This window comes from Polypterus senegalus, chromosome 3 (assembly GCF_016835505.1).
Source record: "Polypterus senegalus isolate Bchr_013 chromosome 3, ASM1683550v1, whole genome shotgun sequence".
In the NCBI taxonomy this organism is placed as follows: Eukaryota; Metazoa; Chordata; class Cladistia; order Polypteriformes; family Polypteridae; genus Polypterus; species Polypterus senegalus.
The window spans coordinates 67,889,447-67,961,535 of NC_053156.1; the positions used below are offsets into that span (position 1 = coordinate 67,889,447).

Below are 72,089 nucleotides of genomic sequence, written 5' to 3' on the forward strand. Positions count from 1 at the left end.
TCCAGGATGACAAAGGCATTGATGCCATTGACTGACCCCCCCAATTGAGAACCTCTGGGATGTTATGTATAAGTGCATCTGACACTGCCAAGTAGTGCCACAGACTGTCCAGGATCCCACTGATGCCCAGGTCCAGGTCTGGGAGAAAATCCTCCAGGACAATATTCACCGTCTCATCAGGAGCATGTTCAGATGTTGTTGGAATGCATACCAACATGTGGGGCCCATACACATTGCGGAGTTGCATTATGAGTGCCATGATGAAATTCATGCATGTTGTATCAGCCTGTGATTTCAATTTTTGACTTTGATTTTCGGTGTGATGTTGTTGATGTTGGTTCCCATTGACCATTATTGCACCATTTGATCTCAACGAATTACACAGTATTATTCAGTAAAGATTTTCCACTTGAATATTTTGTTCATCAAGATCCAATGTATGATTTAAGAGATATATATATATATATGTATATACAGTATATGAATGTACATGAATATTATGAATTTCATCTTTCAGGCCCCATACTGTATGTAAAATTCTTTCTCCTGGAAGTTTTCTTCAATGTTTTCTCATGTACTACACCTCAGCCAAATACTTTGTACAATCATCTCTGAAAAAATATTTTTTGCTAGTTCTCAAAATGACTGGTCTAAATTTTCCAGTGCTGCCTAGATGTGTATAACTAATATAGTCCCAACACTTAACATCTTCTCCTTTGAACATTATATTGATAAGAAAAATACTTTAGACATTGCAAATTACTGTCAAATGTGATAGAGAAATACAACATACTATAAATATCCAGAAAGGAGCATTAAAGCAAAGAAGGCAAAACGTTTTCATCCTTGCATATGGTAACACTAGTGGTCATAGATTATGAAATCAAAAGTTTGTAATAAAATAACTTCATTTAAATTAATATTTGAAAGCAAATAAATTCAGCAAATATGTTTAATATTAATTTGATAAATTTTATTTAATGGTAAATGTCAATACTTTTAGATTTTAGTTTACTGACACCCCATCCAGAGTTTGTTCCTTCCTGGTGCTGCAGCACATGGCTTCAGTGCAGCCATCTTCCTGAATTATGATAGATTAAGTGGTTCAGCAAATAGAGGGATGAACAGTATTACTACTGTTTTGCTATTCTTTTATTCACATAGGGGATGGAAAGGGAAGCTAATCTTTTTAACATATGGATTAATTATACGTAATTATGAACATTATCAAAATGTGTGATGCCTCAATCAGCATTTCTGTCTTCGCATATACTTTAACAGCACAAATCCCCCAACATGCCTGCTGAAATACATTTTGCATGAAAATATATAGTTTATTAACTCACCTTGCTTTTACCTGTAGCTGCAGAAGTTCTTCTAATGTGTTGTCATATTACCTGCAAGGTCCAAACCTGCTGGATTGTACTTTGGAGATCTGCCTATTATTAATTACAATGACCAACAGTAAAAGACAGAACCTCATGCCACCTTCTTTGCGCATGAATAAAAACAGCTAATGAAAATATGATAGACTAGGACTGAAAAACAATAGTCTTTACATTTTTGGATGTTGATTTTTACAAAGCTTAATAATGAAAATGTAATGCGTGTAATGTAATGCAATGAAAAGTTTAATAGCACTGCAAATTGGAATGGTTTCAGTGTGTATTTACATCTCTTTGAAACCTCATTTTTAGAAGAAAATACGAATAACATAAAATCCAAGAAACAGAACCAGTATAAAAGATTGAGAGTTATAAGCACAAGCTTTGTTATGTGTAATGAGGAGTTTGTAAATTAAAAAGGCTGAATATCTACTTTAATTACATATAGCAGGCAAGTATCCCATTTCAGTTACAGTCAGAAATTTACAGATGGTCTCACTTTCTATCAGGGGCCTCCAGTGTCTTCTCATATCGTTAAGAAATGTGGTAAGGTTAACTGGCATGAAGAGCCAGTAGTGTGGTATGCTGGCGAAAACATCAGACTCTAAACCACAAGGCTGCTTTTTTAGTTCTCACCTGTGACTCACTGTGTGACCCTGAACAAGTCATTTATCTTGATTTTGCTCCAACTGTGAATGATATCTGTTAACAGTTGTGACATATCCTCAACTTGCAATTTGCTTTAGATAACAAGTTCAGCCATATCTATGACTATTGGTAGTGGCCCGCATTGCCCACTTATATTTGTATAATGGGTTAAGGTAAGAAAGCACAATATTTATGTGTTTTTTAAATTCTGACCCTTTTGTCATTTCAGTCTGAAGTGTTTGTGTTTCACCCGTCATCTATCTACACTACCTCTCTGATTACAGTCAATTCCTCAGCTCTCACGCATTGAGAATTTGTTTTTTCTGTGTGTGATTGGATTCCACAATTGCTGTAACTCCTTACTGGGTTGGAACCATAAATGCTTCTTCTTTGCATTTCCCAGTTTAGTGTGGTTTCATAAAGAGATGTTAAATCTCACATTAACAAACTGGTTCAATCCATGGATCACAGATAGTGTCTACAGTTGGTGGGGTCGGGGGTGATTGTTGTCCACAAACCTCACTTTAGGGCTTCATATTATTCCAGGAGACAACACCAGTAATTGTATTTTATAACATTATAAAGATAATTCAGAGATCATTCATGGCTCAAGTTTGCATTTTCTGCTTGTTTTACGGTCCCCAGCCCCCACACACACAGCAAAGGTGTGCTCGTGATTTTCACTGGCATCCCTTTATGAGTGGATGTGGGTGTAATTACTGCCTGCAAAAGACTGGGATCACATCCAGGGATGGTTGCTATCTTGGTCTCAGTGCTGCTGAACTGAATTTAATAGGTTTAACAGTAGATGGATAAGTGCTTTTTACATTTTTGTAATTTTGTAATTACTATTTTTAATTGAATGTGACATATTGAATATGAGGTCTCTAAATATTTAATTGTGACTAAACTTACAGGGTGCCATTGTTACATTGTGTTTTATTACATGTTTTATTGATCATCTGCATTTGGAAAGCAGCTAGTTTAGGTTGGACAGAATGTGTGAGTTTTACTGTAAAGAGTTGTAGAATTTAAGAGACTGTTAAAATGCCTTGGAGGAGTGAATCTTATATATAGTATACAGTATGTGTAATATGTTGCATTGCTTTGTACTTGTATATTTCATTTTGAAAGAAACAAGTGGTTGCATGACTTATACAGCTTTACAGGAAAGGTCCCTTCTTCTAAATGCCTAGCTATACAAACTATGTTATAGTGCCCTCTTCTGGAGTAACTATTGCTACTTCAGTCAAAGCAGTTTATAATTTCCAAAGCATGCAGCCACAGCCTGATTTACAAATTACAAGCACTGCATATTTCATCTTATTAAAAACGTTGTTATTTTGTAGTGAGCAATTAAGTGTTATGCAAGAACTGGAAAGACGAGTCAAAAATCCATGCTGCATTCAGCTTGCTGTGTTTGCTGTTGTGCGCAAAGAGCCTAATTATGTGAGACCTCGCCAGCTGCAGTGTCTTTATTGTCATGTTAAAATTACAACTGAAAATTAAAACAGCCTTATTGGAAAAGTACTTAATTGCTGAATTTTATAATGAAACCAGTGAAATTGTTTTATCTGACCTTATTCACCTTTGAAACTATATAGTTTAAATTTGGCTCTTATACTGTTGATACATTTTAATATTTAATCTTTATAATAACAATAGATTTTTTTAGTGATTAATGTCTTCTACAGTTCTGAAAATATGTTTTAGCCCAAGAGGTAAAAAAAATACTGTTACCTTTCAAAGATTAACTAATAAAAAGCATTTATTAAGTGATTGCTGATCTGTTTTCCATCCACATTCCAAAACTCTGTGTGTTAAATTAATTGGAGATGCTAAACTGGACCTGTGTGAACCTGGGTATATCAGGGCTAGGGGGGGCTCTTATGGCAATGAATTGGACAAATCAAGTCCAAATCATGGGTGAATCAGTGAACAGATGGATGATCTTTGCTTTGAGCAGTTATCTTCATGCATTGATAACTGCTGCAGCCTTATAGCTCTGGATCGCTGGATTTGAACCATAGTCCAGTCACTCCGTTTATGAAGTCTGCAGTTTTCTTCTTGACTGTGTAGGTTTTCCTATTACATCTCAAGGCCAAGATTATTTGTTTAATTGGCAGGTCAAAACTCAATATTTCTTGCAGATGAACTGGCAACCCATCTAAGATGAGTACCTGCCTTACTCCAAATACTGCCAGGATAGGCATCTGGAGACTTTGACCCTGGACTGGATACTACGGGTCCAATAAAGGATGCATGGACGATAGTCCTGTTGACACAAGTAAAGCCTTCTCACTACTTTTGTCTGAGTGCTTGCACTGTTACAGTTTAAAGCATGTGAAACATGTAAAATGAAAATGCTTTCTTTGTAATGCAGGGTTTCAACATGTGTTTTAAATTTATAACTATCAGGTCTGGTTTAATTGAATTTTCTGACAACTTTACTTTAAAATTATGGTGCTAAATTTTGCTTACATTCGATCTGGTATTAATTTTAAGACATCTTTATATATTAATCCCTTTTCAGATGAAACCTTCACAAAATACGTTATGCACAGTGGTAAAAAAATAACACAGAATAAAGCACAAGATAATAGGTAATAGATAGTGGTAGATTACAGGAAAATTGACATACAGAATTACCCCAATATAACTTTATAACTTCTTATATTAGTACGACTTGTAAAATGCACATGGAGTCACTACGTTCCCTCCTATGTAGTAGTATTTTTTTGACTCTTCTGTTTTGTATTTCCTTCAGTATTCTTCATTTAGCTCTAATCTGTACCATTGTTTGTGTGAAACTAAACATTTAAGGTTCTGTCCAATTCTTTGTTTCCAAACCTCAAATTCACGAAGACAGCTTCCCCTGTTGCCTGCTCCTGTTCATTCCATTGTGCCCTCTTGTGGACAAAAGATGTTCCCACGTCTGATACTTTTTTTAACATTTTTTTTATTCTAGATATTACAAAATGTGTTCTACAATACAGGTATATACAGTAATACTTATATATAACAGCCTGTGGTACTATACATGCTTAATACAAACATTTAATATAAAAATCCTTTCTACAGAAGCACATGTCAACTGTGGACTTCAATGCGTTAACAATATGAAGCGTTCTTACAGATGTGGTCTTCTTATAGCCATTTATAGATGTATCTGATAGTTCCACTCTAGTCTCACTTTTTGTCTAGGAGGGTGTTGGGTATCCCTGCAAAATGGTCACTTGTCCCATAATATCCAAGAGATGTTTTTTAAGCATACTTCCCCTGGGTGAAATGCTTTAATTCAAAACTAGTACTGAACCCGGATTTGATATACTATAAGCAAATGACCTAACATTAACTGCAATGAGTGAGCAACAACGGAAACTAATAACATGTAAGTCAAAGTTATAAGTTATGATAATAAATATGGAGATAAGTAAAGTAATGATAATAACAAGGGAATAACGAGATAAGAAACAGAAAATGTGGATATAAATAGATGTAAAACAACTACAAAGTCTGGTGGAGAGTCCTCATACGCCCATGTGTGGCACAGGTGAAACAAAAAGAGATAAGATAGGAAATAGGAAATAAGAGAATCTGTGAAAAACTGGAAATACCACCACTCAGTGGGAAACATAGAACTGAAACAATTACTGTGGCATGGAATTATTACAAGGAGGATTGAAACAAGGTATCCTAAAAAGGTGTGAAGGATAAAGAGTTAGAAGAGTATGGGAAGAAAAGAAGAGGAAGTAAGTTAAGTCTCCAACTCACCAGATCACTCGCAACCACTTATATAGTAGTTTAAAATATCCCTATATAAACAATAAATAACCAAAAATGGGCAGAAAAGATAAGCAAGCTTTATTGGAAACTTTATTGTCGCTTATGGCATAGATATCTTAAAATATAATATGTATTTTTAAGTAATTAATAAAAATATGAAAGAGTCCAAACTAGCATCATTTAATTTAGTCCACATGTATTACATTTTCAGCTTCCTAGGTACACTTTCAACATTTTGCAGTGGTAGTGCTGCTGCCTCACAGTAAGAAGACCAAGGTTCACGTGTTGGGTCCCTATGTAGAGTTTGCATGTTTTCCCCATCTCTGTGTGGGTTTGCTCCGGTTTCATCCCACTGCCAAACAACATGCAGGATGGTTGAATTGGCAATGCTAAATTGGCCCAAGTGTGTGTATGTGTTTGCCCTGCGATGGACTGGTGCCCTGTCCAGGGTTTATTTCTTCTGTAGCACCCCATGATCCTGGTTCGGATTAAGGAGGTTAGGTAATGACATATGGCCTCGCTAGCAAGTTAGCAATATAATGTTTAATTACAGTTTGGCTCCAGAATTGAATCTGCTGTTATTTTACACATATCACGCTGCGTGTTTCTCTACACAACACCCTTTTGTTCAGCAAACACCTTTCTTAATTGCCTAGCCTAGGATTGTGCGCCTGTTGTTTTTGGTCAGTAGTTGCTCTTTACAAGCATAGCACATAATGTTGAGCATCTTTGAGACTCAACACTTAGTTCTCAAAGACCCTTTACCTTTGTATGCTTTCCATGTTATCAAACCTTGCACTATTTTAATGATGATGACATGTCTTTGCATATATTAAATAGATAATGCTTTTCTGTGTACTGACATCTGACTAGCAAAATCATGCTTTTGCTTTTTGTGGAGTCATTTGCATGCAACATCAAATCCATACTAAACAATGATGTGTTTAGTGCTCATCATCTATTTAGGCAAGAACAGAGAAACAAATACAACATCACTGTCAAAAAAACAGAAGGAGAAACTCAGAGGAGGAGATGGGAGAAATGAAACGATGTGCTTAGTCCAGACTGGAGCCTTTGCTTTTCTTTCTTTCATTGTCACCTAGTTATGCAGTAGCTGATGTTAGTCTTATTAATTGTTGGTTCATTTTTTCTTATATATCTAAACTAGCAGGTGTACCTTGTGCTGCCCAGGTGGAATAAAGTGCACTAAATTAATTGCACAGTGGAAACATTTTGTCCTCAGACAAAAATTTCACTGATTAAAGTCACCATGGAGAGCAGTTTTGCTTGTCTGTGCCCAGTCCCAAAAATGCTTCAGAATAGCACTTCTCTAATAAAGCACAGGTATGGTTATTTTTGGAATGAAACCTAGCATATGGTCTTCTCCTGTACAAATGGGGGACCTGTGCAGAACTTGGTGAAGAGAGGCTCAACAGTTTGGATTTGCATGCCAGACAAACACATATTCAGGTTTATATATTAGATTTACTTTTATTTTTAGAAGAGAAAATTCAGGATCATGTTGCTTGTAATTGTGAAATGGGTCACATTGCTACTTCACTGGCTTTCAGTTTCCAGTTTGACTCTGTGCTCAGGTGATCTATGAGAGGAATTTAAAATAATTCCACACTCCCTAAAACACCTGTTGAGATATTGTGCAATCTGTTTTCAATTGTGCCAGCTTTTTTTAAGTGTGTTATTTATTGCTTTTTTACAATGCTCAATATTGAAAGGGTTATCTTTTATATAAAAACATATATGGGTATGATTATCACTAAATAATTCCTTTCTATTTGAGTGTTTTACTGTCTATTCATTTGCCTATTATTTAATCACTATGTCTATTAGTATATTATAGTACACAGTAGTTTAGTATAGTATTCTTGTATGTAAATTGTCTTATGCAGGTCTTGTGTTAAGTAATATATGTACTGTATGACAGATGACCAGGGACCTTACCTCACCGGGATGCCTAGAGATAGAAAGGACCGGGAGAGAGGCAATACCTTCCTCGGGACACAAGAGTCAGCCCCCCTGGTTTGCATCGGGGACACGGGACTGGAGCTTGGAGGCACAATCCTTTTGGGGACTGTGGCCACCACCAGGGGGAGCTTGGACAATACCGGAGCCTTGGACTGCAGCACTTACACCATATTAGGAAGTGCTGCCAGAAGAGAATCCGGGCACACCTGGAGCACATTCGGATGTAATATAAAAAGGTGCCGCCTCTCTTCATTCGGTGAGCCGGAGTCAAGAGGCAGAGGACAGAGCTTGCGAGAGAGGAGTGGAGGCAGCAGAAGAAAAGATGGAAATTCAAAGGAAAGTAAAATGACTTAGTTGTTGTATCTGATTGGTGCACTATGTGAGGTGCTGTAAAGGAAAGAACTGAAAATAAAACGTATGAGTTTTGTCATTGTGCCTCTTGTGTCTGTCTGTGTCGGGTTGAGTGGCTAGGTACACCCGCTATTATTGTCACAACTGTTTGTGTATATGTTGCACTGTGGCCCTGGGGATCATTATTTCATGCCACAGTATACTGCAACATTGTGTATGAGAGGTATGAAATTAAAGCCACTTGAATTGACTAGATTTATGTTTACCCATTTCATAAACAGGCCAAAGTTATATATGATGTAATGAAAAACTGGTTCAAAATCTCAAATTATGTTTAAAAATATATATAAAATAAAAAATGAGGTCCAGATTATTTTTTCTTTAGGCTATAAAGTAAAACCTAGCCAGACTGTGAACTTTTCACCGACCCTTCTCCATTCACCTAGACCATTCTCCTTTCCGCTCCTCTCTCAAGTTCTGATTGTGTTGTCTGTTTTTGTCTTTCAGAACTGCAATGCTCATTTCTCTTGAAAAACTAATTAAAAACTAGAAAGCTGTTGTACCTAACTGAAAGCTATACATTGAAAAAAAACAGATAATATGCACATTCTTGATATCCATAGACCTCTATTTATGTAATTAACCCAACTATAATATTATTGTAGCAAAGAGCACTTTCTGTAGTATCAAAGCATCATTTATCATTGTACTTTTTACCATGTTCCACATGTAGCATGTGTGGATGTCCAAACCTAACCATTTTCATGCATGTTTTGTGAAAGACCATATAGCATATAATGTATTACATTATAATGTGTTTTTCTTTTCTAAACTGGAAAAAGATCACATACAGTATATCCTTAGAGAACCTTAAAACGAATATTTCAACAAAATTATATTGTGTGGCTTGTATTGATGGTTAGGAAAAAAAATTAATTGTCATGTTTTCTTGGAGAATGTGATAAACTTTCTGATAATATAGACATCTATGGATACCAACAATGAACCCAGCCATGGGGGATACAGAAACCAGTATGCTTCTTCATTCCAGTTCCAAGGCAACAATACAGATTTCCATACAGGATCCGTTGAGGCCCAGGTTAACAGTGGTCACCACCAGTACTGTTATCCAATAGGGTGCTGGGGAAAATTGGGCTACTATTGGTGGAAGGAAAAGAAGAAAGGGAAGACATGTCAGGAGGCAGGAGCATATGAGGAAGGTTAGCAGAGTGGAGGTGAGGGTAGGAGTTTTAAATGTTGACATTATGACTGATAAAGGGAGAGAGTTATAAGATGGAGAGAAGGAAGGTTGATATATTGTGCGTGAAAGAGACCAAATGGAAGGGGAGTAAGGCCAGGTGTATAGGAGGCAGGTTCAAACTGTCCTACCATGGTGTAGATGGGAGGAGAAGTGGGGTAGGGGTTATCCTGAAGGAACAGTATGTCAGGAGAGTCTATGGACAGAGTGATGATTATGAAGCCATAAACTGAAGGTGTGATGATGAATGTTGTTAGTGGATATACTTGTTAATTTGGGTGTGCAATGGATGAGAAAGAAGGTTTCTGGAGTGAGTGGGATGAAGTGGTGGAGTGTGTACACAAGGGAGAAATAGTGGTGATTGGACCTGGTTCCAATGGACATGTTGGTGAAGGGAACAAAGGAGATGAGGAGGTGATGGGTGGGTCTGGTGTCAACGAGAGAAATGAAAAAGTTGAGATGGCAGTGGATTTTGCAACAAGGATGTACATGGGGTGAATTCATATTTTAAAAGGGGGAACACCATGTGACGTACAAGAGAGGAGGAAGTTGCATTCAGGTTATATCCAATGCAGGAGGATCAGTCTGAATTAGATTGGAGAATGCAAAGTGGTGGTAGCGGAAAGTGTAGTTAGGCAGCATAGGATGGTGGTCTGTAGGATGATGCTGGAGATCAAGAAGGATCAAGGATCAAATGGTGGAAGTTGAGAAAATGAAGACTGTAAGGTGGAGTGCAGAGAGGAGATAAGACCGACACTCGATGGCAGTGAAGAGTTACCAGATAGCTGGGCAACTACAGCAGAAGTGGTAAGGGAAACAGCTGGAAGGATGCTTGGTGTGACATCCAGACAGATGAAGGAATACAAACAAATCTGATGATGGAATGTGGAAGTACAGGAGAGTATATAGAGGAAGAGGTTGGCAAAGAAGTGAGGTAGTCAGAGAGATGAAGAAAGTAGACAGGAGTACAGAGAGATAAGGCATAAGGTGAAGAGAGAGGTGGTGATGGCTGAAGAAAAGGTGTCTGATGAGTTGTATGAGAGGTTGCACATTAAGTTGGGAGAAAAGGAACTGTACCAATTGGCTTGACAGAGGGACTGAGCTGGGAAAGATGAGCAGCAGGTTAGGGTTGATAAAGGATAACAATGGAAATGTATTCACAATTGAGGAAAGTGTGTTGAGCAGCTGGAAAGAATGCTTTTAGTGTAGTTGATGAATGAAAAGAATGAGAGAAAGAAAGTTGGATGATGTGAATATAGTGTACCAGAAAATGCAATGGATTAGCAAGGAGGAATCAAGGACAGCTTGGAAGAAGATGAAGAATGGGAATGTTATTGGTCCAATTGACATACCTGTAGAAGTGTTTAGGAGAAATGGCAGTGGAGTTTTTAACCAAAATGTTTAATGCAATCTTGGAAACTAAAAGGATGCCTGAGTAATGAAGAAGAAGTGTACTGATACCAGTTTTTAAAAATAAGGGTGATGTGCAGAACTGTAGTAACTAGAGGGGGGTAAAATTGATCAGCCACAGCATGACGTAATGGGAAAGAATAGTGGAAGCTAAGTTAAGAAGGGAGGTGATGATTAGTGAACAGCTGTTATGGTTTCATGCCAGGAAAAAGCACTACAGATATGATGTTTGCTCTTGAGGGTATTGATGGAGATGTATACAGGACGCCAAAAGGAGTTTCATTGTGTCTTTGTGGACCTAGAGAAAGCATATGACAAAGTGCAAAATATTTAAGAGTGGTACTGGATATTTACAAGTTTGATAATGGTGACATTTGTGGTTGGAGTGACAGAGATATTTAAGGTGAAGGTGGGTTTACATCATGGATCGGCTCTGAGCCCTTTCTTATTTACAATAGTGATAGACAGTTTGATAGAGGATATTAGACCAGACTACCCATGGACTATGATGTTTGTGGATGACATTGTGATCTTGTGATCTGTAATGAGTTGAGGTGACCCTGGAGAGGTGGAGATATGCTCTAGAGAGGAGAGGAATGAAGGTCAGTAGGAACAAGTCAGAATAAATGTGTGTGAATGAGTAGAAGGTCAGAGAAATAGTGAGGGATCTGGGAGTAGAGTTGGAGAAGGTGGAAAAGTTTAAATACTTGGGATCAGCAGTACAGAGTATCAGGGACAGTGGAAGAGAGATGGCAAAGAAAGTGCAGGCAGGGTGGAGTGGGTGGAGAATAGTGTCAAGAATGATTTGTGATAGACGGGAACCAACAAGGATAAAAATGAAGGTCTACAAGATGGTAGTGAGACCAGCTGTGTTATATGGGTTGGAGATGGTAGCACTGACAAAAAGACAGAGCTGGAAGTGGCAAGTGGAAAAGAAGAAGGCCTAAGAGGAGGTTTATGGATGTGGAGCGAGAGGACATACAGGTGATGGGTGTGAGAGAGCAAGATGCAGAGGACAGGAAGATATGGGAAGTGATGATCTACTGTTTTGAACCGTAATGGGAGCAAGCAGAAGGTAATAGAAGAAAACAATTGAGACCAACAATGGAGCACAGAAAACAAGATAAAATTATCCATGGAAAAGCTCCACATTACTCATGTCACATAATCCACATGTCAAGTCATCTAGTCATGTGCTTAAAATGGGCAAAATCATAGATTATTTAGTAAAATATTGTAGAAAAACTTCAGAGCAGTGTACGTAGTGGAAACATGTTCACAAGGGATCAAGATTAAGAGAAATGACAGTGGCTGACATTTTTACTATAAATGTTCAATGATGTGATAAAGACTTTCTGCATTGTTGGCATGAAAGACTTAAGGCAATACTGCTCAGTCTATTAAATGTGGAAACAAGCCCCCTTCACATATTACTTTTAATAACTAACTCAGTGAGGTTACTCAGATATAAACACATATTCATTGTGATGAGAATTGTATTATGTTGTGGAATTTAGGGGACACTTGGCCATGAGTAATTTGTCAATTTGTGTAAAAATCAAAAGCTATAGTGCCTCCCAAAATAGTCTTAATTTTTTATTTTTAAAGATGTTTTAACTATGAAAGTTGAAATTGTTCATTTTCATTATTTGAGAAACCTTCCAAACTTTCTCCAATTAATTTCTGAGGATCCCTTAGCTCACTCATATTTCATACCCTGATTAGAATAATAGAGAGAACCAAAAGACCTGGGGCCTCATGTAAGAACTTTTCCACGTTCAAATCGCGATGCATAAAACCTACACTTGGCGTAAAGCCACGCACTTTTCCACGGTACCTCATACCTTGTCGTACGCAAGTTTTCCGCTCGGTTTTGCAAACTGGCGGCACCCAGCGTCAAAGCAATGCTACTGTTCCTGTGTGGTTACTCCTTATTTTCCTGACGCTGCTTTATAGATTAACTGAAACTAACCTCATATTGTTTATTAGTGTAATGCATCTGATTGTAATTAACTTGTAACAATATAATGGTCCAGGGAATAGTCATAGTATTCCAAATACCATAACTGCTTTAGCGTTGTTACTCTCACTGCACCTTCTTCTTCTTTCAGCTGCTCCCGTTAGAAGTTGCCACAGTGGATCATCTTTTTCCATATTACTCTCACTGCACCACTCAAAGTATTTATATCACTGTATCTGAGTGTGAATCACAGCAGCAGCTGATCGGAAAGAGAATTATTGGTATACAGCATCAAGGACACGCTGTCTCAGCCACTGCAAAACGTTTCAAAGCCTTTCCTGTACGGACCTCGCGGTTCAGAAACAGTTTCATCCCAAGTACTTTAAATGCACTCAATCAAGTGCTCCTTGTAGAACTGTTTGTACTTATAAGTACAATCGCCTCACTGTAAACTTGCACTACAGTTATAATATTACACAACCTGCGCCACTTTATAAAGCGCGTATTTACATATGATGACGATATCATTTTTAAGATGAAATGCAGCAAAATATGTTTATTATATTATACAAATAAAACTTTAACTTCATTTAAATAATCTATATTCTTCACTGGGACTGGCGTGAAGGATAGAATAATTAAACATGTACTATGAAGATATTTCAATGTTCCTTAAACGTTTTGAAGAATCGGCGCTCTAAGCTTACAGATGGCTTAACGTCTATTACTGAGTTGATTGTGCGGCAATCCACCGTGCATAAGATAACATATTAACATTGGACTTTCTCTATTGGATATAGAGCCGCCCATGAGTACTGCAGCAATAAATAATTTCATCGAAGGTCGCACACAATCACTGTGCCGTGAAACCCATGTTTAATAACGTGCTTTAACTATCATCATGAAAATTATATCAAGTATACATCTCAGTATTTTAGTTATTCAGAGAGCTGTAATATGAATGTAATGGATTGTCTTTTCTGTTGGAGGAAGAGAGCCGGTTTAAGAAGCACGTAGTGATTCACACACATAGAGCATATAGAACATCACATACAAAACAAAGCATTTATAGTGCTATACTTTAATTACGATGTGATTTGAGAAACTGGTTAATTAAACGATTTTAAGATGAAGTTTATGATGTTCTATTTTAATGACAAAATAAACTACATGATTAAAGTGGAAATTTTGAAACTGAAGTTGACATTTCGTGCTTTTTCCCCACTGTGTGCCTCTTTTTTTCTCTGTACCCTAATAAGCTTTCATATGACACTCAGACAGTGGGCTTACAACTCGGCTTTTCACGGCGACTTTGAAATGTGACTTCTTTTTTATTTCCGGCACTGTGCGATTTTGTGAACGTGAGCTTTCAAGTTTCTCCAACACGCTATGTCACTCGATCAACTTCCTTTTGTTGATTATACCACGGTTTATTTGAACAAATAGTATGTTTTTCCTTTGCCTCCACTTGGTATTCGCTGAAATTCTTATATTTTCCCCCGTGCTTTTCCCATTGTCTTTTCACAGAAGGCTGCACTTAAGGGTGATTTATATTGATTTGCATATTCAAAGAGGCGTAATTCTGGAAGGAGTTGGGGCGTTACATAAAGCGCGTGCACGAGCATTACTTTTCACGCTGATCGGGATTTATGTAGCAGAAGAACGTGGAAGTTGAAGATTCCTGCATCTGGATTTTTCTGTGTGTAAGCACATTTCGGCTTTTGTGCTTATGCCATGTTATAGTGCGAGTTCTACGCACAGCGTTATACATGAGACCCCTGGGGAGTATGGCAAACTCTGCACATAGAGGGACCAGGCTGTGTACTGAACCCATATGCCTAATTCTGTGAGGCACCAGTGCTAACCAATGTGTCATCCATATTAATATGACCAAAATGGATAATTTCAAATATAAATTCAAATTTCAAAGATGCCCCTACCACATACATTCCAAAGGTTAGTAGCACAAAGATTTGTTTCGGTAGCTGTTATTTTAATTATATTAAATAAAATAGGATTAAAAATTTTTAAAGTAACAGTCATGTTGATTCAGTTCTCAGGTGACAAAAGAAAAATAATATAACTGTAATGAAGCTTCCTGTTCATACCTGTTTGCAAAATACACCAAAGTGAAAAAACAGGCATTTTAGTCTGTCAATCAGTTATTGTCCATATTGTCCTTATATCCTAACACAGGGTCACGGGGGTCTGCTGGAGCCAATCCCAGCCAACACAGGGCGCAAGGCAGAATCAAACCCCGGGCAGGGCGGCAGCCCACCGCAGGGCACACACAAGGCCGGATTTTCCTATAGGCTAACTAGGCTTCAGCCTAGGGCCTCAAGATCAAGAGGGGCCTACATTCAAATTGTTAGCAATTTAAACAAACTTAAAAATGGGAGGTGAAAGGACCTCATAAGTGGAATAGCCTAGGGCCTCTTTTCATCTAAATCCGGTCCTGGGCACACACATACACACACCCACACACACAAGCACACACTAGGGACAATTTAGAATTGCCAATGCACCTAACCTGCATGTCTTTGGACTGTGGGAGGAAACCAGAGCACCCGGAGGAAACCCACGCGGACACAGGGAAACATGCAAACTCCACACAGGGAGGACCCGGGAAGCGAACCCAGGTCTCCTTACTGTGAGGCAGCCACTGTGCCGCCCCATTTTAATCAATCTTTCTAAAATAGAATAAATTACATTTGGACCTGGTCATGTTCAAACAAATATAAATGCAAAAGTAATGTAATAATTAGGCAATTGCAATTCCTTATATAAGACATGTACTATACTGCTGTGCAATCAATAAAATACTAATGTAAATGATATATAAACAATATATATATGCATGTGTCTGTGTACATTTTGAAATTTTGTCAATACTTAAATTATGCAAAATATCTATTTAAATCATGTCAAATATTTGAATTACAGCAAGTGTATATCATTCAAATACGGTTAGTGAATGCCCTAGGCTACGTTGTTGTAGACTGGATGAGTTGTTACTTTTTCCAAACTATCAACATCTAATTTGCTTTCCAAATGGCCTATGTTCTCATATGTATACTTTGTCTTGCTTTTTCTATTAACAGCATTAATAAAACATTTTTCTTCTGATGGCTTGTTGAAATAGTCTGCATGCTTTTGCTCATTAAACACATTGCCATATAAAGAGAGTTTTCTGGCTGGCTCAGCATTCTTGCACACATGACATGCACCAGGCTTATACTGAGGCGTGCTCTGAAGGACGTTGCCATATTCTCTATGATATTCATTTTGTATCAATCCATCATACTGAGTTTGTAACTTGGAATTGGCTTTGTAAATGGTGGCTGCTAGTGTGGAAGGCCCCAGAACAGTACACTGTGTGACACCATATAATTCATTTAGGATGATGGTAGGTGAAGCCTCCTGATCAGCTTCCAACATTTTACGTACTGGACACCTGATATATTTATTTTTCCTTGCTGTCATTTTCTTGTTCTCTTTAGACATATCTTCAATATCATTACTTTGATGTTTGCTTGATACAAAAATATCTGATTTCTTTTCACCTTGGTTAGGCATTGTTATCTGTGGATATAAAAAATATTTAAGATTTTTGCTATGATACTATGTCCACACCTACTAACAGTCCCTTTATGAGTAAAGGATACTAAAGCTATCACAGTTAGACCCTTGTGTTTAATATAAGGTCTCTATAACTTGTTCCAAAGTTTCTTTTTTCAACATATAGGAAAATGTTACAAAATGCTTTCAGAAAATGTTACATTCAATTTCAAGTGTGATGGGGGGCATTAATAAACAACTAACAGTTTCTTATTTGCCCATAATCTTACTTTTTACTGAAGTAAAAAAATATGCAGACATCAGTGCCATTTTTAAAACCTGAAGAATGGGGGGCTGGTGCATTGAGATGTCTCCATGAAGAGCAGATTTAACAAGTGTTCATGCTGACCTGCAGTTGTAGAGCTCAGGCCACTTGTGCCATTAATGGCAGCCATCCTCTCATCAGTTAGGCCTTAGTTTAGTCAGTATTTTCAGAGCAATCACACAAATATGTTGTAAACTGCCTCAGTGTGGTGTTTGTCATAGAAAGGTGTTATATAAAATACAGTTTATTTGTTTGTGTATCACAGAAGTGCAAGATGAAATAATACATGGCATGAGTGTTATGGCATGCTCCCATATAATTTAGGATTTCTCCACCTGTCTTGAGTGTCTCTTTACTGCTGTTGTTCTTTTCCTTCTTTCTAGCCTGCTATACAAATATCATCTGTGCTGTCGGTTACTTTGAATATTTAAATTGACTTCTGCAAGTATGAATATGCATTGCAGTGTTTTTTTTTCTTGTGCCCTGATGCTGGGAGGATTGAGGCATTTTCCATTGCTTAATGTCTGGCTAATGTGTATTATTTGAATTAGTAGGTAAGCAGTTTGTCTTAGTGAGTAATACTTTAGAATTCATGAGCACCTGCAAAGCTGCTAATTCACTCTCCACCACCACTGTAATAATTTTCACTTCAAAAATGTTACTTCAGCTAAATTAAAGAAAAATGGTAATACTATATTTATAAGTCATTGTGATGCTGTGAACTGAAAAAGTGTAGTGTATAATGGTGCTGTTTGTGTAATTTGGTATATAAAATAAATATTGAATAATTATTTTTGTAATATTTCAAAGAGGCAAAAATAAGAAACAATTTGTAATATTTGTACACGAAACAGAGCCAAGATGCTTGGACTGATGAAACACAAATAGCTGAGGTGTTTGACCCAGAAAGTATGTGTTTTATGTCAAATTACTAATTAGAAAATATTACTTCTCATCAAGTAAGACATTTAATGTGAAAACTATTTAATAAAAGTAAAAATGCATTTTAAATTAATGTAACAAATAATTATTCATACTTACCATGCAACTAGAGACAAATATTTTCATATTTAAACTAGACTGATGCTGCTTTCTGTTTATGCAAATGGTGAAAAAGATTGTTTTTTCTCACTGACACATGTCTATCTGCTTCTCAAAAATATTTTTTATTTATTCAGGTAACAGTTGGTTAAATGTTGCTGCACAGACTAAAAGTCTTTAACACGATATTGTCAAAAAGTAACTTAGTGGAACTAGTACTACACAGAATAAAACATATTAACTGTCAGCGGTTACCATGAACAGTAAACTACAGTCTAATAAATAAGTGACATTGTTTTATCCTACCTTTCACAAGAGATAACAACTGCTAATCTCTCACCTCAACATTAAGTATCCAAAAGGAATTAGGGAAATGTAAATCAGTCAGGTGGCTGCCTATGTAAAGAGGCTCCCACATCTTTTTTAGATCCAGGTAATTCTTCATCATAAAAGCAAGTAATAATTACTCAATATAGCTCTTTACATTAACTGCATGTTGCAGTCAGTACTAACCCTACTGTTAGTCATGCTTGCCATACCCAGGAAGGCTGGCTGCATCCTAAACCCAGGGTACCACCTCTACCTTGTCTGACAATGAAATGAATAGTGGGGGTTTTACTTGTGTAAAAAAATCACACTTCGCTTAAATGCTGAAAAATGATAAACAAGGTTGCATTTTCTTCAATAGGGTCTCTGGGTGCCTATGGCTTTTCATTTGAAGCTATTCCTAAGGTACACAATAACTTCTGTTTTTATTGTTTCTAATTTTATCCAGTAATCTGTCAGTGTCTGTTTCACTTTTATCATTGTTTTGTACTTTATTCAACTTACCAAGGAAGCAGGTAGTTTTGCTTTGGGTCGAAATGTGTACTTGTAAATAACATATAAAAAGGCACTCAGTACAAAAAAAAGTAAAACGCCAAATAATCCAGCTGTTAAAGAAACTATCATTGTGAAATTTGGTCCTGCAGAGAAATAAAAAATACACCAATGCATTAGTTACTATGTTTTGTCTTCCAGCAAAACATCACAGACAAATACAATGAGATAGATTAATAGTTTTATTTTTATGTTGCCAGAAATACACAAACAGGACAATTTAGGCAATTGGGTGGAGCACGTATCAATCTTGGGGTGCAAGAATTTGGAACTGGTCAGTGACACTGGAAGTTTATACTGTTTGTTTAAAAAGAATGCATAGACTCAGTAGGATGTATCAATAGGTAATTGTGTTTCTTTTATTTGTGCCATAATACTCTCTGAATAATTAATATACTGTGTAACGATAAGGCTGTTGTGATTTCTCTTTGTTGCAGCTGCATCTTTGCTAACATAAGGGTGTATTCTTAGGAGTTCCTGGCTTATCTAGTACTTATTAAACCTGCCTAAAATTATATTGTTTATTAAACATTTGTCTTCATCTGCTGTTGCTCATACTGTAGCTCTTCCTGGTGCCCAATGAATAGCTATTAAAGTAGGTAAATGTCACTTTGTCTCAACCTCTCCCAGTTTTTACTCACATTAATCATTTGGTACAAATATCTCTATATTCAATATGGCCCAGACTAATGCCAGTTTTAAATTAATTTTAAACAAGGAACTTCAGCAAACAAACAAGTCCTGCCAAATTAGTTTCATCACTTGTATGTCCTACCTTTCAGTCCTAGCTCACTGTTTTGCTTTTTTAGAAAAATTTGAAAACATGTGACAAGAACAGGCCATTCTGCCCAACAATCTTGTCCATCCTAGTCATCTATATTGTCCAAAATGACATTAAGATGAGATTGTAAGGTCCCTAAAGTCCTACTTTCCATCACACTACTTGGAAATTTATTCTTTATATCTGTTGTTCTTTGTATGAATTAAAACATCTCTCAAGATAAATTTGAAACAGTAAACTAATCTGTAATCAAGGAAATATTCACCACTGCTTCACCACTGGAGTTTTTGAAATTTCAAAACTTTGTACAGTGCTCTTTATTGGATATATCTCCATGAAAATTTTACTTTCCTGGTAAATTTTCTTAAAAAAGAGGTGTGCCAAATTTCAACAACTCTGTCCACTGGCAGCCAAGTTGTTTCATGCAGACAGATGGACTGATAGACATGGTGACTATAATATGAGCTTTTTCACAGTAATAATAATTATTTCTACCTAGTTTAGTGTTTACTATTAATTATTTCTAGTTAGTTTAGTGTTTTGTGTTTTTGACTTGGTTTTGCTTCTGACTACTTCATTGTTTCATTCCCTTAAACTGGATATTATCGAGGGGAGTTGCAGCACACGGCTTCATAGTCTGTACTGGGAACTGAGAAGGATGGCTTGGAGGGCTCTGAGGGCATATAAGGTGGCATTTGTTAGAGGAATCTGTGAGCATGAAACACAACGTCTATGGTCTAGTGACCCACGTCCTGCTTACAGAGGAATCGAAGCATTACATACATCTGAATCTGTTGCTAAGATAGTCTCTGTCAGGGGGGTGATGGAACAGTCCTTATGAATGACACTACAGTTATGATCCATTGGGTTGACTAATTTGAGCATCTGTTCATCAGCAGTGTATTATTGCTCCTACTTTGTTCAATGCTTGCATTGAGTGGGTGTTTGGCAGGGTCATGGGGTGAAGAAAGATTCAGTGATCTTGACTTTGCTGATGATGCTGTGATCTTCACTGAGGCAGTGGAGGCTCAGATTGGGGTTCTTGAGAGACTGAGTGAGGAGTCTGAGTATCTGGGCCAAGATTCAGCCCTTTAATGACCTCTTGGGCATAGCCAAGCATTGTGTCTGTCTATGGTAAGAGTGTCGACCATGTTGAGAGGTTTATTTACCTTGGCAGCAACATTCATGCCTTTGGTGACTCTTCCATGAAGTCTATAGATGGATTTGGTGAGCATGGTGGGTCATGAGGTCAGTGGAAAGGGGTGTGTGGCGCTCCCAATATCTTTGGAAAAGGACGAAGGTCCAAGTCTTTAGTGTCTTGGTGCGCCCTGTTTTGTTATGTGGTTGTGAGATATGGATGTTATCCAGTGACCTGAGACGAAAACTGGACTCTTTCGGCACTGTCTCTCTTCGGAGAACCCTTGGGTACTGCTGGTTTGACTTTGTGTTGAACGAGCGGTTGGTTACGGATTCCCGAATGAAGCACATCACCTGCATTGAGAGGGAGCATCAGTCATGGCACTACGGCCATGTGGAATGATTCCCTGAGTGTAATCCAGCTCGCATTTATCTTCATTGCTGAGGACACAAGTAGCTAGACCACATAACACCTGGCTGTGGCAGATAGATTTCAGAGGGTGGGAATGGGCTGCGTGTTTGCCTGGGGGGTTACGTTCTGTTTCGTGGTGTGGTAGATCCAGCAACATGCTGTACCAGTTCATGCTCCCCAACATGAGTGGACCTTAAACTTGTTACCTCTTTAGCTGTCCTCCTGGTTTCAATGTTTCTGTGCTCCTGACTTCACTTTTAGTTTTGCCCTTTATTGTCAACTGTTGTTTTTACTCTCTCATCTGTTCTTTACCACAAGTATATTTTTATTCTGTAGGAGAATCATACTAATGCACCAATTATGTTCAGTAATATAGCTGACAGTAGGAAGTCCTGGTTTATTGCATTAAACTAGCCGACATACAGCTAAGTACAGCATTCTAATGGAACACATGGACTCACATTCAGGTAATTTCAAAATAAAACTTGTTTCATACAGTGTATTATGCTAAGATTGCCAGGTGCCAAGCACACTGCAGACGTTATCATTAATATCTACACCTAATGTAACAGACTGCTACATCAAAAATATAAAAACACAGTCTTTAAACATTTTACTTTTCAAATCACAAAGATCAAGTGTCAAAATACCAGACAAATCTAACTAACCCTAAACCCAAATGTCTATAGTGTCCAAACAAAAGGAGACTCATTCTCCTTAACTGAGAGCTTAGTTGTCATCATAGGCCTTCTCTGTAATCATTTAATTATTCTACTTATTTTTTAATGCCATTGATTTTTTTTTCTTTATTATCCTTTTCCACTTTTGTTTTACTACATGCTTGGTTTTGCCTTATCTCATCTAAGGAAAGATTCCAACAAGAACATTGATCAAAATGTATGTTTTAATATCAAATGGCACATGTGACTGCCAAGAGAAAGATAATGGCAGAAAATGGAAAAAAAATTTAGGAAAGTTCTGAAGATGAAATAAGTTAATAACAGCATTATCAAAATTAAAAAACAAAGTCTTACCTTTTATTATTTCAAGACACTGCTCTTTACTTTGGCTACTTTTTCTGCATTTTCTACCCATGCAATACCTAGTTGCAGCAGAAATACAATACTTTATCCCTGGATGTAATCTTGTAAGCTTTAAGTCATGTTCGATTCTGTAGGTCACATCTTCCTGAATGAAAACACAATGCTCTGTAACTTTCATTGAGTTTTAAAATGACATCAGGTTAGTTTGCCCAATAATACAAAATTATTTCTGCATAAATGTAGATCAGTCTCAGTAATACTAAAATAGCAGTGAATTTCCAATTGAACAGTAGAAGAGGTTTCTTTTAATAGTTTTTAGTGTAAAGACACTGTTCAGGAATGCAAGAAGGGTCTTTGTTAATTCTGAAATATATTCTGATACTATTGGACAGGGAGTATTTTCAGAGTATTTGTAGAGGATTTCTGCACAACATTCATTAATCAGACACAAACAGAAGTAGAAAAAAAACGACATTATTTCATCTTTATTCATTGTCAACAATTTCATGGAGCCTACTGAAGAAGAGCACCAATGACACAGATTGCTACTTTTAAACAGCATTGTTAGAAAATCTCTTGAGAGCTAAGCTGAATCTTGCATCTGACAATAATATCCAAATCAGTGATGGACAATGGAGTAATGTACTGTACATTACATCCATTACTGTAGGGATCATTTATATTGCACTATTGCTGTGATATTCTGTACATATGTATGTGTTACAGCGTATACTTCATGCGTAATAGTTGAAAACTATTGAGTATGAAAACACCCTGATACATATGTACAATATGTATGATTTTGCAATAGTCTAGGGAATTCTCATTTTTCACACATGTTTAATATTCATGGTCTTACGTTTTACTGAAATTGTTTTCTCAGTTAAATAGATAAATTAAGCAAAGCCAGTAAACAGTTAATTATCAGGTGCTTTTCAGGTAAGTGTAACAGTCACATGCAAACTGGAAATCTACTTTTTTTTACTGAAGACTGTCATTCTTAAATATTGTCATTAGCATGTAACTTTTTATTTAAACTCAATTCTCTAGTCTTGACTTTAGAGAACATTTATATTCTTATCTGCATTCAAAGGGTTGATTCGTTTTTCTTAATTATTAGTTTTTGAATTGTGCTGATTCTCACTTAAAGATGACATATACAGTATTGGGCAGTTCACAATTACATCTTTATAGTGCCTAAAAGTGCACAGAGTAGTGTTAAGTGAGTAAAAACTTAAACTGTAATGTATCTGTCAAGGTCGCATTTCACTAGTACTGCCCATCGATTTGCTTTTAAATTCTACAGTTAAAATTGTATACTATTGATTCAGCTTTCTTTACGTATTGGACAAGATGAAAACAATAAAACATGTTAGACTCTTGCAGTACAATGTTTAAATTAATAGAAATATTATTGAACCAACTTGCTATATATTTCTTACCTTCTTGTCTTTTTTAACATAGATCTCATAATCAGAAACTATCTCTTTCATTATTGACACATTTTGATTTTCATTGGTGAGGTTTATATTTACTAATATGTTCTCTGAATCCAATGTGGCTGTAAAAGCTGGAGTTTCAATGGGCACTATAGGAAAAAAATACATTATACTTAATCGCAGTTTTGCTACCATTTCAAAAACTCAACATTTAATACAGTACTTGTACATTTTTCATTATTTTTAGGCTTTTAGATTTGAGTTATGGCTCATTTACAACCATAAGTAGGAAGGCTGTATTAGCCTTAGCTTCTTCTATTTTTTCTACAGCTTGTAAGATACTTCTATATTTTCTTTTTCATTTTTCTTGCAGTTGTTCATATACCAGGTATATTTGTAAGTAGTTAGGACAATAGTAGAACAGCCTGTATGAGCTACTGTATATGACAGTTGCTCACCTTAATTTTTCCTAAATGAAAGAACTGAAAAACCTCAAATAAAATTTGCAGCAGACCACTTAAGCTATAACATGCTGTAAATCTTACGAAAACACAAATAAATACACTATCTGCATCAGTCAAGGAAAGGAGAACAGATTTTCTTCACCAGTGACTGGACAGCCTTCATGAGGGTGCCAATGCTAAGGCTTAACTACAGCCTTCTGGCTTTAAAGTAATATTAGAAATTTAATGTACCTCAGGGACAGGTGCCCCATCCACGATTGAGTCCTGAGTGTGACCCTGAACTGCATTAGGTGGGTTTGATAATTTATGCATTAATGGTTGTCTCTCAAAGACAAAGTCTAACTCCTTGTGAATAAACTTGAGAACTGCTTCCCATTAAGTGATCCTCAAGCTTTTTCTGAGAGCTAACTGTAGACTTGCACAAAAAGATTGGCAGCCTGCATTGCTAACCAATTTGAATCCAACTGTAGACCTTCCATATCCATTTATTCTATTATAGGATTGCTTGTGTTGAACTCATGCTTATCCTGGCTACATGGAGGGCAAATGCACAACCAGCTTTTCATGCTATGCAGACATGTACACATACTGTATATCCTGCCACACTGTGACAGATATGTGGAAAATATGCAAAATACAAATGGTCTGTAATTGGGCCAAGAATCAATATCATTTTAAATATGAAGGTAATGGAAATCGCTCCAGTAAACATTCACTAAATTCATGTATGAAGATACTTGTGTTGCTGAGTTTTGTTTTTTTTTTTACTTTGCCTGATTTTGCTCATGGATTTATCCTTACATGATTTGAATAAAATATTCAAAGTATGATAATGATTATGCACCATTTTGAAATGGCACAAAAAGGGAAATCTAGAATTTGCAAGACATTATACAGTATACAGTAATGCTTATGATTAATATTATTTTGTGAATGTAGATTATTTTAAGAAAATAAATTAACTTACATTCTTCAAATGGTGTAAACAGTCTTTCCGTCATTGTCCAAGTGGAGTAACTCTGCTGACTCTCTGCCATCACTTGGGCTACATACTGATCTCTATAGGCAGTCACATTATTTGTGAAATCGCATAATGTTGAGTAGATACCCCAACAGTCTGTTTTGGTTTCCATTTTGTCACCATAACTGAGAGAGTAAATTTCAAAGTTTTAACACAGCAACCATTAGCAAAATCTTTAATATCCAGTACCTTGAAAATTGTACAATTTATAACAAAAAAAAAACCAAAACTGAAGTTACTCAGTTTATATTTGAAGGATACAAGGCTTGGTACCATTTACCATCCATCTATTTTTCTGACCCACATGTAATGCAGGGCAAATATCAATCCTAAAGTAAATTTCTAGTCTATCATGGTGCATACTCAGTCACATCCACACCACTAAAACCAGGCCAGTCCAATGTAATGAAATAGTTTAACACATACATATCTTAGGGAAGAGAAGCCCCCACAGACACACAAAGGCTCAGTACAGACAGTAACCAGTCTTAGATTGAAAGACTCTGCTGCTCTGAGGCAGGCAACTGATGCACCACTGTGCTCTCTACTAACAGCTAGATAACCTAGAATTGCTATTGTGTTACTTACTCACAATTTTCTGTTGAATGATGTCTTTAATTAGAGCCTTGTGGAAAAAGAAATCTTAAATTGATAAGGACTTTTCATTGAAGAGTGGTTTTTCAAATGTATGCAAAAGCTAAACATAATGTCATTACCTAATGAGGCATGCTTTCAAAAAAATAAGCAAAATTGTCTGTGTGTACCAGATGGCAGAATATACCACAAAAGAGAAATTGCGTTGTAAACCTGTTTTGATAGTATTTTTATCCTTTTGGTTATTTTTTGTTTACAATTGTTATTGTTATTTTATTTTAGCATTATATTTCTGACTCACATCAGCACCATTTTGGATTACATTTTTTATATGGTTTTTATGGCCCTATTGTTTTTTGTATGTGTGACATGATGTTGCCACCATTATAAAACTGGCGCCATGCATTCCTTGGTATCTCAAAGAACAATATTTTTGCTCTTTAAAACTTTCTTAATCTCCTGATCTTCCCTCAAATTTATTATTATGGTCTTTGACACAATAGAATGGAAATGATTTTATGCAAATTTTTTAGGTTATAGCTTGGTACTTTATTTACTTTAAACATAATAAGCAAAGGGAATAATGGCAAATTAGTTTCAGAGTGGGTAAAGGAGATGCTTGTATACGCAATGGTGGTGTCACCTGACTCGTTTGACGAAAGTTCATAATTATTTACCATTGGAAAAAAAATTCTGGGATCCTCTGCATCACTTCCTATTTTTAAGGACTGTAATTATTTTATTTAGCTATTTATTTACAATTTGTCATTTCTTGTTGCTCAGGATGGATTTGCAGTTCAGACATCAGTGAATCTAACACATATAAAGAATAACATGTTTCTAGTTAGCATGCTTTTCCTTTAAGTTTTGGCCTGCAGGGCTTCACGAACCCGACACAGACAGACACAGACATAAGTTCTTTCACACACATGAGCTTTCATTTCAGTAGAAAATGTTTTTCAGTCATTTCCCACAGCACAGTACAGTACAGCCAAGCATCAACAGTAAAAGCAGCACACAGCAATGCCTTCTTTTCTCTATCTCTCTGTTTCTGTGTCAGTCTCTGTCCTTCCTCTTCCACTCCTCCTCCAGCAAGCTTCGTCCCTCTTCCTCCCGACTCTGACTTGTGGAGTGAAGGCAGTGGGTTCTTTTATGCTGCAACCAGGAGTATTTTCAGTGACCTGTTAGTATAGTACAGAAGCACTTACACGTGAGGTGGAAGCCCAACAAAGTAGGGCTCCGCAGCCCCTGCAACACCTCCTGTCAGCAAGCATGGAACCCAACAGGGCTGTGCCCAACTCCATCTCCCATGGAGCTCTGTGTGAATCCGAGGCACCGCTCCAACCAAGGGTAGCTGCAATCTAGTGCTCGGGGGGAGATAATGGCCTGTATATGTTCTCTCCCCTGGTCTTTCCATTAAACAGGCATTTTGGCCAGGCAGGAGCCCTGGCCGTCTGTAAAAAGTTGTGAACACTGCAGATCCTGGATAACTGTGTAAAAGTGCCTCTTAAACACATGCTCTTTCACAAAGATTTTGGTGCTACTTAGGATTTTTACTCCCTGATCTCCTCCTGTAGCTGCAGCTGTATTGAGACTATAAGCAACATTTTATGTGCATTTCTTTGCACTGCTAATATTCTTCTAATTCTAGAATTAACTTTATAATGTTGTTACTTCTCATCTATTGTAAAATTTAGTTTTCTTTCATTTGTTGACATTGTACCTTATTTCTAACCACGCCATTGTCTTTTATGTGTTTTTTTCACTCTGAATAAAAGTGTCTGTTAAATAAATGATGAACTACTCATGAATGATTACAATATGACATTTAATGCACCAATTGTGTAATTTCTGGAACATTTAAATGATTCACAGTTCCCCTTTTCATATAAAATAGAGGCTGGAAGTGACATTACATAATATAAGCTCTGGCAAAGCCCAGAGAGAAGTACTGCACCTGCATGGCTTTAGTAACAAAAGTGTGTCACGTGTTTGGCCAATAGCAAGTGATTTCACTTGAGTTTCTTTTCTGCAGACTTCTTGCAATGTAAATGTAGAGGATAGGTAGACACAAAACTCAGTAAACTTTTCAATAAAGAATTAAAGAGAAAAAAGTATTCTCTCACCTAACAGGCCTAAATGCTAAAATAGTATTTTTACAGGAGACCCACTTATTAAGCAAGGATCAGTTTCAGTTGCACAGAGATTGGACTGGCTAAATATTCCAATCCATTTATACAAAGAAAACTAGAGGTGTGGGAATTCTTATACAAAGAACAATTTCATTTGTAGTTTCACACGTAGAATCTGATTCTGAAGGGTGATATGTGATTGTCATGGGCAATTTATTTAACTGTAAAGTGATTTTGATAAATATCTACACACCCAATGTGGATGATAAGGACTTCATCCAAAACGTATTTGCTTCCATTCCTAATGTGAACACTCATAAAATTATAATGGCTGTAAAATATTACTGAGCAAAATGCCAGTTGACCTAAGCAATCATGAAATTCCACAAAGCAGGTTGCATTTGAAAACTAATAGACTGCTCTTTCTCCCTTAACACTATTTAATCGATAAAAATAGTAGTTACAGTGCATCCGGAAAGTATTCACAGCACATCACTTTTTCCACATTTTATTATGTTACAGCCTTATTCCAAAATGGATTAAATTCATTTTTTTCCTCAGAATTCTACACACAACACCCCATAATGACAATGTGAAAAACGTTTACTTGAGTTTTTTGTAAATTTATTAAAAATAAAAAAACTGAGAAATCACATGTACATAAGTATTCACAGCCTTTGCTCAATACTTTGTCGATGCACGTTTGGCAGCAATTACAGCCTCAAGTCTTTTTGAATATGATGCCACAAGCTTGGCAAACCTATGATTGGCCAGTTTTGCCCATTCCTCTTTGCAGCACCTCTCAAGCTCCATCAGGTTGGATGGGAAGCGTCAGTGCACAGCCATTTTAAGATCTCTCCAGAGATGTTCAATCGGATTCAAGTCTGGTCTCTGGCTGGGCCACTCAAGGACATTCACAGGGTTGTCCTGAAGCCACACCTTTGATATCTTGGCTGGATCTCATTGTCCTGCTGAAAGATGAACCGCCAAGAGCGCTCTGGAGCAGGTTTTCATCCAGGATGTCTCTGTAAATTGATGCAGTCATCTTTCCCTTTATCCTGACTAGTCTCCCAGTTCCTGCCGCTGAAAAACATCCCCACAGCATGATGCTGCCACCACCATGCTTCACTGTAGGGATGGTATTGGCCTGGTGATGAGCAGTGCCTGGTTTTCTCCAAACGTGACGCCTGGCATTCACACCAAAGAGTTCAATCTTTGTCTCATCAGACCAGAGAATTTTGTTTCTCATGGTCTGAGAGTCCTTCAGGTGCCTTTTGGCAAACTCCAGGCAGGCTGCCATGTGCCTTTTACTAAGGAGTGGCTTCCGTCTGGCCACTCTACCATACAGGCCTGATTGGTGGATTGCTGCAGAGATGGTTGTCCTTCTGGAAGGTTCTCCCCTCTCCGCAGAGGACCTCTGGAGTTCTGGCAGAGTGACCATCAGGTTCTTGGTCACCTCCCTGACTAAGGCCCTTCTCCCTCGATTGCTCAGTTTAGATGGCTAGCCAGCTCTAGGAAGAGTCCTGGTGGTTTCGAACTTCTTCCACCTACGGATGATGGAGGCCACTGTGCTCATTGGGACCTTCAAAGCAGCAGAAATTTTTCTGTAACCTTCCCCAGATTTGTGCCACGAGACAATCCTGTCTCGGAGGTCTACAGACAATTCCTTTGACTTCATGCTTGGTTTGTGCTCTGACATGAACTGTCAACTGTGGGACCTTATATAGACAGGTGTGTACCTTTCCAAATCATGTCCAATCAACTGAATTTACCACAGGTGGACTCCAATTAAGCTGCAGAAACATGTCATGGATAATCAGGAGAAACAGGATGCACCTGAGCTCAATTTTGAGCTTCATGGCAAAGGCTGTGAATACTTATGTACATGTGCTTTCTCAATTTTTTTATTTTTAATAAATTTGCAAAAACCTCAAGTAAACTTTTTCACGTTGTCATTATAGGGTGTTGTGTGTAGAATTCTGAGGAAAAAAATTAATTTAATCCATTTTGGAATAAGGCTGTAACATAACAAAATCTGGAAAAAGTGATGCGCTGTGAATACTTTTCGGATGCACTGTATCCAACCAAAAATATGTAAAGGCTCTTCCAGGAATTAATGTGTGAATTATGAGATGAGATGAATAATCCTTCAGTGTTACATCGTGTCATTTAGAATTACATGAAAAGGACTGAAAAACTTTGAAATGTTCAGTTCCAGTTTTCAGATATTCCACATAATATACACTTGAATAAGTATTCAGTATGATAGACTTAACAGACCTGGAACATAACTAATTCGGGAATTCGGGAAAAGACTGTGACAGAATTTTAGGTGCCAAAGAAATTAGGTCACTGAAAGTGTACAGTATGGTGCAAGTCTTGAGAAAATGAGTGCCACCATAGGTCAAGATCAAGTACATTTTGAAATTTAAAATGTAGTATCTGTACACATCTTCCTATGAGGCTCTCTAATATAGAACAATAATTATTTAAGAATGCTTTCTAGCAATTGGCTTCTTATACCCTATCTTGAAAAATCATAAAATAAACTGCTGTATCTCTCTTACTGGGAATATGAAAAATGAAACTTCAGTTAATTGTTTTAATAAAATCATTGACTTAAAAATGCTTAATGTAAACATTAAATGTTAAATAATTTTTAACATTTGAAATAACTTAAAAAATATTATTTTGGAGGAAATTATAAATTAGTCAAAACATTGACAACAGATACCAAAATATTTTCAGGTAATGGCACATATCTTGGACACTGTTACAGGGAACCCATTTGTTAAAAAAGTGTCAACTTCCTCTTTAAGGTCATAACGCATTAGACAGGTTTTATTGCCTTATTTACCTACCTCAGTGTAGAAACTCCTTTCTTGTGTATGCTTAAACCTGTGGAATATTATATGAAAGTAATTCTATCCATAAAGTCCCTCTTTTGGCTGTCCATTAAGTCTCTATTATCAAATCTGTGATACTGCCAGTTAAATACTTACATTCCATATTGCACATAATATTTTGTAAGATTACTTCCATTCCCCGGCTTCCAGAGCAGAAAGATATTCAAATCTTTAAAGCAGAATTTCACATCAGTCACTACCAAAGGTGATGTTTTTGAATTTCCTTAAAAAAAAAATATTTTTCCCAGTATTATTAAGAAATAAATCTACTTTTTCATGCTAATTAGCATTAGTACATCTCATAAAATGCAAATTTCAAATATATCTGTCTACAAAACATTATTAATATTAAAAAATAAAAACAACAAATACTCAGAAATAGAAATGAATGTTATATGTGAATCAGCGAATATTTATAAAAATGCAAAGGGGTGGTGTGATAATGTAATGCTTCATAGCTCCATCTACCTGTGTTTGAATCCCATGCCTGGTTGTTATCTGTAAGGTGTTTGCATGTTCTCTCCTTATCAGTTTGGATTTTCCTCCCACATCAACAGACGTGTGCAAGTTAGGTTAACTGGCAAGTGTAAGTTGGTCCATTGTGTGTGTGTGTGTGCATAAATGGGTGAGCCCTGACAGTCTAAAGCCCTGTTTAAAGCTGCGTCAGACCCCAGGCTCCAGCTCCAGTCAATTGACTTAAGTGTGTTTGATATTGTCATCCTATCTTAAAAAGGTAGGACAGCAAAGGGGGGACATGACTATATTCTTTTTGTTCTCAGTATAAGCCCAGCGTTCAATATGCCAAATACAATTACACCACATTCAGAGTACAAAACAAATGGTTCAATTTTTCCATCCATTCCCTTATTGCCTGATCTAGTTCCAGGTCACTGTGTGCAATTTTAGTCTCCATATTACAAAAAAGACAGCACCAGAGAAAGTCCAGAGGAGATCAACAAGGCAGACTCTGGGACTAAAAGATATAAGCTATGAAGAGAGATTAAAGGAGCTGAACCTTTTCAGTTTAAGCAAACTGAGATTAAAAGAGGCATGATTGAAGTGTTTAAAACTATGAAATTGAATTAGTAGTATATTAGATCCTATTTATTAATTTAAAAGAAAGTTTGCATCAAGAACATGTGGACATAGTTGAAAACTTGTTAAAGGCAGAGTTCAGACAAAGAATGGCAAAAACGATAGATACATGGAATTAATTACCAAGTTATGTGGTGAAGAGCTGGAATTTAGTGACCTTCAGATCTTGACTCGATGCTATTTTGGACAATCTAGGTGAATAGAATGGACACTGTTGTTGGGCTGAATGGCCTGTTCTCATCACAGTTTTCTATTATTCTGATGTTTCTAATGTATATATAGGTGCGGAATTAGCTAAAATACAGGAAGCAGAAGGTTATGTTATGAGGAACCTTATCAGAATTGGACAATGTTAAAAATGGTGTCCTTCAGGGGTTAGTTCTAGGGTTGCTGATATTTTAAATATGCAGAAAAGATCTGGATTTGGAATATAAAAAACAAGCTGGTAAAATTTGTAGCTGATACCAAGCTAGGTGGATTTACAGATATTTTAGAATGATTTGAGTCATTACGGAGGAACTTGGACAGCATACAGGCTAGGGCAGACTTGTGGCATATTAAACTTAATGTAAGTAAATGTAAACTATTACTAGTAGGAAGTAAAAATGTTAGGTTTGAATAAACAATGGGAGATTTAAAAATTAAAACTATACCTTATGATAAGGATTTGTAGTGTACTCTTCACTATCAACTTCTAGACAGTGTTCAGAAGACGTTAAACAGGTTAACAGAATGCTAGGTTATAGAGCATGAAAGTTAGAATTATAACACACTGGTGAGGCCTCATCTGGAGTACTGTGTGCGGTTTTGGTCTCCAGGCTATAAAAAAGACATAGCAGCAATAGAAAACGTCCAGGGTTGAGGAACTAGACTGATTCCAGGACTGCAGGGGATGAGTTATGAAAAAAGATTGATGGAGTTGAACCTTCTCAGTTTAAGCAAAAGGAGATTGAGAGGTGATATGACTGAACTTTTTAAAATTATGAAAAGAATTAGTACAGTGGATGGAGACTATTATTTAAAATGAGTTCAACAAGAGCACATGGGTATGGTTGGAAACTTGTTAATTAGGAAGTTTAACTTCACAAAAAGAAGCATAGACATGTGGAACAAGTTTCCAAGTGTTGTGGTAAACAGTAGGACATTCATAACTCTACTTGATGTTATTTTGGAGGAATAAAATGAGTAAGATTGGTGAGCTTTGTTGGGCTGAATCAAAAATGGTCTAATGACAGCATTGGGTGCAAACAGGGAACCAACATGTGGACACAGCAAGACTTCATCATAACACACATTCGTGCACACCAACACTGAGTTAATTTAGAGCACTCAGTAAGCCCAACATGCATGTCTTTGAGATGTATGAGAAAAGATGTTATACCTGATGGAAAACCCTTGTAGACACAGAGAAACATGCAGACTCCTGAAGCAGTGCCTGGGTTAAAGCTTTAACTCATGAAGCATCTAGACCTATGAAGCCTATGAAGCAATACGATGCCATTTGCATATTACAAGCAGTTATTGGGTCTGAGAGGTGAAGTAGATGGTGTAAAAGCCAGAAGTCCATGACCATCATCATTAAGTCTTTCCGTGAGAACCCTAAATACAAAGAAGACTGTTTCATTTTTGTGAGGTAGAATGCCCAGAGGGGACTGGGTGGTCTCATGGTCTGGAATCCCTGCAGATTTTATTTTTTTCTCCAGCCGTCTGGAGATTTTTTTGTTTTTTCTGTCCACCCTGGCCATCAGACCTTACTCTTATTCTATGTTAATTAATGTTGACTTATTTTATTAGCTTACTGTATCTTTTATTTTTCTATTTTTCATCATGTAAAGCACTTTGAGCTACATTTTGTATGAAAATGTGCTATATAAATAAATGTTGTTGTTGTTGTTGTCAGGAGTGGCTGTTGACCTTCTACCACTCAATAATTGAGAGTGTTTGAGCATACTGTATTTCAGCATGGTATACTGGCTGTACAGAGGCAGGGGGAAAAGCTCTGCAAAGGGTAATATCCATGGCAGAGAAAATCATTGGCTGGTCTCTGCTATCCCTAGAAGATACCTCAAGTACCCAATACCTCCACAAGGCATGGAAAATCAATAAAGACCCTTCTCATTCCAGGCAGTCATTATTCACATTACTGCCCTCCAACTGGTGGTTCAAGATTTTTAAAAGTAGAACCAAAATATTTGCAGGTAGTTTTTTATCCTTGAACCATCAGAATTTTAGATTTGAAAAACTCAAGGAATTGTGAATAGCTTTTTTCCCCATTATGTATGATGATTACTTTAGTGGATAATAATTTACACCCCTTGTTTATTTATGTACGGTATTTAATTGCTATAGGATGTCTTCCTTTTAAATTATTTGTTTTGTCTGTTTACAGTTGTAGTTTTTACAACTTCATTGTCCTGCTACAATGATAATAAAGTATTTTACTTATAATTCTAATCAGTAATAATCCCAGTGCCACTGTGTTTCTCCATGCAAAATTATATGCAACATAAGTACAAAAGCTGGAATAGTGTGGAAAAGAAAAACAAAATAAATACAGTATATGGGTTTTTTCCCTTTCTCTAATAGTAATATGTTTTTAAAGCATGGAGAAATGTTATTTCCAGATTCCATTATTTAATATAAGCCACAATCTCAATTGACTCATGGTACAGGAGGATGACAATAATTAGAGCAGAATACTTTGAAAGTCTAACAATGCAGCTATCATTTGTGGCAACACATCCACTTCAAGTACCACCAAACAATACCAAAAAGAGAAGGGACATGAGAAGGACTTGTTAATCTCCAAATTAACTGCAATAAATATATTTAAAAAGTAAGAAACATTCATAAAATAAATAAGAAAAATCTTCAAGTTAGCTGTTTATGGAGAAATACCCTCATTAAACAATTCACCACAAAACACTTAAGAAATGAAGCTGCATGAACTATTAACAAAATAGTTTCAGCTGGTGGGGGCAAGCAATGTGATCCTAGTGTTTTAAAGCATAGGTCGGCAGTGTGTTCTGCTTGGTACGATACTAGACATTAAACTACAAGTCTGAGGGGTCAGTCTTCACCTCTGACTCACTGTATTACCCTCAGCAAGACACTTAGCTTGATTATGTTCAAGAACAAGTGAGTGATCATCTGTTATTATAATACATCTCAGGATGATAGTTCACTGTGGAACATGTTATTTAAGAATGAAGTTTTTCAAATTTCCAGAGGGGCTTATATACAGTATACTGTTCATGGTGATTTTAAATTAAGCACTTTATTGAACATATATAATTCAAAGCCAAGGTGTCCAAATTACAAAAAAATAGTGCATTTATACTTTTCATTTTAAGATCACTGGTAAGAGATATATAAACCCAGCCAAAGGGGATACACAAACCAGTGTGTTTCTTCATGCCAGTCCTAAACCCAAAAAAATGGGGAGAGTTAACAATGATTGCCACCAGGATGCTGCCGGAAATTGGGCTACTGTTGGCCGAAAAAGAAGAAGGAGAAGAAGAGCGGGGAGACGTGTCCGGTGGCAGGAGGAGAGGAGGAAAGTAAAGAGAGTGGAACTGAGGGTAGGAACTTTGAATGTTGGCAGTATGACTGGTAAGGTGAGAGAGTTAGCAGATATGATGGAGAGAAGGAAGGTTGATATGTTGTGCGTGCAAGAGACTAAATGGAAGGGGAGTAAGGCCAGGTGGATTGGAGGTGGATTCGAATTGTTCTATCATGGTGTGAATGGGAGGAGAAATCGGGTAGGAGCTATTCTGAAGGAAGAGTATTTCAAGAGTGTTTTGGAGGTGAAAAGTGTGTCAGGCAGAGTAATGATTATGAAGCTGGAAATTGGAGGTGTGATGATGAATGTTGTTAGTGCATATGCACTGCAAGTTGGGTGTGCAATGGGTAAGAAAGAAGATTTTTGGAGTGAGTTGGATGAAGTGATGAACAGTGTACCCAAGGGACAGAAAGTGGTGATTGGAGTGGATTTCAATGGGCATGTTGGTGAAGGAAAAAGTGGAGACGAGGAGGCGATGGGTAGGTATGGTGTCAAGGAAAGGAATAAAGAAGGTCAGAGGATAGTGGATTTTGCCAAAAGGATGGACATGGCTGTGGTGAATACATATTTTAAGAAGAGGGAAGAACATAGGGTGACATACAAGAGTGGAGGAAGATGCACACAAGTAGATTATATCCTATGCAGAAGAGTTGATCTGAAGGAGATTGAAGACTGCAAAGTGGTGGCAGGGGAAAGTGTAGTTAAGCAGCATAGAATGTTGGTCTGTAGGATGACGTTCCAGATCAAGAAGAGGAAGAGAGTGAGGGCAGAGCCAAGGATCAAATGGTGGAAGTTGAAAAAGGAAGGCTGCAAGGTTCAGTTTAGGGAGAAGGTGAGACAGGCACTGGGTGGCAGTGAAGAGCTACCATACAGCTGGGAAACTACAGCAGATGTAGTAAGGGTGACAGCAAGAAGAGTGCTTGGCGTAACATCTAGAAAGAGGAAGGAGGAAAAGGAAACCTGGTGGTGGAATGAGGAAATACAGGAGAGTATACAGAGGAAGAGGATGGGAAAGAAGAAGTGGAATAGTTAGAAAGAGGCAGAAAGTAGACAAGAGTACAAGGAGAGAGGTGGTGAAGGCTAAAGGAAAGGCGTATGATGAGTTGTATGACAGGTTGGACACTAAGGAGGGAGAAAAGGACCTGTACTGATTGGCTAGACAGAGGAACCGAACTGGGACAGATGTGCAGCAGGTTAGGGTGATAAAAGAAAAAGATGGAAACATACTCACAAACGAGAAATGTGTGTTGAGCAGATGGAAAGAGATTGGATGATGTGGAGATAGTGAATCAGGAAGTGCAACGGATTAGCAAGGAGGATGTAAGGGCAGCTTTGAAGAGGATGAAAAATGGAAAGGCCGTTGGTCCAGATGACAAAGCTATGGAAGCATGGAGGCGTTTAGGAGAGATGGCAGTGGAGTTTTTAACCAAATTATTTAATGGCATCTTGGAAAGTGAGAAGATGCCTGAGGAGTGGAAGAGAAGTGTCAATATTTAAGAATAAGGGGGATATGCAGGACTGCAGTAACTACAGGGGAATAAAATTGATGAGCCACAGCATGAAGTTATGGGAAAGAGTAGTGGAAGCTAGGTTAAGAAGTGAGGTAATGATTAGTGAGCAGCAGTATGGTTTCATGCCAAGAAAGAGCACCACAGATGCAATGTTTGCTCTGAGGATGTTGATGGAGAAGTTTAGAGAAGGCCAGAAGGAGTTGCATTGCGTCTTTGTGGACCTGGAGAAAGCATATGACAGGGTGCCTCGAGAGGAGCTGTAGTATTGTATGAGGAAGTCGGGAGTGGCAGAGCAATACATAAGAGTTGTACAGGATATGTACGAGGAAAGTGTGACAGTGGTGAAGTCTGCGGTAGGAGTGATGGATGCATTCAAGTTGGAGGTGGGATTACATCAGGGATTGGCTCTGAGCCCTTTCTTATTTGCAATGGTGATGGACAGGCTGACAGACGAGATTAGAGAGGAGTCCCCTTGGACTATGATGTTTGCTGATGACATTGTGATCTGTAGCGATAGTAGGGAGTAGGTTGAGGAGACCCTGGAGAGGTGGAGATATGCTCTAGAGAGGAGAGGAATGAAGTTCAGTAGGAACAAGATAGAATACATGTGTGTAAATGAGAGGGAGGTCAGTGGAATGGTGAGGATGCAGGGAGTAGAGCTGGCGAAGGTGGATGAGTTTAAATACTTAGGATCAACAGTACAGAATAATGGGGATTGTGGAAGAGAGGGCAGGCAGGGTGGAATGGGTGGAGAAGAGTGTCAGGAGTAATTTGTGACAGACGGGTATCAGCAAGAGTGAAAGGGAAGGTCTCCAGGACGGTAATGAGACCAGCTATGTTATATGGGTTGGAGACAGTGGCACTGACCAGAAAGCTGGAGACAGAGCTGGAGGTGGCAGAGATAAAGATGCTAAGATATGCACTGGGTGTGACGAGGATGGATAGGATTAGAAACAAGTACATTAGAGGGTCAGCTCAAGTTGGACGGTTGGGAGACAAAGTCAGAGTGGCGAGATTGCGTTGGTTTGGACATGTGCAGAGGAGAGATGCTGAGTATATTTGGAGAAGGATGCTAAGGATAGAGCTGCCAGGGAAGAGGAAAAGAGGAAGGCCTAAGCGAAGGTTTATGGATGTGGATTAGAGAGAACATGCAGGTGATGGGTGTAACAGAACAAGATGCAGAGGACAGAAAGATATGGAAGAAGATGATCCGCTGGTTCAGTGCCTAACGGGAGCAGCTGAATGAAGAGGAGAGGTAAGAGACATACAATGGAAAAGTCACAGGGAAGTAGCAGTAATACTCGAACTGTCACATTGTTTTTTTTCATAACTATGTTGTCTAAATTACATTCTCTTACAGATCTTAACTCTTTTTCTTTCCCTGACATTAACTGTCACATTCATTTCATATCTGACAACTTCCATCTTCCATCTCACTAATAGAGGTGAGGTTACAGTTGTTTTCTTCAGTTTATCGGTTTTTGTTACTTTCATTTTTCTGCCTGACATCATGTTCTTTTTTACCTTGGGGGATTTCCATAATTATTGCTTTCTTCAACCATTGCAGATTTTCATACTTTGATTCTTAAATATGTCCAAATGTAACTCCACATTTGCTGCTAGCTTTGAAAAAGTATTGAAAGTTTTGATAGTTTTGTCTTGTCTTTCAGTGCTCAATCTGTTAGTGCTCATAACTATCCACCTACTGCGCTGAAGTCTTCTTCCATTCTCCTCTGGGAAACACCTTTAGTTGAGTGGATGGCAGTACACAATGAAGAGGATCAAATGGTCAGATTAATGGCAGTTTTGAACAAAGCCAGAGTCAACTATCCCAAAACAACTGACTCTCAAATTTCTAATTTAAAGATGTAGTGTAATCCCAAGAAATTTACAGCTTTTCTTTATTTGGGAACAAACAAACAAACAAATTAATAAATAAACAAATAAATAAGGCACGCTTAGATATTATACACAATCGGGATTCTGATGCTTTAAAGACTCAGTAATATCATACAGGTACATGGTATTATGCAGTAAATGGTACCACACTAAATAATGTCCAGAGAAGAGAGATTAAACTGTTTCCAGAACTTTATAGTATGAGCTATAAGGAAAAATTTAAAGGAGTTGAATCTTTTCAGTGTAAGCAAACACAGATTAAAAGGTGTCATGATTTAACTATTCAGAATTATGAAAGGAGTTAGTATAATGGATCTCAGGTATTACTTTAAAATAAGGTCTTCAGCAAGAACCAGAATCTTCTTAAAGTTTGTTAAAGTTTTCTGTTTCAACTACACATCTCAGTAGTTTGTTCCATATTCCCACATCATGGGGACACACATGTTCAATAAGTTGATTAAGCAAAAATTGTGCAGATACATATTACTGTACCCAGGGATAGATATTAGATATAGATAGATATTGTTTTTTTATTTTGATATACTTTGTTAATCTCTGAGGGGAAACTGTCTTTTTGCATGACCTTTGGGGATCAGAGAGCAGGGTCAACCATTGTCCAATACCCTTGGAGCAATTTTCAGGTTAAGAGCCTTGCTCAAGAGCCCAACAGAGTAGGATACCTTCTGGCAGTAACAGAAGGATTTGAACAAGCAACCTTCCAGATACCAGCACAGATCCTTATATATTAAATGAATAATTACCAAACAGCGTAGTAGGCATTAGCACAATGAGGACATTCAGATCTTAGCTTGATATTTTTTGAAGAGTAAGATGAATAGAGATTAAGCTGAATGGCTTGTTCTCATTAAAAGTTTCTTATGTTCTTCCCAGAAGAGGTCCCAGTTGCCAAACAAGCTGATGCCATGTCCCTCACAGAAGAATTATAACCAGCTGTATAGAAACAGAAGTATACTGTAACCCTTGTCTGACTTATTGTTCAGCACCTCTGACTGGCAATATCTGATGTTGTCTATGCCGATATACAACCCCACAATTCTTATAATATGAACTAACCTTTATAAACATAAGCAAGGAGTAGATCGTGACCAGTCTAAACATTTCACAGAAAATCAAGCATTGAGATATTAGAGAATTCTAAAATTATATATATTTTTGATCTAAACGATCTATATTTTTCCATTATAACCATAACCATGAATAGCTGCAATGACATAATGGTGAAGCCGGTGGTGCAGGAGGTGCAATTTGGGGAATTGTCCAAGTACAGTTTGTATTCAAGGCTTCCCTACCTAGTAGTTGGCTATGCTATTTTATAGTTTCTCTTTTATACAACTGTTTATGTCTATAATGATTTTCTGTGATGTTTTTATTTTATACATACAAAACAAATAAAAAATATCTTATTTGGAGAGTTACAGTATAATAACTAGGATAGTTATGTATCTATCACTATTTTTCTAAAGATAAAAACAATGATAACCATGACATTGGAGCTCATGGACCCTTTATGAAACCTTTGAGGATCCTCACCAACTCAATTTGGTCTATTTAATAAAAAGCTATCAGCTTGTGAAATTACTGGGTTGTCCTTAATGATGTGAACAAGCAAAGCCCTTTCAATTCAGGTGTATTATGCTGGGGGTACTACTGTATATCTCACAGCTTTCACAAAGTGTCTAGTTCTTCCAAAACAGACACCTTTCCAAAAAAGAAGATGGAAGAACAAAATATTCCAATATTAGAGAATAAGCTTAATTTTACTGTTGATTTAACTTCTTGAAATTAACATCTATGTGGAGCAGAAAAGCAACCCACCATCAGGAAAAGAAAATCTTGTTTAACAGGAAGAGAGGATCATAGACATTTTTTTTTGTTTCTGGACAAATCTTTTGCCTTTTCAGCAGTGAGTTGAAATGGTGAGAAGGCTCAAGGCTGGACAGTGTAGATGCGAAATGGGCTGGATGGGCATCCCAGCCAGGAGAGGGGATGGTTCCTTACTCGGAAGGGAGACTCCTAATAGGCAGATAAGCATCCTGGCCAGGGAGAAAAAGAGCAGCAGACCCAGAAGGAACGATCATAAAGGATGGATGGACAGTCCATTGAAAAGAAATTGCTGCACACTAGATGGCAGCAGCACCAGATACTAGTACCCAGTGGAAAGTTAGCAGGGCATGCAGGGAAATATAGTCCAGCAGAGCAGCCCTGCTGGAGTCACTGGATTCCGCAAGAGGGTACTGCAGGGTGACAAGCTCTTTGCTGTAATGGACTTCTGTATGACCTGGAAGAGCTTCCATCGGGCAGGGACCCTAGCACTGGAAGTACTCCCAGGTCCTTAATAAAAGGGGCTCACCTCTCTTGGTCAGGTGAGTTGGAGCTGGAAGGAAGAAAGGCAACATTCGACTGGAGGAGGGCAGTGCAGTGGTGAGACATATTATAGTAGTACATTGAATTGTGAAGACAGAAAACCTGTGTTTTTGTATGTTTGCAACTTTGAAGAAGATTTTGGTGAATAAATCAACCTTTATTTGAACCTGCGACTGTGTGTTTGTGTTGGGGTTTGGGCTCGGTGACACCCCGGTTTCCATCAAAATAGCTTAAAGAAAAACACAGTTGTGATATACAGACGTGCAGTAACAAAATGTATTAGCTGTTTTTTTTAATCAACTTATTCAAGTTTGGTTTACAGAAAATTAGTACATTACATGATGCAGTTGACCTAAATATCACTTCTCCCTCTTTCTCTCTGTAACCAGAGCATTCTTGCAAGTTCATAATTATGTTAAAGGTTTGAAGTTGTATTCATTTGTCTTATTTTGCTTCTGGATTTTTACAGTTCAAAAAAGCCCTGGGCTAAAGTTTAAAGATGCCCTACAAGTACATGAATGGACATAATGGCACAGGATTTTTGCCATCCAGCATGTTGGGGAAGCATATACTCTTGGAAGGCAGGGCTGCTGTCCATTACAATATTTTATATATGAACATCCTAGGCTCCCTGGAACACATCATACAAACTGAAAAGATACAAACTGGCCAGCTAGTTACACAACAGATATCCAACAGTCCATATTTCTGAAAAACAAGAGAAGGCATTAAGATAACAGCATTGTTTTTCCACCAGCTGATAAAGGAAGTGTGACAGTCATAGTGGACAAAGAGCAATATGTCACCACAATAGAGGAAATGCTCCCTAACACCACCACCACCAATGAGCAATTAACCAGCGACCCTACAAAAACCACCCTAAATCAAATTAACACCACCCTGGGCAAACTCCAAAATAACAACCGTTTAAACTTGCAAGATTACTTTTGAATGATGCGATCTGTCCAGAATTAAATGGCTTCCCAAAAAATCACAAGACCCCTTTAAAATTCACACCTATGGTCAGCCTAACAGGTGCACCAACTTTCAACTTATCTAAAAGACTTTTACATATGCTCAAACATTTAACATATGACTCAGATTATTCTGTTAATAGCACTGAGATGTCATTACAGCACCTGAAGAATGTACCAATTGCTGATGATGAGATTAGAGTCTCTTGATGTTGTGTCGTTATATACTATGATCCCAATTCATCTGGCCACAGGGACTTTCCTGACAAAACTAAATAATGACCCCACCATAACAACAAGAACGAAGCTGACTACTAAGGACATAATGTATCTAATATCACTTTACCAAAAAGACATACTTCCATTTTAATTTTAATGGAAAATACTATAGACAGAAAGAATGCATGCCATTGTGATCTCCGTTATAAGGATTCTTAGCTGAACCGGTTATGCAGTGATTTGAAAGTGCAGCTCTAACTCAGTTCAAACTTAAACTCTGGACATACTACATCGATGACACATTCATCACATTAAAAAATAACCAGCTGAATGAATTCTATAGCCACATCAACTCAGTATTCCCCGCAATCCAATTCACAAAGGAAAAGAAATGAATAGACACATTCATTTCCTAGACCTTTCCATCGAAAGAGGTAACCACACTGGTTTAATTATGAGTATTTATCTCAAGGAATGTTATGAAGACAAAATACTATACTTTTCCAGCAACCACCCTTCATCTCATAAATGTAGTTGTGTTAGAAATTTGTTCAAAATGATCAACACCCATTGTAACACAATGGACACAAAAAAGAATGAAAAATGTTATCGTTTTCATCACTTCACATCAAACAGCTACCTCAAGACATTTATTAAACAATGCCTATATAGGAGACACTCCAGACAACAGCAAACAGTTCACTCCAACTTTATCCCTCACCACACTTACCACACCCACCATTATCATTATGGTGTGTCCTGTCTATATCTGGGATCAAGATAGCACATGAACTAGCAAGCACGTTACAGACTGTCATTTTCAATGCCAAATGCAAAAAATCAACTACCGAGACAAGAAATGCAGATTACACCATTCCATGCAATGCATGTCCAGTGGTATACGTGGGGCAAACATCTAAAACACTAGCAACACGTATCCAGGAACATCGAAATGTCGTCAGAAGGAAGGACCCACTGTCCCCACCCCCACCCGTCACTTGCTATATATTGTTTTTGATTCATATATGTCTAATCATTTTCCTCTGATGATGACATCTGGTAGGTTGTCAAAAGCTTAGGAATAAAAAAACAATTTTAAGATACGTGACACATTGTCTCCCAATGTGGATCTCCAGCTATAAACATGCCAACTGTATCACAAACCTTCGCTTATATATATATATATATATATGTATATATATTGTAAGAGATGGCCGACAGTCCAAGCTCAGGCCCTCCTCAGCCTTCCATACCCCTTCCTGCAGGTAATTGCGGCTCCTAGATGCCTCAGCCACATCAGGAGCAGCAGGCCTCTGCCAGGCACCCTTCCCTCGCCCAGGCACCCAGGGCTGCTGACCTTGCTGTCAGGAGCCCTCCTGAGGAAATTCTGAATAAAAGACGTCATTACGGGAATTCCGATGCTGGGACCGAGTACAGATGTTTCTGCTGTGACCAGGCTGGACATCTGGCTAGGGAATGTCACCTCTCCCCTGCTCAGTCCATGGAAGTCGGCTTGTCTGAGGTGTGTTACTCCCAAGTCTCTGAAGAAAGACGGTTTCAGAATGTCTGTTGCATTGGCGGGCCGGGAGATCCCCACCTTGTTGGACTCGGGTAGTGACCTCTGTGTGATCCATCATGACTGGCTTCAAGAGACTCCCTCCTCTGGCACGGAGCAAGTGAGCATACGCTGTGTTCATGGAGATGTTAAGGACTATGAGACTGTGTTGCTTCTTTTGAATTATAAGGGATGAAACTTTAACCCCTTAACGCGCACACGTACCGGTCCCGGGACATAACAGCGTTTTGACGATGTTACAGCCATGTGTGCATGCCCATCTGCCATGCATCTCGACATACTACCCATCAAATGAAACTTCAAAGTCTCGTCTTACCGATGATATAAACCATTTTGACACACAACAACCACAGCACTGACACTAAAGCCTTTTTTACAGAGAAGTACATACTTTTAAGAGTTGACTTTCCCTACCTTTGAAGACCCCCTGCAAGTCAAACATCAATATTTCCGAGCAGTATTGATCCCATTCTGTCCGTAAGGCTCCAGCGAATATAATCCAGTAAAACGATTAGGTCCAAAACACACGATATATCCTCAAAGGGACAAAAACTCCAGAAAACGTTTCATAACTTGAGACTAGCTACATAATTTTTTTTCATCTCTATTGATCATATCAGACGTAATTTGTTTCTGTCGGCGATAACCATGCTACCGCATGTAACATGGAAGTGTTAGCTTCTGATCGAAACCTAAGTTGGCCAATTACACGGGTCTGGGGTTGACTGGCACCTCGTATAGCCAACGAGTGTCACAGACAGCTGAACGATGACGTACAACTCCAAACCTTGGTAGAATCTACCAGTTTGATTGGACACTGTGAGTGACACTCAAAACTTACAGCCAATGAGCAGCCGAGCATTTTGATATGTAACTTGCCATACTAACTTGTAAACAAAACGATCGGAGCTGCGCGAAGGTGGCATTTGTGCCAGTCTGCAGACTTGGTGCGTGGTTGTTTATTGTGATTTCGCCAAGTTTTTTCGCATTTTAAATATGAATAAACGTACAGATAAACGTAAATAAACTCTCGATTAAATAATAGATGCATGTACGCGCGTGAAAGTAATCAATCGGCCCAGGAGACGTCTAATGGCAGAGAGCGACATGTGACACGCCCTTGTGCTTTCTGCTTGCTAGTGATTGCTGCCATCAAGTGGCACATGGAAAAACGCTGAGCTGTGTTGTAACAGTTTGTAAAAGAAATGTATATAGTTTGTGTGCATTTTATAAAAAAAAGTAAAAAATAAAAATATATATATATTTTTGGCCCATAAGACTTGTATTGACTATTTTTACATAGAAATGTGTATTTTTTATTGTTTTTATTATTTTTATAACTAATAGAGTGACACTGTGTGTAGATATAGATTCCTTTAGGTGTAAGCTTTCAGTAGAGCCCTCATTGATATCTGTGGGTTGAAGCTTTCAAAAGTTATTACACTTTTTCCATACGTTCCAAAATGTGGATAATGGTCCCTCTAAAAAGCACCTGGACATGCCCACATAAAAACTGGTGTAAAAATGTCATTTTTACAGGTATTCTTTTCAAATTTGAAATGTGAGTAGTCAACAAGTTATTCTGTTGGTACATAGTGTGTTTCTGTCCCCACCTACCTACTGCAGCTTTATTTTCCTTTATTTTCACAAAAAAACTTAGGCGAGAACAAAAAAATTCATTTTTTTTGTGAGTTCTAATGTGCATAACTTTTGATCAGTCACGCCTACAGTGATTCTGAGGGTAAGGGTGAAACTAGAGAATGTTACCTTTACAAAGAGACCAAACATGTGTTTATACTCCAGATAGTTCAATAACAGCAATGATTCTAATTTGGAGAGGTCGAATTACAAGCGATTTAGCAAAAATGACCCCGCTTGATATTAAAGTCTGATAAAATCTGATTCCTGCCCCTGGCCATTGTTGTTGGGGAAGAGGAATACTCTGTTTCTTAGGGTCTTGACCGACTTCAATGCGCTGTCACGGACTCACCCAGGAGCTTTGGAAGGGAAGGCAGGGGCTGTTGGCTAACAGAATTGACCTGGGTACTGGCCTGGAAATTGAACCCGATCTCTCCAGTGAGGGGGACTCCTGGGATTTTCTCAAGCGATTGCCCAGTCCTTCTACCTTTTCGGAGGCTAGCGAGCAGACGGATTTTGCACACTTGCAGGTTGCACCTCAGACTGCCCATGAGCTCAGTGATGCCTTGATCCAGATCTGGGAGGAGATCTCCGAGGACACCATCTGTTGTCTCATTAGGAGTATGCCCCGACATTGTGAGGCATGCATATAAGCACGTGGGGGCCATTCTCCAAACCCTTTCACATCTGTCACATGTGCTCAAGGTTAACCTGCTCTCATCTGTTGAAAGCACAGAGTGCCAGTGGTGGACCTGCCAATTCTGGTATTCCATGGAAAATGCCAGTTGAGGTCCATGGTGCTGGGCAGTGAGCACAGGGCCCAGTAGAGGACGACTGGCCCTTAGGTCACCCTCATGAAGTCTGTTTCTATTGTTTGGTCAGAGACATTCACACAGTGGCCTGCTGATGGTCATTTGAGCAGTGCTCATCCTGTTCCTTCTTGCCCAAAGGAGCAGATGCCAGTCCTGTTGATGGGTTAAGGACCTTCTACAGCCCTGTCCAGCTCTCCTAGAGTAACTGTCTGTCTCCTGGCATCTCCTCAATGCCCTTGAGACTGTGCTGGGAGACACAGCAAACCTTCTGGCAGTAGTACGTATTGATGTGCCATCCTGCAGAAGATGGACTACCTGTGTAACCCCTGTAAGATCCAGGTATCGCCTCATGCTACCAGTAGTGACACTGACAGTAGCCAAATACAAAACTAGTGAAAAAATAGTCAGAAAAGATAAGGAGGGAAAAATGTCAGTGGCCTCCACCTGTTAAACCATTCCTGTTTTGGGGGTCGTCTCATTGTTGCCCCTCTACTGCACCTGTTGTTAATTTCATTAACACCACAGCAGCTGAAACTGATTAACAACCCCCTCTGTTACTTAACTGACCCGATCAATAGCCCAGAAATTTCAACGACTTGATGCTATACGCTGATTAAAAAGTGTTCCTTTAATTTTTTTGAATATTATATTATATTATATTATATTATATTATATTATCTATCTATCTATCTATCTATCTATCTATCTATCTATATTATATTATATTATATTATATTATATTATATTATATTATTTATTTTTTTTACTTTTCCTGAAAACACTACAAATGGCCTTATCATTGTAAGCATGATAATCAACAGCAAAACAAAACCCCCAAGCTTTGGGATTGAATTCCTAAAAAATGAGGTTGAGGATGAAAAATCAAACTTTAATTTGGTATCATTGTAATTGCAGGTGATTAAATATGCCCACTGAAGACTAATGCAAAGTAAAAGATGACTTCAGTTTCATTTGCTCATTTTATAATTTTAAACACTTCTGACATGTCTCCTTTTAATCTTTGATTAATATGAAATAGTTTGACTACTTCAATCTTTCCTCATAGCTCAGAACCTAAAACAATACAATAACATTGTATCTCGAGAAACAGTTGCATGGCAAGGACTTCCCCTGGGCAAGACGCGAGTCCAGCATGGATCATGCTGACATTCACATGCAACCACACTTAGAATCAAGTCTTCCACCATTTTTCAAATTTGCTTTTCAACTTTTCTATCTAATGGTAGGCTCTTTATTACTACAGAGAAAGAAAAATTTTCAAGGTTAATTCTAGATTGGTTATTACTGTGCCCAAAGCTCATTGCATTATAATAATAAAGCCTCAAATGGCATATCCAGCTCAGGTAACAGCTTTATTCACAATAGTATGACAAGGATGTACAGTAGCCACATTGCACAAAAAATGGAGAACATGTGCACACCTTAGTCTTGTAAAGAAAAAAACAATGAAGGCTAACATAGACCCAACAAAGCTACAAAAATGATAAGATATTAAGTATTGTGAAAGTCAGCTTATTTTAAATAGCTGACTTGCTTACTGGATATATGAAGGCTCAGTTATTGTTATTGTCTTGTTATGTTTAGTTCTTTGAGACACACATATTGATATCATTATTATAGATAGTATTAATTATTATGAGAAAAAAAGTAAGCACGTGTTACATTCCAAACACAGTTGAAACCTACACTGCATCCCAGATAAAAAAATAAACAAATGTAAACTTAAAGAATAGAAATAAATCTTTACTTACCACTTAATACTTCTGTCCAAAAATACATGAACAGACACAGCAGAATCATTGTCATGTTCTCTTTTCCCAGTGTTTGAGGTACCTCTGCTGTCCTTTTTATGCTGTATTGAACTTCCTGTTTGTGTGAAACATCAGAAGTCAGAACACTTTTGCTGCATTAACCAGATATACCAGTTAGATAAGTATTATATAACTAGCCAACCCGCGGCGTACCATACGCCACATAATCAGGCTGGTTTTTTAATGATTTTTAAGCACAGGGAGAAAATTAACATTTGAAAAATCGGTAATGTAATAAATCAGCAAGAAAAGCAACATTGTAACAATGCACGGAACGAACCAACACACAATTGTCCGTGACTGAAAACTGGCGGACCACAATTGCGCCTTCTCCTGCCAGACGGAGGGATGGGTATGCGCTCAGGCGCGGAGTGTAGAACGGGAGGAGAGGAGAAGGATGTCCATTCAGCTCCCTCCGTCATGCTAGTCTGCTGATTTCCAGTTCAGTATGCACTGACCGCTCATGTGCCCACTTCCAACTTGTCACTTGAGTCGTTGTCGTCTTTTGTGGAGGACTGCTGGCTTCCCATGCCGGTCCTCACCCCCTGGCAGCCAGGAGGAGCTCTCCCGACAGCAGGATCCGGCCCCAAGGTCCAGCAGGGACTTATGGACTTTGTAGTGTTTATACACAGCCCTGCTGGATACCTTGGGGACCACCAGGAGTCGCTGTGGGGGGGCTTATGGGCTCTGTGGTGCCGTACGACCCGGGAGTGCATCACGGTCACGTGACGGGAAGAAATGTCATGCTCCCGGGTTGAAGTGTTTAATTGATTGCCCTGACCCAGAAGGAATAAGGAACTGTGGACTGCAAGGACAGAAACACCTCCGGGTCAGGGGCTATTAATGGACGAAGGCTCAGTCCAGACGCTGAGCTGAGCTGGGAGGTAGAGGAGCAAGTGTCTGGGCGAGGAGGAGAGTATTGTGTTTATTGGGATTGTGAATTACTTGTTTATGAGTAGTGTGGAGGTTGCTTGGTGCACATTTGTCTTAAAAGAAAATAAAAGGTCTTGGACTTTTACCTGGTGTTTGGAGTCATCCTGAGGGTTCAAGGGAGCACTAGCGCCCCCTACTGCCACACTTTGTACAGTCCAGATGCACCTGTGACTCACGTAGACTTTTCATTGCTCTGTGCGGTTTTGGCTGCCTTTCTATATATAATCCACCAAGACACCCCACCACGGTGGTAGCGAGGTGGGAGGGGGGTGTGTACAAAGTGCAGGAGCATCTAAGAAGACGCATGTTTGTCGTGGATGCGAATTGCTGTATGTAGCGTGTAAAACAGTTTGCTATGGTGCATGCGGTCGTGAGTCGTAACCGAAAAGTTGTTTTTTAAAGACTGCTCACTTCATTGTGTTTTAACCTCAGTTGTAAAGGAATGTTTTAAGGATCCCATGGGATACCCCTCGCAAACAGTTTTACACGCCGCATATGGCGATTCACCTCTGCGAGAAACATGCCTCTATTAACAGTCAACATGGGTCGGAGCTGCATGTGACCTCTACGACAGACGAATATAAATGACGCCGGTTTTTCTGTGTCGTCGCGTCCGAGTTGGTGGGCGTGGCTCTGTGAGTTGTCGTCGTATCCAATGGTCTTGGAGTTGATGAGCGTGGCTCTTTCCTGCATGCGCCATAGGTGTCTCACTTGTCGGCGGCTTAGTGAATCCACGCCCCTTCCGGCGTGCTTTCCATGGTTGTCTTGCCTTAGTGAATTATATATATAGATATAAATTATTGGCAAGTATTGAATAATATCCCATTTATGCATAATGCTACACACTGTACAATGACAGCAGCAGTGTCTAAACAATATGACACATAAACACAACACTAATGCCATTATGAGGCATTTTGGTTAAACACTTGAAAATGAGTCTTAACAGTACATGCTTATAAACTAATTGTAAACGGCAAACAGACCTCTGTCATTTGATATTATTCCAGTTTTGTCTCTGACTATTGAAGCTGGCAATACCACTCCTGCAGAGTTCTGTGAACAAGGAAGGAAAAAATTTGTTTAAAAAAACAGTTCTGTTCTCCCATTTGTATGAATAAGAAAGTCTTTGTAGTTTTTTTCTCTCAAGTAAGATTTCTAAAACTGTTTTTGTGTGCTGCATGATTTCATCTCACATTTCAACTGTAAATGTTTCTAAGGCAGAATATGATGGTGCAGGGAGCAACATTGCTACGCTGCAGCCATTGAGCCCAGATTTGACTGAAGGCTCAGTGATGCCAAGGGGCTTCTGAGTAGAGTTTCAAATGGGATCTTACCCACTATTCTTGCTGTCTGCTCAATTAAAATTTTGATGCCCTGTTTGAGTGGGTATTCAGTCATTCCTGTCTTGTACCAAATGCTACCTCGGGAAAAGTCAGGATACTTGAATCCTTGTTACTCTCAGATATAAAATGAATTTGAGAAAAATGGAAAGAGATATCATTCAGTGACTTTGTGATGCAGAGATTTCACAGCATAGCATCATCTAATTTTAACTATTATGTGCTGCTTATTTCACATAGAAGAAAATTTCAATTTTGTTAACTGAACTTATTATCAATTATTAGTCACATATAGTGCAATTTCTCCATAAGCCATAATAGATCAAATACTATAAACTCTAAATGCTGGCCTAATCCAGTACAGTTTAATGTTAGGACTGTTGGTTATAATTTCATGACCCTCTTGTGTACCGTAAGAATTTTGCTATGTTAAACTTTGCCAAGTGTTCGTTGCAGCATGAATATGCATGATAATAATGTTAGCCTTTATAAAAGGCAAATATACTAATTGTTTTGTGAAAAATAAATCAAAACAAATTTAAAGCAGAACCACATCTAGGGGCACAACATTGGGTGTTTTAGACAGAAGGTGTACATATCTTATTCAACGCCTATATTAAAACTGTAGTGATGATATCTCGCTGAATGTACTATTGTTTGCAGGGCTCAGCAGTGAGAAATTTAGTTTCAGCTTAGTCTTTAAAGAAGCAAAACTATAAAGCATGTTAGAAATACTGCACTTATAATGAGAAACCATGCCATCAGGACATGAAAGCAAAGGGAGTAAATACAGTGAAAAAAATTCAATGGACTTAGTTGTGGTAAGAAGTAGTAGTTTTTACATGAATTTTCTAAGAGGTGATGAAAAAATTACATTCAATGAATTTGTGTTCAGAGATTCCAGTGAGTGAACCGGAAACATTGATATCATTAAGACCAAAAGAGCAGATTATGTCTAATTTGTGACTAGGAATTTAAGTAGGAAAAATAATATGCCGTGTTTAATTAATACATTTAGGAGCAGCTGTAAATTCTATAAAATAAAAAAATAACAGTTAATGTCCACATGTACATTTAAGTCCCCCAGCAGAATCATAGCAGAGTACACAACTGAGGCAAACATAAGAAGTTACTTTAATGCATTTTATTTTATTTTGGGGGGCAATAAATTCATGCAGTAAACAGATTTCAGTCGGTTCTGCGCCCATCCATATATTACTACCTGAGTGAATGCAATTTCATTTCATTTGGCTAGCTCTGTTACACAGCTCTGCCAAGGTGTTAGAGTGGAAAGGTCAAAGAAAATTATATATAACCAAACTTTATTACCATTGAATCTGTTGCATTTAGTACTTAACTATTGTTAGTTTTGGAAAGCTTCTTTGCATATGATATTCTTGATTTTTCCTTCTCGTGCAAAGAACCTCTGGGCAGATTGGGTAATGAGAGAAATGCTTGATTTAAGAAAAAAGTTTATTGTTATGGATAGAAAAAAAGCCAGTTTTTTGGTTGAAAGGAAAACACGCTAATCATCACACCCGTGTCACAACCTGCATGGCTGGGTTTCCCTGTCAGTTGATCACACTGTTATGTGTCTTACAGGCAGAGCGGTGGCTCTGAGGCTAGGGATATACACTGGCAATTGTAAGGTTGCCGGTTCGAATCCCGTAAATGCCAAAAGGGACTCTGCTCTGTTGGGCCCTTGAGCAAGGCCCTTAACCTGCAATTACCGAGCGCTTTGAATAGTGAGAAAAACGCTATATAAATGCAAAGAAAGAATTACAACTTGCTCTGAACCCAAGCTACCCCATGCCCACCGTCAAAAACCTGACATGTTTGGAGGTACCTGTGTGCCAATTTTCAAGTCTGTGGCTTGAAAAGCAAAGTCATGCATAAAGGATTGAACTTTATAGAAATAAGTATGTAGCAGTTCCTCTATCAAAAGCTTTTTTGAAAGTGAAGGGAAAATAGCAGGAGCTTTTGTTGCCTCTTCAGGAGTCTCCAGCACACAGATGATTACTACTGCATTGTAACCTGGAAAAGTCCTTTAAGCTGAATGACCTATATTTACTACCTTCAACATGATCACCTGCATTTGCTAGCTATCACACTTTACACATGTCCCCAGTATGCACTTTTTTCTGTAAATGCATATCAAAATGTTATAAAAGAGAGCCTAGCTGGCAAAAAGTACTCTTGGGTAGGATCACCGCCAGTATCTCACAGAAGAGGAATAATTCAAACAGAAGGTTTCCAAAGAAAAGACAGCACCACACTGGCCATGCGAGTGGTCCTTTTCATCCCAAGTTTGGAAATTCAAGAGCTGCTAGAGAGTAGAACACTCTCTATGTGTGCTTGGTGCCTTAAAGGGACGCAAGTACAAGTCAGACAAACATGGAATGCTAAATGATCCTTAAGGATGCTAGAAATGCATGCAATCTAGATGATGCCAAGGGTTCTTGAGGTTCTTGAAGAAAGAGTGAAACTAATAACGGTTCATGAACACCTCCTATGTCAAGTCAAGACGGTCCATGTTACCTTACCAATTTCGTGACTGGCTGAAGACCATTTGGGAACCTCGGGCCAAGCAGGTAGAACCACAGCTAGTCTGGACTGATTGAGCAGCACAAGGCTTGGTGGTAAATGGACACCAGGTTGTGAAATGACCCTAGAGGAAAACAGCAGTGTGTGTAGTTTGTGTTGGGGTGAGGGAGTCTCTTTTCTTTATCTTTTTTGTTAACGGGGTATTATTCTGGATAAGGAGGGCTACCAAATGTCCACAAAGGATTTAAATAGAATAATCAGCTTCATGAAGGACATTTGGATAAATGTCAAATTCTGGAAGAGTGTTGGCTTTTTGCCTTTTTGTTCTATTAGCCCTATTCTCTATGTGTCTAAATTGTTTAAAATGCCCTCAATATTCAGAACTTAATAGGTGAGCGCTTTAACATAGTATAATTCAAAGTATTTACTGTTTCATTTTTTGTAGTGGCATAGTTGTTAAAAATGCTTTCTTTGGAGCCAGGAAACTGGATTTGAATCCTGGCTCCAGCACCATCTACTGTATGTCAACTTTAGACGTTCTCCTTGTTTTTTCATGACTTATTCACTGGATACTCCCGTTTTCCTCTCACATCCAAAAGCCAGATGTGACTTGGCACCTCAATTGAAAATTAACCTGAGTGTGTGTAATCTGTGATGGACTGGTGCCCTGTCAAGAACTGGTTTCTGCCTTGTGCCTGATACTGCCATGACAGGATCTTGTACTCCATGATCTTGTGCAATTGGATTAAACAGATTTGGCAATATATGTAAGTTTGATTTCTATTGACATTTAAGGCAATTCATTAGTAGTAGTTATGACTTAGAGTAGAGCTCTCAATGTGTCTCATTCTTCAGTTTCCCTAAATTCATTTTTTCTGTGTCTTTGTCCTAAAAATGCATTGATCAGCCTTTGTTTGAATTAAATTCACTTTCTCCTGCACAGTCTTGTACTTTGAGCCAAAGGTGTTGCCTATGGAGGTAAGTGATCAGTCATTGTCAGCACCTAAAACGAGCGAGCATTCTAAGCACTTAAGGTCCCGCTCACAGTGTGGGTTATTCTTAAAGGGAAAAGACGCAGTGTCTTTCAAAAAACTACCAGTTCTGTTGATGAACCATGATTTTCAGGAAATCTTTTATTTTTCTAAATATTTTCAGATATTATACTGGAATGTTAATCATTGAAAAACATCCTTACTGTCAAATGTGCAGTAATTTAATTTGCACAATATTTAAATGCAATAGATACTGTATAAAATATTTTTAATTACTTATATGTCATATTTTGTTTATTTTTAATTATCACATGCAGGAAAATTATGTCTGTCCTTCTAGGCCCGTTCTTCAGTTCTTCTTGTTGTATTTCCATGGTTGGTGCTTTTGTGTTTCATGTAAAGAATACATTTTTCAACAAGAATTTTTAAGTACATAAATGAAAATTGTGCAGACAAAAATGTTGTCCTCTGTCTTATTGTTTTTCTTTTTGTTTAATCTTTTATCTGTTGTTAGATTTAAATAGTTATTAAATACCTCTTTTATAGAAAGGTAACTTTCATGATTTACTTTCCTTAAGCAACTTTACAATGATGATTTTCAACAAACAAACTATAGTTTGTAGAGAATAATGTTGCCTCTTGTATTTTTTTATGTTAGTCATGAGTTATTTATGATGAATTGGAAAAAATAAACCAAGCAACTGATCATAGGTTTCAAAAGGCAGACCACACTGCATGTACACAAGAGTGGATTCTGTTGTGAGTGTGATTGTTTTAAATTTCTTTTAGCGGCAATCACTGATAGTTTAAAGTATTATCAAGAAGGCTCACCAACACCTTTACTTCTTTAGATGTATGAGAAAATCCTGGATGTCTCCATCTGCCTGCCTATGGTAAAGTCATCCCTGATGGAGGATCACAGGAATCATGAGAAAGAGGGGTCCTTTCATCGGAGCAACGTTTCAGCCGTGGAATGGCCAAATGGGGAGGCAGCTAGATGGATGAGGTCTCCAGGACTCTAAAAATATCCAAACCTAATTATGTCATATCATCTACTGTTAAACCGTAATTCTAAAATTTTTATTATTATGCTGTCTTAAGGAATTGTTCTGTTCTGTGTATTGTATTGTATTGACCCCCTACTTTTGACACCCACTGCGCCAACCTACCTGGAAAGGGGTCTCTCTTTGAACTGCCTTTCCGAGGTTTCTTCCATTTTCCCTACAAGGTTTTTATTGGGAGTTTTTCCTTGTCTTCTCAGAGAGTCAAGGCTGGGGGCTGTCAAAGGCAGGGCCTGTTAAAGCCCACTGCGGCACTTCCTGTGTGATTTTGGGCTATACAAAAATAAACTGTATTGTATTGTATTGTATTGTATGCTCACCAGCTTCTATAGCTATTGTTACACAAGTTACGAGAACACAAAGCAGCCTGACAACTCTTCTGGGTAATCTGGTTACTCTTCTGACAATGGATATTTAAGAGGAACTTCAAAGATGCAGCCACTAAGGCCTCTAACTAGGAGATGCATGCTTGTTTCTGGTATAAAATTAAAAAAAAAAGTGTTTTTTTTTTTCTGAAAGACTGAAAATAGAATTGAAAACAGAAGGAAGTATTTTGTTGTGGGACACGAGTTGTTTTTTCAAGCCAGAGGGTTTCACTGTAATCATAGTTCGACTAATTGTTAAATCTTTTACCAAAATTCTGTTATTTTACCAGAGCCAAACACTAAGACAAAAATCAAATTAAGACAAAAAAGCTACACATCTAAATCAGAATATCAAAATCAAAACTATCTAACTGTACTTGTTCACTGACCAAATTCAAGTCTCAGACAAAGGGACTCCTAGTCTGCAAAGTATTTTAATGGTGAGTCTTCATAATGCAAGTCAGGGAGGAATTCCACAGCATCCAGGCAAGATCCTCTACCAACCCATTATCTGCCTGTAGCGGCTGCTAAAAAAGAGATTCTGACACACTTACAATCTAAATGAAATAAAAAATTGGAATCTTCCTCAAACAAAGAAGTAACATTCAAACTAATATATAAAAATAAAACTCAAAAGTTAATCTTTTGTAAAAATCTTGTGAACCCCCAAAATAATCTGAAGCACATAAAATGGTTTTCCAGTTCTTAACAGGTGCACAGCAGAGTTCATACTCATTGGCTGCATTACATCCTGGTAGGGCACGTATCAGTTCAGGACTGCTACAGTATGTGCTACACAGGGTGGCAAAAGCAACTCACCTAACTGCCTTCTCTTCAAGATATACAGTACCAAAACCCTACTGTGTTAAAAAGACAAACCGGATAATTAAAGCCATCTTGCACAGGCACTTTTCACTTTCCTTCATTCTGATTATTAGCAGTTACATCAGTGTACTCCGAGTTTTCATTCCCATGTCATTTAACAATCACACATAGTGGCAATCCCAGGCTCTTGTATATATACAGTATTTTATGTATACGCTACACTCTATCTAAAGTATATTTGTATTCATTATCTTTTGTAGTTATTGCATTACTGTCATTAGTCTGAAGGAGGCAAATAAGTACAAATTTCACTTTACTGTACACATAAGGATAAAGTTAAACTTGAACCTGCAGTATAATATAACGCTGGACGTTCTTCTAATGCTTTGTTTATATTTTGCAGAATGTATAATCTAAGCTATCATGAATGCATTTTACCAGAAACTACTATGGCAGTTCTTCTGTTTATGTGCACCAACTTTAAGTCTTGAGCTAATATAGAGGCATGAGTACCTCTAAAGACTTTGTTTAAGAACAGATTCCAGTATGTGAGTTTATTAGTGGGAAGACATGAAAAATTAGGTGGCAAAAAGATTAGCATGCCAATCAAAAGTGGAGACTGCACTTTTCTGCAAATTAAAAAAGGGGTCAGCTAGTTAAACAATGAGACCAAGTAAAGGTAAAAATGACTGTAAAACTGGTCAAAACAGAAGCCTACAGTCACGGGGGTCCCGGGAATGAACTTGAGAACCACTACTCTAGAGAGTTTGCTCCCTTAATTGTATCCAAATGCTGATCATTAGCAATGAGCACTGCAAACCCAGGTTACAAACATTTTGTATGTTTGAACTGCCATTTTCACTTGTGTCCTAAGTAAGAAATGTACCTTACTAATGAGCAGACCAGCTAAAATGGCAGTGAGTTCATTGCTCTCCTTTAGCATGCCTTGTTGTTAGCATTTGGATATAATTAGGCAAGTGAACTCAATAAGAAAGGGATGAATTGAAAAGAAAATGACAATGGGATCTTAAACATTTAAAATCTTCAGAATAAGAAAATAAAAACACAGCTCATTAAACAGTGAGATTAATTGACAGTAGGAATGAGCCACAGACTGTGAAATTATTTGGAATAGAAACCTGCAGTCATGGAGGTTCCTCTTGACTGAACTTTGAAAACCACTGCTATGGAGAACAATTAGTGTTTTTTTTTCATATTGTTGATGGCTTTGCAAACTTCCAGACAGGGAAATAATATTCATACCTTTTTCCTCTTTCTTTCACATGTTCTTCCTGCTTCAGTTACAATGAAATACAATCTGTGTGCACTTTCCTAAAATTACAGGCCATCCTGTAACTGTGGTTTCTTTTGCCCCAGCTAACTTTCTTTTCTGCCCCTTTTGCGCTTGGAAACCTCTTACTAGTTGGACAATGCTTTGCAAGTGCATTTTCATAATTTTAAAAATGAAATTCTAGAAAGTTGCAATCAACTTTGACCAGAGACTGTATCGTTTCAAAAGACAGTTATTATTTAACAGCTCAAAAGTTTACATGATGCATAATTGAATAAAAGATAGGTATTAGTGTTGTTTTCAGCCTTCGCTCAGAGGCACCAGAATGCATGTATAATTTGGTTCATACACTTATTTTAATGTAGGTTTTCAAAGAATATGTTTAAACAAAACATTTTTATTTTCTCTCTCTGTAATCAGAATAATGTAATTATATTACTTAAAAGTGGTTCATTTTTGTATGAAAAATATAGTATTAACGGATCTTCTGGTACTCTGTTTATGGCTGCAGGTTATCCCCAACCCCTCCAATCCTACACTGTATTAAGGAAGATATAAACTGGATGGATGGGCAGACTATGCTTTAGTTTGTATGATGTGGAAAGAAGTTGTCACATTAAGTGACTGAGACGATGCGGGTTCTTGCTCCACGCTCCCACTTCCCTTTTGGGAGCCCTTGAACCCAACATTTTTGTTAATGTAACAGGATGAACTGAACAATTAGGACACCAATGAAGCAAGGGAAAAGGTGTAAAGTGCAGAACTGCTTTTATTTAAAAGTCAAAAGAAATAAGTGTTTAAATAAATAGTGCAGTGCATCAAAACGTCAATAAATAAATAATCCATTAAAAACGGAAAATGTGGAGGTTAAAATCCAATAAATAAATCCATTAAAACAATGTTAAAACAATGACTGGAAGCAGTCCTTTTAAAAAGAAAACCCAGTCCCATCCAGGTCATGCACCAGGAGAGTTGCCCTACCTGCAGCTGACCTTCTCCTGTTGGTCTGGAAGCCTTTCGATCCCTGGATTCATTGGGCACTACCAGACTGAGACTTGGGTTCCCCAGCGAACAGGGCGCTCACACTGAGGCTTCCACTTCCCAGGCCTCCGACTCCCGCTGCCTTCAGTGGCCTTATGCGGCGAGCCGTCTTCGATTGTATTCACTCTTGCTCCTCTGCAAAACTGAGCAGAAGTGACCCAATCCATTTGCCCCGGGTGCCTGCCAAACACCCTGTTAGGGCTCACTTCTCCCAGCTGCCTATCCATTTTAACAAAGGCGCTATATAGGCGCCAGACCCAACACAGATGGACATGGAGGCACGTATAAAAATAAGCAAACTTTTATTTTCTTCACCTGTGGGGCACGTCTTCCCCGTGAACCCCACAGGCAATACACAGTCCCAAAGCTCACAAGACCCACAACAGTTCTCACTTTTTACCACCACTCCTCCTCTAGCTTAGTTCTCCTCCTCCTGATTCTGGCTCCTGAGTGGTGGTGGCTGGCCCCTTTTATAGCCCACCCGGAAATGTTCCCGGTTCCTGACCACCTGGTAATGATTGCCCTTCCGAGTGAGGCTGAAGACTCCCTAGTGGCCACCCCAGCTCCCAACCAGGCTGTGGAGGACTCCATCTCCCATGGAGCCATGCAGGAGGTTGGGGAATCACCATCAGCCAGGGAGGCTGCTACCAAGCATCCCGGGGGAGATATTGAGCTGTCCACGGTTGCTCCCCTGGAACATATGCAGCAGGGGTGTCCCAGCTGGGCATGGGCCCTGGCCACCCATCACACCATCTTACAGAGAGCCTCCTCTCACGGGCTCGCTTGCTTACACCGGCTCCTTCGCTTCCTGCCTTTTCACCTTTTTAACTTCCGTCCTTTTCTTTTTTCATTTTTTCCACCCATACACCTTCACACTTGTCCTATTTATAATGGGGACGTGGCACAGGTGTGGCAGAGATTGTGCAGAGAATGGAGATTTCACCCTGAGTGGCCTTCCCGTCAGCAAGTATTTGATCTGTGGAACAAAGCAGGCCGCTGGCTATGTCCAGACATTAATGATGCAAAGCAGGTCGTGGAACAGGTGGTTTGCAACCGTTTGGTCAATGTCTTAGCTTTCCTTCTCCCCCAGCCAGTCTACAGACAAGCATACAAAAATATGGAGGCTGTTATAGATACCTTTGTGTGGCACAGGGGGCATCTCAGGCTGAACGCCCAGAAAGATCTGCTTGCCAAACCCAGACAGGACACCTCAACCGTCATGAGCCTTCCCATCCATATGGAGCCTGTGATGACATCCATGGCAAAGAACACACCTCCACTGCGCTGTTTCAAGTGCAAGAAGGTTGGGCATACCATCCCCTACTGCCTTCAATTCAGGGAGCTGATGGACTGCAGCTGGACAAAAGAAGAACGGTACTATGCTGTTGATAACATTTTGTCTTTTCCCTGTACACAGTAGTGTTGGTTAATGGTCACAGGGCTACCGCACTTATAGATCATCCTCATTGCTTCTTGCTGTTATGTGTTACTGTGACAGTGGCTTAGCGGAACGAGCAGTCTAACCTGTATTCACGGGGAAACCCAGTGGTATCAGTTCACCACTTGCTTAATCAATTATGACAGTACCTTAAGGGCACTGTAGGTGGTGGTGTTCTGAAATCCACCCTCTCCAGTGATAACAGGGGTGAGACTGTTCAGGAAACAAAAGAGGTTTAATGCCCAAAACCATCTCCACACAGTGTACAGTGCCGACAACAAAGAGTCACGTGGCCATCCAATGCGCCATAATGGAGACCGCAACATTGCAGCCGGAATTATCATCAACTGACACTGCATCATCAGAGTCAGAAGCTCCGCCCATTGATTTTGGACAGGATCCTCTTACTACCTTACATTTACAAATCAGGCAAATCCCTTCTTCTTTTAAAAGGGAGCAATGGAAAGATGACTCCCTTAAATTTGCTAAACTTGCAGGGGTGTTGGTAAATGGCCAATGCACCAACCTTCCCATGCACCAACCTTCCAGACCCGACTTTGTTTTTAATAACAATCTACTATATCAGATGTCTGAGCATGAGGGGGAGTCAACAAGGAATCAAACCTATGAGTCACAAGGTGGTTTTTGGAGCTCCAGCCTTATGAGATTACATTCATTTATTGCTGTGGCTCGCATCAGGCCAATTCCGATGAGGTTTCATGATCTCTCAGTTTGGACACGAGCACATGGCAGACGGTTTACAGGCTAAAATATAAATGTTTTTCAGCTGAGCCAAGGGTTGGTGTTATTCTCTAATGCTTTCTCCTTTTTTCCCTCTGGAGACCATCTGAACAACCCAACGCCTAATGATATCATTTCCACTTCTCAAGACAACGCAGCCAGATACAGTTTACAATACAATACAATACAGTTTATTTTTGTATAGCCCAAAATCACACAGGAAGTGCCGCAATGGGCTTTAACAGGCCCTGCCTCTTGACAGCCCCCCAGCCTTGACTCTCTAAGAAGACAAGGAAAAACTCCCAAAAAACCTTGTAGGGAAAATGGAAGAAACCTTGGGAAAGGCAGTTCAAAGAGAGACCCCTTTCCAGGTAGGCTGGGCGTGCAGTGGGTGTCAAAAGAAGGGGGTCAATACAATACAATACAATACACAGAACAGAACAAATCCTCAATACAGCATAAAAATAAAAAATTTTAGAAGTACGGAGCAGAATTTAACAGTAGATGATATCAGATAATATGATTTGGATTTGTTTAGAGTCCAGGAGACCACATCCATCAAGCTGCCTCCCCCATTTGGCCATTCCACGACTAAAAACGGTGCTCTGCCAGCCAATCCGATGAAAGGACCCCTCTTTCCCATGATTCCTGTGATCCTCCATCAGGGATGACTTTACCATAGGCAGGCAAAACAACTTGACAGGTGGGCCGTGGCACCAAGTGCCACATTTGAGTACCAAGAAGAGAAACAGAATAGGTGAAGGTTAGTATTCAATTATAACTGTCATGTTATGAGATGCAGTCTGTACAGTTAATCAACAACTCTAGTCAGGATATGCTAAACTGAAGTAGTGAGTCTTCACCCAGGATTTAAAAGCTAAGACCAAAGGGGCATCTCTTATAGAAGCGGGCAGACCATTCCACAGTTTAGGGGCCCTGTAACTAAAAGCTTGACCTCCCACTGCTATTTTATAAATCCTTGGAATCATAAGCAGACCGGCATCTTGAGATCTTTATGTGCGCTCTGGTTTGTAAGTCATGATAAGTTCAGACAAGTAAGTCGGACCATGGCTATTTAATGCTTTATATGTTAAAAGGAGGATTTTGAAATCTGCCCTAAACTTAACTGGGAGCCAGTGTAAGGATTTAAGAACTGGAGTTATGTGTTTGTATTTTCTTGTTCTTGCAATGATTCTTGCAGCTGCATTTTGATGAGCCAGATGAAGTTACTTTCAGTTTTCTGGATGAATCCTCCTCTTCATGTTTCTTACCTATAAATCTGCCAGCTTAATATCCCTATTCAGTTCTGTATTGAACTCAGACTTACCCAGCCAGGATGCTTTCGGAATGGAAGGACCGAGGTAGAGAGTGTGCACACGGAATGCTAGATGGCAGCCCCACTGGGTTGCAGCGGTGCCTCAGATTTCCACAGGACAGTATGGCACATGGTGTTCCTCAACTCAGCCTAGCTGGGTTCCGTGGGTGCCTCCAGGGAGTGTTGTAGGGACTGGGGAGCCCTACTTCTTGAGATTTCCATCTTACTAGGAAGTGCTTTCGGACCATGTGTGCGGAAGACTAGATGTACTCTCGGGTGGGAGATATAAGGAGCTACCTGTCTCACAAGGATGAAGCAGAGTCGAGTGTAAGGTGGACAAAGCTTGCATGGAGGAGGCTGTGACAGAGCGGAAGAAGTCAAAGAATTGCTATAATATAACAGTGCCTTATTGTACTTGTCGCTGTGGTGTTGGGAAATGCTTTTTGAGAAAGTTTTCCCACAATAAAAGACTTTACCTAGTGTCTTTGTGTTGGGTGTTTGGGGAGCCGGAGTGTCCCCTGGTGTCATATATATATATATATATATATTGTGAACTTGGACCCGGACACAGACAGACAGACATCGTTGGCTCCACCACACACTGTTTATTTACAATACTATTTACAAATTGGACGTGCACAAACCCCAGTGCCTCTTGCACCGATTCCCCCAATGTCCAGGCCACACAGTCCTGTGCCTCTTTTCCTCCTGGCCGCCTCCAGTCCTCGCTCCAGCTCCGTCCTCTTCCACCCGACTTCCACTAATGACTGGAGGGAGGCCCCTTTATAGGAACCCGGATGGGCTCCAGCTGCTTCCCGGCAATCACCGCGGACACACCCCCGTGTGGCGGAAGTGCCGGCTGCGCACCCGGAAGCCATCCGGGTGTCCCCTGTCGTCTTCCCCCCAGCACTTCCTGGTGTGGCGGAAGTGCCAGGCTCCCAGGATAATAAGGCACTGGGGCGCCGCCTGGCGGTGGCCACAGGTCCCTACAAGGCTGAGCTTCCAAGCCCTTTACCCGAGGCCCCCAACATAACCAGGACGGACGCCCCCTCGCGGTCTGGAGGAGGCACAAGCCCTCCTCTCGTCCTCCTGGGCGTCCCAGCCAGGGACCACAATATATATATATATATATATATATATATATATATATATATATATATATATATATATATATATATATATATATATAGATAGATAGATAGATATATATATAGTGACCACCAGGCCACTCCAGGTACCCCAGACATCTACACACCAGACATAGGCATGTGCCAATGTTCTTCAACCTCTATACTTTGTCATCTACTCGTTATCTTTTATTTCCAGCTCCGAGCATGGTTAAATCTCTTGGCACAAAGTCTTGTCTCATAGAACATGAAAGTGTCTCTCTGAAAAAGTCACGTCGAGTCCCAGGACTTTGTTATTATAATAGAGAGAGATATTTGTAACTGGAAATCCAAAAAGGAAGCAAATGAATCATGTATCTTAAAAGAGTTTTTTATTCCTAAGCTTTTGATTACTACCAGGAATCATTATCAGAACAAAATACTTAGACTTACAAGAACCCAAGGCAATATATTGCAAATAAGGAGAGGAGGATAGGTGGATGTGGGATAATGAGGTGGGGTTCAGAGGGTGTTGGTCATAAAGACTGATTTAATATTTGCATGTTCTTCTTTTCAAGCCTGCATATGCTGAGTTCATGCCCAAATGTCTGTTAATGGTGTTTTCATTGGATAGCCATGTTTCAGTCAGTTCTCTGGCACTTTTAGTATAAGCCTTGAATTTTTCTTGTGCTGAGTCCCATTTAAATGCGTGTCCCATTGAAATTGTATGTGCATAAATCAGAGACCATGAGTCCTTTCTTCTGACTGCATTGTGATGTTCCTGTATATGTGTGGCAAGAAAGATTAGGGACAAAAAACTATATTAATATATGTGATTCATTAGCTCCCGTTGTGGAATTCCAGCTACAAATATGCAAACCGTAACACAGACCTTTGTCTCCATATATATATTTATGTATAGCAGGGGTTAGTGCAAGAGATTACACTGCTTAAAGTGAATGATGTCATGAAAGACATTTTAACACATGGCATATACAGTGATGTTAAATAATCAGTACACCCTTTATCAACTGTATACTTTTAGAAATCAGGACATAGCTTAATGTCATGTATGTTGTAGTTTGTACCACATGACTGATATAGTGTGTACCACACTTCTTTACCACATGATTGATGGCATCCAATGCTTAGAATGTCACTGAAGCACCAGGGGCTTCATGTATAAATGATGCGTACGCACAAAAATGTTACGTAAGAACATTTTCATGTTCAAATCATGATGTATGAAGCCTAAACTTTGCGTAAAGCCACGCACATTTCCACAGTAGCTCATACCCTGTCATACGCAAGTTCTGCACTCAGTTTTACAGACTGGCGGCACCCAGCATCAAAGCAGTGCTACTGTTCCTGTGTGGTTACCCTTTCTTTTTTAGATCCACATCCCTGATGCGGCTTTATAAATACACTGAAATTAACCACATATTGTTTATTAGTTTAATGCATCTGATTGTAATTAACCTGTAACAATATAATGGTCCACGGAATGGTCAAACTATTCTAAATACCATAACTGCTTTAGCGTTGTTACTCTCACTGCACCTTTTTCTTCTTTCAGCTGCTCCCGTTAGGAGTTGCCACAGCGGATCATCTTTTTCCATATTGCTCTCACTGCACCACTCGGAGTATTTATATCACTGTATCTGAGTGTGAATCACAGCAGCAGCTGATCAGAAAGAGAATTATCAGTATACAGCATCAAGCACACGCTGCCTCAGCCATTCTGTCTATTGAACTGCTTCCATACGACAAAAGCTTCAGAGCCTTTCCTGTACGGACCTCGCAGTTCAGAAACAGTTTCATCCCAAGAACTCTAAACGCACTCAATCAGTCCATCAAGTGCCCTGGTGGAATGCTTTGTACTTATAAGTACAATCACCTCACTGTAAACTTGAGATACAGTTATAATATTGCACAACCTGAGCCACTTTATAAAGTGCATATTTACATATGATGACGATATTCATTCAAATTCAAATTAAATGCAGCAAAATATGTTTATTATATTATACAGATAAAACTTTAACTTCATTTAAATAATCTATATTGCTAATAATTAAACATGCGAGTACATGGTGCCACAGCGGTAGCAAGCTGCTGGCGCTTCGTTCACGGATTGTTCCTGCCTCACGCTGTATTCTTGCTGGTGCTGGCGTGACACTGGAAGGATAGATGGATAGAATAATTAAAGAAGTACTACGAAGATATTTCAATGTTCCTTAAAAGTTTTGAAGAATCGGCGTTCTAAGCTTACAAATGGCTTAACGTCTATTACACAGCTGATTGTGTGGCGATTGGGTATTTGGAGTAAAGTAAGGACAGGAATTGGGGGTTAGTACGTTTGAAAGACAGTACTGCTACAATAAAGTATTTCATCAAAGGTCACACATGGCGCAGCAAGCATCTTGCGTGAGACATGAATAATCACTGCGCCACCGTGTTCCCATGTTTAATAACATGCTTTAACTCCTATCATCATGAAAATGATATCATATATACATCTAAGTATTTTAATTATTCAGGGAGTTGTAATATTACAAATGTAATAGATTCTGTGTCCTGTCGGAGGAAGAGAAAGCCCAGAAGCACATAGTGATTCACACACACAGAGCACATAGAAGATCAAATACAAAACAAAGCATTTAATGTGCTACTTTAGTTACGATGGGATTTGAGAAACTAGTAAATTAAATGATTTAAAGATGAAGTTTATGATGGTGCAGTGAGAGTAATAACGCTAAAGCAGCTATGGTATTTAGAATAGTTTGGCCATTCCGTGGACCATTATATTGTTACAGGTTAATTACAATCAGATGCATTAAACTAATAAACGGTTATTTTCAGTTTATTTATAAAGTCGTGTAAGAAATATGGATCTAAAAAAGAAAGGGTAATCACAAAGGAATAGTAGCACTGCTTTGACGCTGGGTGCCGCCAGTCAGCAAAACCAAGCGCAGAACTTGCATACGCCAGGGTATGAGCTACTGTGGTAATGTGCGTGGCTTTATGTCAAGTTTAGGTTTTATACATCATGATTTGAACATGAAAATGTTCTTACGTAACATTTTTGTGCGTACGCATCGTTTATACATGAAGCCCCTGGTGCTTCAGTGACATTCTAAGCATTGGATGCCATCAATCATGTGGTAATGAAGTGTGGTACACACTATATCAGTCATGTGGTACAAACTACAACATACATGACATTAAGCTATGTCCTGATTTCTAAAAGTATACAGTTGATAAAGGGTGTACTGATTATTTAACATCACTGTATATGCCATGTGTTAAAATGTCTTTCATGACATCATTCACTTTAAGCAGTGTAATCTCTTGCACTAACCCCTGCTATACATAAATATATATATGGAGACAAAGGTCTGTGTTACGGTTTGCATATTTGTAGCTGGAATTCCACAACGGGAGCTAATGAATCACATATATTAATATAGTTTTTTGTCCCTAATCTTTCTTGCCACACATATACAGGAACATCACAATGCAGTCAGAAGAAAGGACTCATGGTCAAAGTGGAAACAGGCTTACGCAATATTTTTGCGCGTATGCACCATTTATACATGAGGCCCCTGAAGTGTGAAAGTTGTTGTCAAGTCAAGTTGGGGAGCAGGCACTGGTACGGTGTATTGCCACATCCCACCACAAAACGAAACAGCTCGGGATACCGGTTGGCAACCGCCCAGGCACACACGTGGTCCAGTTCCACCACCGGAAAAGACCCTCTATCTGTTGCAGCCAGGTGTTACATGGGCAACCCCTTGGCCTGGTCCAGCCACTTAGGTCCCGAAACAATGAAGATCCCACGAGTTGGATCACCCCTCAGAGAATCGCGTCACATGGCCGTAGTGCCATAACTGACATTCCCTCACAATGCAGGTAATGTGTCTCATTTGGGACTACATGAGCAACTGCTCATTTTCCGGAGAGACACAGTACCAAAGGAGTCCAGTCTTCATCTCAGGTCACTGGATACCATGTCTTGCAACCATACAGCAATACAGGAAGCACCAGGACTCTAAAGACTCCATCCTTTTGCATAGATTTTGGGAGCGCCACACACCCCTTTCCAGCGACCGCATGACACCCCATTCTCTCCCAATCTGTCTATTGACTTCATAGGAAGAGTCAACAGAGGTATGAATGTCACTGCCAAGGTAAGTAAACCTCTCAACAAGGCCAACATTCTCTCTGCAGACCGTCACACTGCTGATAGCTGTACCTAAGAGGTCATTAAAGGCCTGGATCTTGGTTTTCATCCATGACACTTGCAAGCCCATATAAAATAAAATAAATACCATGCTCTACAATTCTGTATTAATTATTTAGCCTACTGTAGGCACATTCTTTAAACCCCCTTATCTGTGCTCAGTTCCATAAGAACATTCCCTAAACCATCTATGAATGTATTTGCTCCTAAGTTCAATTATTGCCCAAAAACTGGTTTAAAAAAATCAAAAATCCCCTGATGTGAAAAAGCTATCACATAAGAATGAATTAGTGGTTGCTTATAATGCACTGTAGTGTCTCCCCAGTGCTGAGTGCTGATGGATTTTTGTTGTTTACAGCACTACTGTAATAAGGTTGTATCAGCCTGGAGAAATACAGTATTAAGGTGTTTTCCCAACATAGGAAGTTTGTTTTCAGGAACCAGTGAGTTCCTGTACGATGTAGGCCTTAGGCCAGTTGTGGTCCTTGGCAACTTTCATATGCTGCATTCCAAACTCTAAAAGAGGAAATGTAAGCTTTATGCAAAATATGTCATGTGCAAAGAAGAGTGATATGGTGAAAAATGATGGAGGGACATTTGAGAGTTCACTGAGCACCTACCCCCTCCCCACTTATTACTTTAGTGCTGTTTACTGTGCAGTGCACCAGAGTGGCAGCTATGAGGAGTGATGTGGCGAGAAGTGCGGCACGGCCGGGAGTTCATGAGGAACCCTAGCATCTTATTACTTCAAAGCAATCATTGCTCCATGGGGGAGATTATTACTTCAATGCAGTGCATGGTGCAGTGTACCAGGGAGATGGCTATGGAGGGAGAGAGTGAGGTGGTGTGAAGTGCAGCTCTCCATGTTCACCAGTAACTCTCCAAATTCCAAACACTAAGAGGTTTGTAAGATGGGGTCAGTGCTTGTAGTCAACCAATCAGCACATACAGTGGGTACGGAAAATATTCAGACCCCTTCAATTTTTCACTCTTTGTTATATTGCAGCCATTTGCTAAAATCATTTAAATTATTTTTTTCCTCATTAATGTACACACAGCACCCCATATTGACAGACAAAAAAAAGAATTTTTGAAATTGTTGCAGATTTATTAAAAAAGAAAAACTGAAATATCACATGGTCCTAAGTTTTCAGACCCTTTGCTCAGTATTTAGTAGAAGCACCCTTTTGAGCTAATACAGCCATGAGCCTTCTTGGGAAAGATGCAACAAGTTGTTCACACCTGGATTTGGGGATCCTCTGCCATTCGTCCTTGCAGATCCTCTCCAGTTCTGTCAGGTTGGATGGTAAACGGTGGTGGACAGCCATTTTTAGGTCTCTCCAGAGATGCTCAATTGGGTTTAATAAGGGCTCTGGCTGGGCCATTCAAGAACAGTCACAGAGTTGTTGTGAAGCCACTCCTTCGTTATTTTAGCTGTTTGCTTAGTGTCTTTGTCTTGTTGGAAGGTAAACCTTCGTCCCAGTCTGAGGTCCTTAACACTCTGGAGAAGGTTTTTGTCCAGGATATCCCTGTACTTGGCCGCATTCATCTTTCCCTCGATTGCAACCAGTCGTCCTGTCCCTGCAGCTGAAAAACACCCCACAGCATGATGCTGCCACAGCCATGCTTCACTGTGGGGACTGTATTGGACAAGTGATGAGCAGTGCCTGGTTGTCTCCACACATACCGCTTAGAATTAAGGCCAAAAAGTTCTATCTTGGTCTCATCAGACCAGAGAATCTTATTTCTCACCATCTCAGAGTCCTTCAGGTGTCTTTTAGCAAACTCCATGCAGGCTGTCATGTGTCTTGCACTGAGGAGAGTCTTCTGACAGGCCACTCTGCCATAAAGCCTTGACTGGTGGAGGGCTGCAGTAATGGTTGACTTTCTGCAACTTTCTCCCATCTCCTGACTGCATCTCTGGAGCTCAGCCAAAGTGATCTTTGGGTTCTTCTTTACCTCTCTCACCAAGGCTCTTCTCCCCCAGTAGCTCAGCTTGGCCGGACGGCCAACTCTAGGAAGGGTTCTGGCCATTTCAAATGTCTTCCATTTAAGGATTATGGAGGCCACTGTGCTCTTGGAAACCTTAAGTGCAGCAGAAATTTTTTTGTAACCTTGGCCAGATCTGTGCCTTGCCACAATTCTGTCTCTGAGCTCTTCAGGCAGTTTCTTTGACCTCATGATTCTCATTTGCTCTGACATGCATTGAGAGCTGTAAGGTCTTATGTAGACAGGTGTGTGGCTTTCCTAATCAAGTCCAATCAGTATAATCAAACACAGCTGGACTCAAATGAAGGTGATCTCAAGGATGATCAGAATAAATGGAAAGCACCTGGGTTAAATATATGAGTGTCACAGCAAAGGGTCTGAATACTTAGGACCATTTGATATTTCAGTTTTTCTTTTTTAATAAATCTGCAACAATTTCAAAAATTCTTTTTTTTTTGTCTGTCAATATGGGGTGCTGTGTGTACAATAATGAGAAAAAAAATAATTTAAATGATTTTAGCAAATGGCTGCAATATAACAAAGAGTGAAAAATTGAAGGGGGTCTGAATACTTTCCATACCCACCGTAGATGATTATTGATGGTTGAGCAAAAAGTACATACCCCAGAGGATGAACTAAAAAAAGTACTGAGAACTATCTACAGGGAATTAGCAATAGCCTGAGTTTCTGTGGTGGGAAAACTACAAATGTTCCTGAGTTTCTTAAAAGTCCCTAGTTCCTGAAAAATGTTCCTCTGGTTGGAAAGTACCTTTAGTTGGTATTCCATCATACGAATGAGCAGCTTTAGTGCCAGTTGCTGGAAAGCTGGTAAGCCTGCCAAAGTCACAAATGAATTCCAACTAGTGCGGCAACAGTGAGCAGGCCTTCTGGGGATAGTGAGCATTCAACAAAGGTGTGCACATTGCGGTGCTAATACAATACTCATGGTAACATGATTTAAGCATGATTTTATTGTTGAAAAAATTTTCCCCTCCCCATACTAACATGTACGTTTATTAAAGCATTTCAATGATAACACGAACACCATAAGGTCAATCTGAACAGTCTTTAAGTACACCTGCCCGATTGTAGCTGTGAATCAACCATGAATCAACGAGGGCTTGTGTATATATGCTTCCCCCACTGGCCGTATTGAACTCATGGCTCCTATTTCAGAAGCTTCTTTTGTTTTTACAGAACACTCAGGAAGAAACTCCTAAAGCTTCATAGGGCCTTTACTCGCCCATCAGTACCTTTCTAACAACTGTCTTTTACACATGTAGTCCTCTGCTGCCATCTAATGGATTAACTCAGTAACCGACTAGTACCCCTTGCTGCAGCTTACAGAATGCGGCTTGACTAAACATGGGTGGAGTTAAATGTTTAACTCCACCCATAATCCCACAGGCATCATTCCCCTTTCTAGGTGCTGGCAGTGACAGTTACCTGGTTACAAACACATTTTTTTACTGTTTATTGTACCAAGGTTTATTTGTGCTTAATGTTCTGTGATGTTTTCATGAGCAAATAAGCACTTACTGCCAGAAAAATGGCCTTAAAACTAATTGTAAAATTTTTACACAGTACTCTATGGAACAGAACCTCACCAGGCAGAGAAGTAGCTTCAGTGACAGACTTTTGTCACTGTCCTGCTCCACTGACAGACTAAAGAGATCGTTCCTCCCCTACACTATGCGACTCTTCAATTCCACCCGGGGGAGTAAATGCTAACATTACTCAGTTATTGTCTGCTTCTTTTATTTTTATTTTTTTCATTTTTATCACTATTTAATTTAATATTGCTTCTTTGTATCAGTATACTGCTGCTAGATTATGTGAATTTCCACTGAGATTAATAAAGTACCTATCTATCTATCTATCTATCTATCTATCTATCTATCTACATAAATTATACTTTTATTGCACATGCTGTAGAAATGATAACAAAAATATTGAACTCAAATGTATGGTTTAATCCTTGTCAAATTAAGTTCAATTAGAAGCGGAGTAAGAATTTCACACACATGCTGGTGCTACTTCAGGGGATTACATCAGGGTGTGCTGGGTCCTCTGAAGAGGTCACAGTAAAATAACTAGTGTTAAATTAACACTTAAAAGTGTATATAAAGAAAAGATGTGTCCATGTATTCATTATAAATTGCTAATTTAATATGTTAATGGTTGTTTTAACAGTGACAATGGACCCTGCTCTGACACCATAACACACAATTGCAGCAAGGGCTACTCGTAGGCTGTCTGGTATGGAGGAATATTTCAGACAAAATTTAAATAAATAATTAATTGTGCAAATAAATAAAAGTACAGTACTGTGAAATGTGCCATGAAATATGTTTTATATTAAATTATTACATTTTGTCATCTAAAAGCATCACAAAATACAGTTTGAAATAAAACTGTCAGTTTTACTCGTTAAAGTTGAGAGGGTGGGCTCTATCACATACTCTGTTTTGATTGGTGAATCGTCTTCTTTAGATTGCTTCTGCCCAATTCAATATGTCTATGCGGGAGATGGACGTCAATTAATTAATTGGAAAAATGCTTACCACTACTGGTTAAATGGATTCTGTTGAAGTCACCACATATTTATTTATCAGAAGAAATTACAAAGTTGGACTCCCTTTTATACGAGAATATTGATGAAACTATTTTTGAAAAAAATCGAAGAAATGGTGCAACAGTTTATACTATACGCCAGTTCAAGTGACAAGTTAACTGCACTGGAGGCCCATCTGTTGACATTCCAGCTGAGTCAATAGAACAGTTTCTTTTATGAGGGTTAAAAGTACGACAAATTACTAATCTATATGGTATATCAGAAGATGATC

At 38.8% G+C, this 72,089-nt stretch overlaps 1 protein-coding gene across 1 annotated transcript; it reads right to left on the bottom strand.

Annotated features, from left to right (window-relative positions):
* Window positions 1-15,384: 15,384 nt before the first annotated feature.
* On the bottom strand, window positions 15,385-48,062 carry LOC120525291. Its single transcript, XM_039747440.1, has 7 exons — window positions 47,957-48,062; window positions 30,610-30,736; window positions 24,828-25,006; window positions 23,400-23,545; window positions 21,949-22,102; window positions 18,537-18,670; window positions 15,385-16,363 (listed from the first exon to the last, which is right to left on the bottom strand). The coding sequence occupies exons 1-7, from the start codon at window positions 48,009-48,011 to the stop codon at window positions 15,761-15,763; spliced, it is 1,398 nt and encodes a 465-aa protein (XP_039603374.1). The 5' UTR covers window positions 48,012-48,062; the 3' UTR covers window positions 15,385-15,760.
* Between the last annotated feature and the right edge of the window lie 24,027 nt (window positions 48,063-72,089).

What these genes read in the sequence shown, in the direction of transcription:
- LOC120525291 (XM_039747440.1), bottom strand. Translation starts at nt 48,011, where the DNA reads ATGACAATGATTCTGCTGTGTCTGTTCATGTATTTTTGGACAGAAGTA. An exon ending in TATTATGTGCAATATGGAAT is followed by an intron (nt 25,007 to 30,609) that starts GTAAGTATTTAA and finishes TTACTCTCTCAG; the next exon opens with TTATGGTGACAAAATGGAAA. An exon ending in GTGTCTTGAAATAATAAAAG is followed by an intron (nt 18,671 to 21,948) that starts GTAAGACTTTGT and finishes ATTTCTCTGCAG; the next exon opens with GACCAAATTTCACAATGATA.